Here is a 70,976-nt window from a genome sequence, read left to right on the forward strand (position 1 = left end):
TGGAAAGGAGGAAGTAAACTTTCATTATTTGTAGATGACATGATACTATATGTAGAAACCTCTAAAGTCTCCACCAAACAGGGGCTCCTTGGTGGTTCAGTCAGCTAAGCGTCCAACTTCAACTCAGGTGATGATCTCACGATTTGTGAGTTCAAGCCCCACATCGGGCTCTGTGCTGACAGCTCAGAACCTGGAGCCTGATTTGGGTTCTGTGTGTGTTTGTCTCTCTCTCTGCCTCCTCTGCTTGGACTCTGTCTCTCTCCCTCTCTCAAAAATAAACAAACAGTAAAAAAAAAAAATTTTTAAGAAAATGTTTAAAAAAAAAAAAAAAGACTGTACCAAACAATTGCAAGAACTGATACACAAATTCAGTAAAGTCACAGGATACAAAATCAACAGACAGAAATCTGTTGCATTTCTATACACTAAAAATGAGCTATCAGAATGAGAAATTAAGAAAGCAATCTCCTTTACAATTGTATCAGAAAGATTTAAACATCTAGGAATAAATTTAACCAAGGAGGTGAAACACCAGTGCATTGAAAACTGTAAGACACTGATGAAAGAAATTTTAAAAGATACGAAAAAAATGGAAAGATATTCCACGCTCATGAGTTGGAAGAATTCATTGTGTTAAAATGTCCATACTGGGGCGCCTGGGTGGCGCAGTCGGTTAAGCGTCCGACTTCAGCCAGGTCACGATCTTGCGGTCCGTGAGTTCGAGCCCCGCGTCAGGCTCTGGGCTGATGGCTCGGAGCCTGGAGCCTGGAGCCTGTTTCCGATTCTGTGTCTCCCTCTCTCTGCCCCTCCCCCGTTCATGCTCTGTCTCTCTCTGTCCCAAAAATAAATAAACGTTGAAAAAAAAAAATTAAAAAAAAAAAAAATGTCCATACTGCCCAAAGCAACCTACAGGTTCCATGTGATCCCTATCAAAATTCCAATGGCAGTTTTCACAGAAATAGAACAAATAATTCTAAAATTCATATGAAACCACAAAAGACTCCAAATAGTCAAACAAATCTTGGGAAAGAACAAAGTTGAGGCACCATGATCCCTGGTTTCAAACTATATTATAGATTATAGTAATCAAAATTTGTGGGATTAGCACAAAACAGACACACAGATCAATGGAACAGAATAGAAAGCCCAGAAGTAAACCATGCACGTACGGTCAATTACTTTATAATAAAGAGGGAAAGAATATACAGCAGGGAAAAGACAGTCTTTTCAACAAATTGTGTTGGGAAAGCTGGGCGGCCACATGCAAAAGAAGGAAACCAGACTACTTTCTCACACCGTACACAAAAATTAAACCAAAATGGATTCAAGACTTGAAAGTAAGACTTGGAACCGTAAACTCCTAGAGGAAAACACAGGCAGTGAGCTCTCCGACATCGGCCTTGGTGATGATTTTTTGGATCTGACTTCGAAAGTAAAGACAACAGTGTAAAAACGAACAAGTGGGACCACATCAAACCAAAAAGCTTCTGCACAGCAAAGGAAACCATCGGCAAAATGGAAAGGCAGCCTATGGAATGGAAGCAAATATTTGCAAACATACCTGATAAGGACTAACATCCAAAATATATAAGGAACTCCTATGACTCAAAAGCCAAAAAATACACAATCTGGTGTAAAAGTAGGCAGAAGACATGAACAGACATCTCTCCAAAGAAGACATCCAGACGGCTAGCAGACACATGAAAAGATGCTCAACCTCACTGCTCATCAGGGAAATGCCAACCCAAAGCACGACTCACCTCACACCTGTCAGGATGGCCAGCGTCAAAAAGCCAAGAAACTAATATGTTATATGTTGATTATGTCTCAGTAAGTGAAGCAGTACCAACGTGTTTGGTGATTAGAGCTTATGGATGAGGAGCAGGGGGAGGGACTGGGAGCGCCCCCCACCCCCCGTGAGGCACTTGCACCGTCCCCGCAGCGGGAAGGTGCTAATCAAAGGGGATTGGCGCTAGTTATGAACGGATACCGCAAACTCCAGGGCAACCACTAAAAGGTTAAAAAAACAAACGGAAGAGGTAATAATAGACATGCTGAGAGAGGAGAGAAAATGGAATCGTGCAAACGCTCAGTTAACAGCAAAGAAGGCGGAGAAAGACCAGACCACCAAGAAAGTTACAAAGGGCAAAGAACGACGAACGTCAAACAGGAACCAATGTGCAGGGTGCTAATCCGACTGTATCAGTGGTCACCGTATTTGTTTGAGAGAGAGAGAGAGAGAGAGAGAGAGAGAGAGAATCCCAAGAAGGTTCTGTGCTGTCAGTGCAGAGCCCGACATGGGGCTCGATCCCATGAACCGTGAGATCATGACCTGAGGCGAAGCTGAGAGTTGGACGTTGAACCCACGGAGCCACTCAGGTGCCCAGTAGTCACTTTGAACGTCAGTGGTACAAGGACACCAGCAAAAAGACAGAGACTGTCAGAGCAGGTAAAAAAAAAAAAGAAGACCCAACTATACGTTGTATCAAGCAACTCACGTCACACACAAAGGCCCAGGTGGATACGGGCAAAGGGACAGAGAAGGACGTGCTGCCCCAACACCGACCAAGAAACGCCAGAGTCGCCTCATCCCCGCACCGAGCAGGTTTAAGGGCAGGGGACGTCCTCACGATGGAGACGGGCATTACGTGCTGCTGACGGGATCCAGGAAGACCCAGCCATCCTTAATGTGCACCTGGCAAGAGAGCCCCACGACCCCCACCCCCCCACACACACCAGGTCAGGTCTCCCCCTCCCTCGGCCCTGCCGTCTACACCGCAGGCACACTGTCCACCTGGCGCTCATCCCCACTGCCCTGAGATGTGGGAGCTCCCCCCCACCGGCCCAGCTTTGCTCCCATCACCTCCCAGGTGGCCTCCCTGACCGCCCCCTCACATGCTCCTGCCTGGAGCCCCTCACCGTGGTCTGGTTTCTCCAGAGTCCCCACCAGGCGGCAGCGGTCACAGGCGAAGGCCTCCAGCGGCCCAGGTAACAGGAGCCAGCAGGAGGCTGGAGCTCTCACCCAGAAAGGACGCAGCGAGAGAGGTCGGCCAGGGCTGCCGCTCTGGGGACCCCCAACCCCAGCCTGGGGCGATGACCCTCCAGAGGAGGGGGCTCCGATGAGCTCATCTGTCCCGGCACAGGAGCGCAGACTCCTCCCCTGAGCCGAGGCTCGGGCAGGTGGGGAGGGCATCAGCATCGGGACGTGGGGCACCAGTCCCTGAAGGCGGCGAGATGAGCCCAGCGGGAGACCCAGGCTGAGCCCCGTCTCTGGGTGCCCCCGCCTGCCCCACGGCGTGCTGTTCCGTGCCCCTGGACCGGGTGGAGACCACGCCTGGCCCCACGACTGACCCGCAGGACGCCCAGCCTCCTGGCCCGGGTGACCCCGCAACTGTGAGAGGGGCGGGTGAGTGGCAGTCACGGCGTGGCGGGGGGAGGGCCGAGGCTCATCGGAGCAGAAAAGGGTCGGGGGTCTGTCCCCCGCAACATGGGGGCCACCCGTGTTCTCTTCCTGGTAACCGACAGGCAGGGCCGACTCAGGGTCTCTCTGAAGAGCTGAACCGACCCGATTGAAACCTCCAACCCCATGAGTGCGTGGCTTTCGACTCATGGTCACTGGGAAGTAAGCTGGTGGGACATTCACACTCGGGGGCTTTGCAGAGCGGAGCCGCCAGGAAGATGCGCAGATTCCGGCCAACCGTTCACATAGGTAGCAGGAAGGTGAGGTTCGGTCTGATGCCTGAACTTTGACAAAGACTCATTTTCAAGTATGTGTTGTGGGAGCAGCGGCAATCGTGAAGTAGCCTCACTCAGGAGGGCAGGGGAGGGGCGGGGGAGGGGAGGGGAGGGGCAGGGGTGGGGGAGGGGAGGAGGGGGCAGGGGAGGGGAGGGGCGGGGAGGAGGGGGCAGGGCGGGGGAGGGGAGGGGAGGGGGAGGGGAGGAGGGGGCAGGGGAGGGGAGGGGCGGGGAGGAGGGGGCAGGGCGGGGGAGGAGAGGGGCGGGGTGGGGGAGGGGTGGGGCAGGGCGGGGGGCGGGGGAGGGGAAGGGAGGGGTGGAGAAGGAGGAGCGACCCTCACATCCGCAGCCCTGCAGAAAGCCCCAGAAGGGCCCGTGTGCAAGCAGGCAAGGTCACGGACGGGAGGCTCTGGACGCTGCTGTTAGAGGGCCAGCATCGTATTCGCAGTGTCTGCAGGCGCGTGAGAAGGTGGAGACGGGACCCGGGGAAGCTCACTCACGGCGCAATTTTGGGGCCGTGTCTGGGGTCCCGACAAACAGCACAGATACAAGCCCCTTCCCAGGAGAGACGCAGGAGTGAGTACATTAGCCCAGCTCCCGCTTCCCTCCAGAGCCCCCCAACCCCCGGGGAAGGGGCAAGCTGGAACACGGCCCCCTCCCCACCACCTCCTCCATGGGAGGGAAACGGTCCCGCAAAGGGTGGGGGTCTGGGCTGCTCCGTGACCTCCCAGGGTTGACTGGAGCCGGGCTGGTGCTCGGAGGGGGTCCACGCCCCCCCCCAATAAGGGAACAGCTTTGGGATGATACCGGCTGGGGGGACACCCCACTGGGGGACGGCGCATCCTTCCCTAAACACCTGAAATGAGGTGACTGCTGGACCTCGGTCTGGACGGTCCGAAGGCTTAGAAGCAGCCCAGAGCCCTGCCAACAAAGGCCCTGGGGCCCCAGCTGCCTCAGACCCCCCTTCTGGTGGAGACCGCGGGGCGAGAGCAGCATAAATAATCACGTCGCTCCTGGTGCCCACATGTCCTTATAATTAGCCGCTCTAGAACATAAATATGTGTAGTTTGTCAGAGTCCAAGCTCTCCTGCCCCAAAAAGAAGCAGGCGTGTGCACATTTTAGAGCAGCGTCTGAGGGAAGCTTTGCCACCCAAATCGAGAGATTTGTGTCCCCGTGTTCAGGCCAAAACTGGGGGTGGGGGTTACAACGGCCCAGCTCCTCCCCACGCTGGGCTGCAGGCAGGTGGGAGGGTCCAGGCCCAGAGCCTTGCGGACCCCACCAGCGCGTCACCTTCACCAAATGCCCAGCTGCAGGCCTTCCGGAACATTCTTTCCCGTCCCTCCCCTACCAGCACGTGCGAAAGGCAAGCTACGCAGGCCCTGCAGGGGCCTCACCTGTCAGTCCTCGGGCCCCCGCGGACCCATTCCGCCGGCAGCTCCTGGGGACCAGCCCAGAGAGAACCTCAGCTGCTCCCCTTTGTTCCTCTGCCCGGAGCAGGAGCAGGACGGCGTCCGAGGCGCCGAGACGCGTGCAGAGGAGGATCTGGTAAAAAAAAAACAAAGTGAAACTCGGGCATTAACGGATGAACTGGTCACAGATGACAGTCCTATTCGAAAGACAGTGACTCCCTTGTTCATGTGTTTACTTAATTTTAAGTAAGGCTCCCCAAATCCCTAAATCAACAGTGGGTTCTGCAAACTGTTGCGTAAGACGGGAGCGCTGAGCCCTGGGAATGGCCATCGCGCGCAACAGCGGTCGCACAGCGCCACCTGCCGGGGGCCGAGGGCACAGCCCCCCTCGCGCTCCGCGACCCCGCGTGGCCACAAAGGGAACCAGGAGCCGCAGGGCCGCTGTAATTCAAGAAATTCTTACACGAATGTCTGGAATTCACCGGCTGCTTTTTAAGGAGAAGACCTCCATCTGAATAGGGATTTCTGGGTTCCGCAGAATTTGGATCCAACGGCCACGGGAGAGGCGGTGCGTGGGCATCGGAGGCTCGCCGGAGGCTGTCGTCGGAACCCGACTGAACGCAGGCCCCCGCCACCGGGTCTCCCACGCGGGACCGGAGCCCCCCCCCCCCCAGGCCCGGGGCCCCACGCGTGCTGCTGCTTTGCAAAAGCCCCAGGGAATCAGCACCTGCCTCTGGCTCTGCAGCTCTAAGACCGGGCCTGCTCAGCTGCTCCCCAAAGACGGGCAAAGGGCCCGGGCCGCGGGGCTGCCCTCTCTCTGTGCGGTGCCTCCTTCTGCCCCCTGCGCTCTTCCCTCTGGTCCTGCCCGCCTCTGAGCCTCTAGTGAGTGCAGGGCCCCGAGCAAGGGGCTTTGGGGGCCTGAGAGGAGGGGTTCGTGGAGATGGGGCTTTTCCCTCCGATTCCTGACGTGCCTGGACACGAGGCCTCTGGGGCACGCCCAGGACTTCCTGAGATTTGTGAACGGGAAGGACTAGACCAGTGGCCGGACACTCTTCCTTCCTCCCGTCCGTTTTCAGAATCCAGTGGCAACCCTGGTTCCAGTAAATGGCTCTTTGTCTCCTTTCAGGAAATTGCGTCAAGGATGGCGGTTAACAGAGCGGCTCGGAAGGATCACCCTGTAGGGTCTCAAGAGAGGAGTCCGATGTTGGCGCTGGAGGTGATGGGGAATGTTGAGGCATTTCCCAATCCGCCCCTCCCTCCACCCATCGATTACCCCTCCGTCCACCCACCCATTCACCCCCTCCCTCCACCCACCCATTCACCCCCTCCCTCCACCCACCCATTCACCCCCTCCCTCCACCCACCCATTCACCCCCTCCCTCCACCCACCCATTCACCCCCTCCCTCCACCCACGCATTCACCCCCTCCCTCCACCCACCCATTCACCCCCTCCCTCCACCCATCCATTCACCCCTCCATCTATCCACCCGCCCATCCGTCCAAATATCCATCCGTCTGTCCACTCGCCTCTCCTTCCATCCATCCACTACCGGGCCATCCAGCCACTTATTCGTCTATCCGTCTACCTACCTATCCGTGCATATATTCCAAAGACACCACAAAGTGAGCACTCGCCATGGGATGCGTCCTCTGCAGGGTGTGAGTTTCGAATGACAAATAGGGCCCAGGGGCACTCAGTGCTTACGCATGGGGTTCAAGGCTCAGGGCCTGGAGCCAAGAGGTCCCAACTCAAATCGTCACTTGCTGTCAGAGGACTGGCCTAGGCAGGTGACCCGACTTCTCTGAGCCCCAAGGCCGCTCCTCCAAATGGGAACAGGAGGACCTACCTCTGAGAATCACCGAGAGGATTTCGGGAGATCGCGCAAGGCTCAGTGTGGCAGTAGAGATGTCCCCAGGTGGGTCATATCAAGCCACACTCAGCCTTCTCGTCTGCTGGCCCGTCTCCCCTGTCTCTGCTCGCCAACCACCAACCCCCCCCCCCCCGCAGTCTTGGCCTGGCCTGGCCTCACGTCTCTGACCACCAAAGGAGATGACAGTGAGTGTGGCTGAGCAAGGAGAGAACACTGGGTCTCACCTCCTTTTCAACCCTCAGCTCGAGTAGGACCCACCGGAAGATGTCTCTGCCCCCCACGCCCTCCCCTGCGGGCGTCTCTGAGTTTCCCTGACACGGGGGAGGACAAAGCAGGGATAACGGGGACAGTGGCAAGAAGGGGAGTCACGTGAGGCCACAGGCGCGGGGTTCGGCCCAGTGACCACTACCCCCCGGGTCCTCTGACGGGGCCGGAGGCAGGTCTCACGGGATGCACGGTCTCGTGGTGCGTGCGGGACACGAGGGAGTGCCGAGGGGGGGGCGGGAGGCAGAGGGACCCCGAATCCCGCAGCACCCCAAAACAGACCCTCTGGGTGAGCAAGCGGTGGGCTGCCCGACTGTGCGCATCACGCGGCCTCAGGCGGGGACCGGGTCGCGGGGCCGTGGCAGGGGACCCGTGCTGGGCCGCAGCCGCCTTCCGGCCAGATCCGCGAACACCGCTCAGTCTGCTCCTCACGTCTCGTTGGCGAGCGCGGGACGGCCTCCCCAGGCACAGAGCGAGCTGACCGCTGCCGGCCATCCCCGCGTCCTCGCGACCTGACGGGACACGCGTATCATCCCCTCGGCTTCAGACTCGCGGGCGTGGGGGTCACACCACACTCCCCGCACCTCCCGGTCCGTAAGCGGGAGACCCGGAATCTGGACCCGCGTCATGACAGCACGCAGCCCGGCGTCCCCGGGAGAGCCACCACCGGCTCCCAGCCCTCCCGCGACGCAGCCCCCTCTGCCTGCAGGCTGGTCTCCTCCTTCAGGGCCAGCTCGGAGCCCACCTTGCCCGCCGGGACCGGCCTGGCGAGGAGCATGTGCAGTGACGACGCCCCTGCCTTGAACCCGGACCCGGCCCTGGGGAGGATTCGCCCTTCAGAGAGTGCTGTTTACAAATCTGCCCCTATTGTGGCTTTCTCTGGCCACTCCCCAGGGTCCGGTCTGGGCTCTGCAGCCTGCTTGCTGGCTTTCCGAATGAAGGAACCAGCGAATCGGCAAATCGACGAGTGATTCAGGAGCATCGGTGCCCGTGGCCGAGTCTGCCTGTCGGCTTTCTGAAAGCCGGAGACACGGAGCGAGAGGGGAGGTGAGCCACCAGCCGGCCTCGGTTGTCCAGCCTGGTGTCCACCGGGCTTCGTGCCCCAGGAGGACCCGAGCTTGGTTGAATGGCCCCAGGCGTCCCCCAGCCCTTGACCGCCGGCACCGGGAGGCAGAGCCCACGAGGAAAGGGCCACATCTCCGGGTGGCCCGGTGCTTTGCTTTGGGAGACAGAGAGGTGCCTGAGCCATCTGTGTTTCTCCTCTGAGTTAAAGGCTTTATGGGGGAGGGAGGGGGGGGAGAGGGTTCCAGGCCCAAGTCCCAAGTGGAGATGACGTGGGGCCCCGGGGGCCCTGGGAGCAGCGCAGACCCACTGACAATCTCCCGTGCCCCCAGTCGGCACCTTTGGCTCTGAGCAGCCCTGCCTGACAGGCCCCCAGGATGTTGGACAAACGCTGCTCACATCTCTGTACCCCCCAGACTCTGCGATTCGGTGCCTTTACTTACACTCACTGGGTTTTATTTTTCCCCTCTGTGATTGTTTTTCTCAAAATCTCCCTTATATGGCACCCTATTAAAAATTAATTCAAATGAGGGGCGCCTGGGTGGCTCAGTCAGTTAAGCAACCGACTTCGGCTCAGGTCACAGTCTCACGGCTCGTGAGTTCGAGCTCTGTGTTGGGCTCTGTGCTGACAGCTCGGGGCCTGGAGCCTGTTTCAGATTCTGTCTCCCTCTCTCTCTGCCTCTCGCCTGCTTGTGCTCTCTCTCCATCTTTCAAAAAATGAATAAATGTTAAAAAATATTTTTTAATTTTTTTAATTAACTCAAATGAATCAAAGGCCTAAATGTAAGAGTTAAAACTATAGAAGCCTTAAAAGAAAACACAGAAGTGAAGAAAGCCCCTCGACGTTGGATTTGCACCGATTTCTTGGATGTGACACCAAACACACAAGCAACAAGAGAAAAAAGAGGTGAACTGGGCTTCCACAAACTTGCTGCTTGTGCTGAAGGAACTACCAAGAGTGAAAAGGCAACCCGAGGAACAGGAGAAAGGATCTGTGTATCTTCTACCTGATGAGGGTGTGGTATCCTGAATATGTAAAGAGCTCCCACAACTGAACAAGAACAAAACAAACAACCCAGTTCAAAATGGGCAAAGGAGGGGCACCCGGGGGGCTCAGTTGGTTGAGCATCTGATTCTTGATTTCAGCTCAGGTCATGATCTCACAGTTTGCAAGTTTGAGCCCCACATGGGGCTCTGTGCTGACACCTTGAGGAGCCTGCTTGGGATTCTCTCTCTCTCCCTCTCAAAATAAATGAACTTTTTAAAAAGTTGGCAAAGGACTTTGTTATGGACCGCAGGTCTGCGTCCCCCCAAAGTTCACCTGTCGAAGCCCTAACGCCCCGCGTGCTGGAATTTGGAAGTGGGGCTTTGCGGGCTGACCAGGGCTACACGACGTCACGAGGGCGGGGCTGACCTGCTGGGACCACGTCCCGGTCAGGATGGACGCAGGACGGCGTGGGGGCTCCGTGACCTCGGACCTCTGGCTGCCGGGCGCTGAGGGGAACAGTCCCTTCTCCGAGGAAGAGGGGTAAAAGCCGGAAGCATGAAAAGATGCTTAACACCACTATTTAGCCTTTCAAGATAAATTCTGGATTACTGTGAGAATAAAAGTCTTGAGTTGAAAAAAAATCTCGCTTATCAGGGTTTTCCAGTTGCCGAAGAAGGTGGATGAAAGTCTGGCCAAGCCCAAGTACTGCTACTCTCACAGAGATGCTCAGAGCCACACAAGGGCCCGGGAGCAGGGAAGGGGGCCGCCGGGGGGTGGGGGGGTGGCGCTGGGAGCCAGATGCCGTCTCAAGGCATCGAGGGCGCGTGGGGCTGTGGGCAGAGCCAGGAGGGGGCTGAGGCTCGAAGCGGGAGAGAGACGGGTGAACCCGGGTGCGGGTGGAGGCCCAGGAGGGAGAGCCCTCGGCCTCGGAAGCAGGGAAGAAAGGGACCTGCAGGGACACGGGTGCCTGGGTCGTGCAGGGAAGGGGGGCACGCTGCCTGGGGCCTCGGAGGCGGCGGGTTCCACGCAGACAGCCCGTGGCACAGGCAGAAAACAAGGCTTCGGGGCTTTAGTAAATTGAAAACAAAACTTTAAGCTCCAGCCCCTCCGGGTAAACTTTTCCTGGGAATTAATTTCTAAGATAAATTGTTTTGGAATTGTTTGGTCCATCTTGCCTAAGCCCCAGTGTTTTTCTGATTAGACATTTTCATCGAAATAGACCTGACGTCTGATCGGCACCTCAATCCGGCCGTATTGACGTCTGCCAGCCGGTGGTTCACGGGCAAAGTATGAATTCCTCGCTGACGGCTTTGCTCAAATTGAGCCGTATTCTCCGAGAAATGAAGTGGGCACTCGGCTGTGCAGGAAGGTGCCCCACACCTCGGTTCCTGCGGCCGTGCGAGGCGAGTCTGGGGGGAGGGGAGCTTAGGGACAGGGGTCCTGGTCGGGGGGGGGGGGGCGGGGCACAGGAAGCAGTTTACCAGGTGCACCTGCCCAAGTTCAAGGTCGGTCCCTGGCCACGTTCAGACGCTTCCCGTGCCCACCAAACAACGCGCCTCACCGAGGAGGCACTGACGCCATTTTCTCCAAGGGCACGGTCCCTTAGCTCTAAGAAGCAAAACCAGCAGTCAAGTGCAAACGCGTAAGGAGGCTGAACAAAGCGGGTCCACCGTTTCCCACCAGCAGGTGGACGGGGACTCCGGGGTGGGTGTGCTCAGCGCCCCAGGGGAGGGGTCCCCAGAGCCTCCTCCGCACCACCCACCCCTGCGGGACCCCACGGAGCATGGGGACACGCAGGGGACACCCAGAACCCTACAAAGGGTGGCCTGAGACCCCCCCCACCAGGCAGCCCAGCCGCCCCACCCCGCAAACGCGCCGTCCCTGAAAAACGTGGTTAGAAAACACTGACTGGTTTCCCCAAATGAGTGAAATGCACATTTACAATTTAAAGGCTCTGAGAAGTTCCTCAGGGCCGTGACAAGGTCACTGCCAGAAAATAGAGGCAAATCATCCCTATGCTTAGAAGCTTTAGTGACATCCAAACGTAGAAAATGCTAGATTTCGTTACCGAAAGTTAAACACTTCCACTTAAAAAAACAAAAACAAAAGCACCCCATGATTTAAAAGGCAAACAACTGAGAAAAGTGCGTCTCACTCCCTGCGTGTCAGGGCCCAGTCGGTGGCCCCCGAGCAGAGCCCCGTCCTCAGGACCCGGACAGCCCGCGGGGACGCCAGCCAGCCCCCTGCCTGCCGGTCACGCTGCCAGTGAGGAGGGGACTCGGGGACAGAAGCTCCTTGGGGGAGGCTTGGCAGCTGGGGAGGGGCTCCCAGGCTCTCGGGGGGGGCAGCTTCTACTTCTCGTTCCTGCAAAACTCCCGAATCCGGGACACCAGCTTTGGAAATAAAACCTGGCATTTTCCAAGTTTCTTGCTTCATCAGTGCCTTTAAGCTCAGGCCCTCCCAGGGGCGTGGGCTCAGGCCCAGCACCTCCCCTCAGGGTCTATGCCCACTTGACCTTGAGTGGCCTTGGCCCCACCAGGTCCCTCCTCTGTGGGTCGGGGTCTGGGCATCCCGGAGGCCAGCCGCCATCGTGGCCATAGAGCCCTGGCCCTGGGCTGGAGAAGGACACGCCGGGCCAGCTCCCCCCACCCTGTGGTCTGCCCGAGTCCTGGCAGGACGGAGGGGCCGGGGCTCGTGAGCCCAGCCCCTCGGCACCCCTCCAGACAAAGGTCCGCGCGGAGAGAGGGGCCCAGGGCTCAGCTCTGCCGTTGGTGGAGAGGGGGGGTCTCACCCCAGTCTCAGGCCCCAGTCTCTTCTCCAGCCCCCGCCCCAGCACAGGGTCCCCTGAATGAGGAGTCCTCTGCCCTTAGCGAGTCTGAGGCCCAGTGACACCTCCTCTGTCGGGACCTCGGCCCGTCACTCGCACTCTGACCCCCCCACCAGACAGAGAAAGGGCAGGCCACTCAAACACGCACATGGGGCTGGTAACCTCTGAGGGAAATGTACAGGCCCTGCACCCTGGACAGTGGGGGTCGGCCTCGCCCCTGGGGTCTCGATTTCCCAGAACAGACCCGGGAGGAATGGAGTCTGGGCCCCCATCCCCCATCGACGTGACATCTCAGCCAGGCTCCCGGGGTCGTGCGGTGCCTCCCAGCTCAGGGCCACACGGGGGCGCACGCTCCCACCCGCCACACTGAGGCCGTGGCTCGCCCCCTGCACCCCCACACCTGCCGAGTGAGCCACTGGCTGGGCTCAGAGCTGGGACCGGCCGTGTGGTCTGCTGCCCACGGCTCGTCGCGGGCTCCCTCTCACCGCGGGCTTTCCCGTCGTCCGGCCTGGGCACCAGGACACTGCAGAGCCCTCCTGCTTCCCCAGAGCCAGGCCCCCACGTCGGCCGGGGTGACTGCAAAAGCTCCTGCTTCCGATGCTTCCCCGCAAACGGGGTGGCGGCGGGGGGGGGGGGGGGCCTTCACTGAAACCCACTAGATGCAAATCAGATTAAGGCCACGAGCACGTGCCTCCCTCGGGCCACACTCGGGGATCAAGACGCAGCTGGGACAGCTGTCCCTCCCTGCCTGAGACGGGCTGCGGGGAGATGATACACATCGTGCACCTGCTTACACGGCCGCGACTTCCCCAGCGCCCGCGTCAGACGGAACCGTGATGAGCTCATTACCACCTTCCCTTCGACCGTGGGGAAGGGACACGGGAAGGGATGCTCCTGCCCACACACACGCACGCCGCCTCCCCCCAGCAGGTGCACACACGCCCAGGAAGCGGGCGAGAACCCGCCCACCCTGCTCCGGCCCCTCCTGTGGTCACAGAGTTCACACTTACCCGCCCAGACGGGCGTGTCCCGCGATCCGGGAGAGGCCAGGCCGACCCCCCGACACCAAGAACGGTGACGGCTAACGCAGGAAGCCCCCTCCTTGCACGTTCCCAACACGCACCAAGTTGTGTTCCTGCGGTTTAGATGGCACTGCCCCCAGCACGCGGGTCCGGCCCCCGTTTCCGGGCTGTGCGACTGCCAGCGTCTGCACAAGGCACGGAGTCTGTCGCAGACCCCCAGCCACGGGTGGCGGTGTGAGCGGCGGACGCGCACCGTGCTCCGTGACCGACCACGTCGCCTCTCCCCGGGACTGAGGTCAGTGCCCGCGAGTCTGCCTGCCGGTTCCCGCGTGACAGAAGAGCGCGTGCGGTGCGCCTTCCCGCCCGTGTCCCGGTGATGAACTCTCGGGACAGTTTGCAAACGCGGATACACGCACAACTCGGCAGCCGCCCGGGGAAGTGCCGAGAGCCGGAGTGCTGGCCCTGGAGGTGAGATCTGGACCGAGCACCCACAGAGTCACGGGGAGCCCGTCGGCGGCACGGCACGGACACAGCGCCCCGGGAGACCACGCGTGCAGCTGAAGACGTCCCCTCAGAAGCGAGGAAGGTGTCTGTGACAAGGCTGGAGACGTCCCCTGAGGCAAAGGCTCACGGGGAAAGCGCCCCGAGACGCTGCAGGACTCGGAAGGTGCAGAGCATAAGGTGCACGACGCGGACGCCCCCTGGGGGACACGGCGCTCCAAGGATGGAAGAGCCGTGCGCCTCCCGCGCTGTCCCAACCGCTCTTGGTAAGCCTCTTGTTAAAACGCGAACCGCTTAGATCCTCGGCGTTTCTAGCGTTTTACGCGGGTGTCCTGCTAATTTCACTTTTCTTTCCTTGCACGTTACCGCCAGCAGAGAGACGGTTCTAACGCTCTGACGCGACGTCTCACCGTCTTTGCAGCATCAGCTGCCCAGACATCTGTACAGTTCTGCAGCTGGGGGCGAGGCGGAGTGCCCCGGCCCCCCCCCCCCACGCCCCGCTTGGTGTCACAGTCTCACGCCTGTGCCCACCTGAGCCTCAAAGCAGCCTTGGGAGATGGTCTGTCCCCATGTTTCTCACACATGAAGAAACCGAGTCACCCGGGCTACGGAACACGCTACAGATGACCTCGGAAACCCAGGAGAGGCCCCAGATGCCCCAAGATGTCACCTGGGGCCCCCTGCTGCACGTCCGCGGGCGTCCGCCCCCCCACCACCGGTGTCTTGGCCGCTCAATCGCCCAGTGATTCAGCTCAACGCTGACAGCCGTCCGTGTCCCGGGTCCCGGTTCATTCTCACCCCGCCCCCCGCTCTCCTGCCGCCTGTGCGAGCACACCCTCCCCCGAAACAAGGATCTGACAGGACGGGACCCTGTGGCACACCTCCAGGGACCTTCCCTGTGCCACCAAATCACAGGTCATGAAACTGCGGAGACGCTCACGATGGCCTAGAGGTTAGGCCCTTGAGCGGAACCCCAGTTCTTCAAGAGGTAGTTTAACCTGCTCTGCTACCGATTCTCTGTGTCAAAACCCTAACTTCTTGGAATCTGCAAAGTCGTAGACACACGTCTCACAGTCAGTTCAGGCACAGCAAGATCTGTTTGGGACAAAAGTCCCCATGAAGAGGGACACCAAGGCTCAGTGGCCCGAGAGCCAACAGGCACACTTCTGCACCTGTTCTGGAACTACAGAGCTGGCGCTGGCCCACGGAGTTCTTCTCCCAGCTCCGGGGATAATTGAAAGTTCAGAAAAATTAAAAGTTAATTAAAATAGGAATATATGGTTCTGAAATAATGCATTCCATTGCAAAATGTGCAGGTAATTTAATGGAGCTAAATGGACGTGCGCCTGCCCCACCCCCACTGCTTTCCAGCCCTCCCCAGGGCTGTCCCGGCCGTCTCGGCCCCGCGGTGCTCACGCCCCCAGCACGGGACCCCTGCCCTGCCCTGCCCCCCAGTGAGCCCGCCCGCTACCTGGAACTGTCGGGAGGCAGGCTGGAGGAGCGGGTCGGGCATCCTCGCCTGGGGGGGACGGAGCCAGGAGCCCCCGCCCCACACACCTGCCCGTGTGGCCGTGGGAGCTGCCTGGCTGCCACCAGCCTGCACGACCCGGGCAGTTGCTCGGCAATGACTCCAATCAGCTCTTCCCGTGGACTTCAGAATAAGCAATCAATCCCTTTGATAGGATTTCAAAAGCTTATTAAATTAGGTTAAGCTTCTGCCGCAGAGCCTCAGGGGGACAAGGTGACCGGCCCCACCCTGGTCACTCCCTCTCCCACCCTGCGGGACCCCTGCGCTTTGCCGGAGCTGCCCCTCCCTGAGGCTCCCTCTCGCATCTCCTGCCCCTGCTGAACAACCTCAGGTGCACGTGTTCTGACTCCTCCGGGCGCCCCTGCACCCCGGGCGTCAGCACCGCGGGTCCCCGTGCTCTCAGCCGCCTGCCCTGCTGGACGCCCCGCCTGCTTCCCAGCTGCAGCGTCTGAGACCAGGGCCCCAGTGGCAGATGCTGATGCCACGGGCTGTCCCGGAGTTACCCAGGTCGGTGAGATGGCCCGCGCAACACGGCTCACCTGGCGACCTCGCCCAGGTGCGCGGGTGCAGGGCGAGAAGCTGCCAGGAGGTGGCGCCCGTGGCACTTCCGGGGAAGAGGCGGGAGAGCAGGGGTGCAGCGGGGAGGCAGCGGCTCCACGGAGGCAGGCCCTGCCCCCACTGGCCGTCTGGGGTCCAGGCCGCAGGCAGCACCCACCCGTCCGTGCAGACACAGCCGTGTGCCAGGGCCCTGCACCCAGCAGGGAGGAGGCGGAAACCAGCCCAGAAGGGTCGGCCAAAGGTCGGCCACGTGCCCCCCGGCGGTGGCCTCGTCCATGTCACACAATGCCGACAGGGTGACGTTCACGGAGACCGGTCACGAGCGTGTCATAAAAGGAGGCACGGCCTCCTCCTGTCCCACGCGCGGCCGAGGGCTGAGAGGCGCAGGGAGTGGCTGACCCAGGGCTGGCTCGTCACCATTAGGCGGCTGCTTTGTCCTGGTCACCACGTTACGTGTCGGGGTCACGGTCATGGAGTCAACGCAGGTGACCTCCACACCGACCCCTTCGTCCAGGCGGGTGCCCTCACATCTGTCACGATCGGGTTCCGCACCTGTTGGTCTGCCAAGGGGCCTCCAGGTGCCATGGGGGCATCCCTATTGGGCTCACTCACTGGGTGATGCCTCTGCTGAGCCCCAGGTGGGATGGGGTGCCAGGGCACACCCCAAGTTTCAGGGGACCAGGCGCCTGTGGAGAAGCAGGCTCCCCACGGCCGAGGGCTCCTGGCTGGCACCGTGGGGACCCTGCGGGGGTCATGGGCCCAGGGGTGCCGGTGACCAGCCCAAGCCTCCGTTGGGCCACCCCCGGAAGCAAGAGCTCCAGCACTACGCAGAGCACGGGGCGCAGCGGGCACACGGGAGACTCTAGGTCCACGTCCCAGGGTCCACGCAGCCTGCCCGGAGGCGAGCGTGTGGAGGGTGAGGAGGCCACGGCCACGGCTGAGGGCTGGAGCCGGCGCCCGCAAACCCGCCCGTCCACGCCCCTGGGACGGGGGCTGCTGTGCCCAGCTCAGGGCTCAGTTCGAGAAAGATGCTCGTAGAAGCCCAGCATCCTCGGGAACGCGCCTCAAACACAGACGGCCACCTTGCGGGAGGGAGGCTGCCCTCAGGACGACAGCCCCGGCTCCGGGAGCCCGCGGCCCGTCGGCAGGACGGGTCACCCAACCTCACGCCAGGTCCCAGATGCAGGAGGGCGGCCCGGGCTCTGACGGAGAGACGCCCGCCTCCCCTCCCCGCTGTGGAGACCTTCCCGCCATGATGGTGACACTGGGTTTGTCCCGTGTCTGCCACACCCTCGTCCCAGACCGCCTGCAGCCGACGCAGGAGCCCCTTCCCAGGCCTGGGGAAGGCGTCACTTAGCATGTCCTCCTGGCCTGCGGCCCAGCCTGCCGGTGGGGACCCAGCCACACACCAGCCCCCTCTGATCCCCGGCTGCTGTCGCTGAGCCCGCCTTCCACGCCCTTCCTCCTCCCGCCCGCACCAACCTGGTCGGGTCGCGCCCCCCCTCCCGGGGCTGAGGCCGGAGGCAGAGGCAGGAGTGGGGAGGGGGCTCATCTGCACGCTCGCTGCCCCTGGCGGGTCCCCCCCAGGCCGAGGGCGAGGGCGAGGGGCACTGTCCCCTCCCTGCCCCACCGACTTCCCAGGGGCTCATGCCCGGCTTGGGGGCTGGAGCGTCCACTCGAGTCTCCAAGGCCACGTTCCACAGGGGGAGCCCACGGTTCCAGGAATGATCTAAGCTCCACTTCCCCATCGGTCCCCAGCACGGGCCGGTGTGGAAAGGCTCCGACCCGTGTCAAGGGCACGGGCTCCTCTGCCGGCCAAGGGCGCAGGGCAGGCCTGAGGGTCACTGGGCCCCAGCCGTGGACGCCCTGGGCTGTCCGCCCTTCCCGCCGTGTCCTCATGCTGTGCCGCAGCCCGCAGGCCTGTCTCCACGCCAAGCCTTGTCTGCTTTATTCGATTGCATCTGTAACTCTTAGTTAATTTGCTCCGTAATTGGGTTTTTGCCCGTGACGCTTGAGATCATTTGATTTTCAGGATCTGGGTCTATTCCCAGCCTGCTGTCGCTAATGCCGGCGGGGGCTCCTCCCGCCTGCCCCTCCCTGAGGCCAGCGGGCCCGAAGCCCAGCTTTCAGAAGGGTGGAGAAGCAGGTCGGGCCTCCCCTGCCGGCTCCGCAGCCGTGCACCCAGCCCCCCGGCCCCACAGCGCCCCGGGGTCCCCCGGCTCTGCGGGAGCCTGGCCCTCTGGGGCTCAAGTGACCTCTGCCGATGGCTCCGCGGTGGCCCACCTGGCTAAGGGAGACGCGGTCCCGGAGCCAGACGACAGGCAGCCACAGCAGGGTGTGGGCCAGCGAGCCCTTGCACTTCTGAGAGTTTGGAGTCCTTCCCCCGGCTCCCCTCCATTTGTCACTTCGTCCTCTTCCCACCTCAGCTGCCTGAGGCCCTGGGCATTGCAGGGGCACCGTCCCTGCCCCTCTGCCCCGGACCCCCACCCCGGCCCCGACCAGCCCCATCCGGTCTCCCCTCGGCCCAGAGATGCCTGAGGACGGCACACCCTTCCACCGTCAGCGGCCTGCACGCTTCTCCGAGCTTCCTCAGGCTCCCGGCACGCACCTGCTCCTGGGCCACACCTCCCCAGGTGTGGGGATGCCACCCTCACCTGCTCACAGGTGCCAGGCTGAGGGTGACACAAAGGGGGGGGAGGGGTGCCGCTAGATGGGCAGCGGCCTGGCACATGAGGCAGGGGCCTGGGACTTGTGAGCAACGCAGTCTCGGGCCCTGCCCCAGACCTAGAGCGTCAGAGGCTGAGAGTCTGCCCCGCTGGCGGGTGATCAGAATCAGACCACCACCTGCCACCCCCGTGGACCCGAGGACCCGGCCCCACAGACCCACAGACCCGTCCCCGAGACCCGCAGACCCACAGACACATCCACACGGGCCCTGAAATACGAGGTGCACAGGAGGCCCCGATCTCAGAGTGACCCTCGGTCACCTCTGCCCTTCAGGCTCTGCTCCAGGACCCCGGCCTCCCCAAACTCCCGCCCACAGGCCTCCCGGCACTGGTCTGCCTAGAAGGCCAGGTCTGGACATCCCAGGGCCTGGGCGGCCCGTGGTTTCTGACGGGTGTGAGGTGGGGACCCCGCAGCTCGCGTCCGGGCAGGGCACGGAGGGCAGGTCGGGGTTCGGGACACGCTCAGGGCAGCGGGCAGGGCCCGTGGTCAGGGAGGCTGGCGCTCAGCACGGGGACTTGGAGTTTTCTATGTACAAGTGGGTCGACCGCAAACCATCAACCCTAACGAGAGCTCAGCAAGTCGCCAAACGCGAGACGGAAACGCACGAATGAGCCTCCAAGCGCCAGCGACATGGGCCACCTCAGCGAGGGGTGGAGAACAGCGTCCTGGCAGTGGACGGAAGGGCGGGGCCGTGCTGGGGGCCCCTGAGGCTTCCCTGGATGTGGGGAAGAGTGGGACCTCGGAGGGCCAGGTCACGGCCACGGCCAACGGCTTGGGGGGAAGTCGCGTCCCCCGCCCCCGCGCTTCCAGCCAAGCCCCGACGCGACTCGGCAGGGAAGGCATCACCTCCGACACCCCACGGCCCCGCCAAGGGGGCACGTAAAGCCCGCCATCACGGTGGACACGAAAATGCAAGTCTTCTGCATGGAAAACACGCGTGAGTGCGGAGGGTGCGGGGCGGATAAACAGTCAGTGGGCAGAACACAGCGGCCCTGCGCATTGAAACGCCGCAGAAACGACGCCGAAAACGGGCGATCTGAAGACGCGGTTTTTCAGAAACTGAGTCCGGGACGGTGGCACGGCGACAGTGGAGCTGCTGGGGGTCCGTCCGGCAAAAGCAAAGTCTGATTCCATCCAGGGCCGATCGCACGTGGGGATGTGGCCTCCTGCCCCCTGAGCAGGGGTGGCGTGAACTGACTCCACCCCGGGGAGCAGCGGGGGCTCCTCCGTCCAGGTGACGGGGCCTGATGGCCGCCAGCATGCCCCCACCCCCAGGAAACTCGTGCAGAGGGGCTCCTGGCACCCGGTCTGCAGACGCAAAACCCCAGAACAGCCGGCCGTCTCCCGGCAGAGCGGGGAGATAAACTGTGAGCCGGGCACACAGTGAGGTGAACCTGTGGCACCTACGGTGTCCACACAGACCACCCCGAACACGCGGGTGGACAGGTGTCAGAGAGCCTGTGCTCCCAACAGCCGAGAGGGAGACGCAGCCGAGAGCCCGGGATGGACGAAGGGTGAACACGACGGGGCCCCCGGGGCCGCCCGACCCGCCTCCCCTGAGGCGGCAGCTCCCACGGCCGCCTCCTCGGTGCCGGTCACCGGCGGACACGGAGGGCAGCCCCACGTCGCCGGCCACGGCTCTGGGGTCAGGCGAGGCCCTGACAGGCAGGCGGCGCGCCGGACGAGTTTGCCGGGAGGTGAGCCGAAGGCCAGTTTACAAAGCAGAGACGTGTGGCGAGCAAGCTCGGGGCGTGGGTCAGTTCGCACCGCGAGAGCGGAGAGCAGCCGCGCCCGGGGCTGTGAGGCGCTGGGCTGGGTCCCCGGATTCGGGTCGGAGCCCCCACCCCCGGTCCTCAGCGTGACCGCACGTGGAGGTGGGGCTTCACGGAGGGGGTTGAGGTAAAACGAGGCCATGCGTGCGGCCCCGATCCAGTGGGGTCCAGCGGGACGGGCGTCCCTGTGCGAAGAGATCAGGACGTAGACACGCTCGGGGGGACGACCGTGTGAGGACCCGGGGAGAGGACGGCCGTCTACACGGCAGACGGAGGCCTCGGAGGAACCCGCCCGGCCCACACCCGGATCTGGAGCCTCCCGCCTCCAGTGAGGAAATGAGTCTATTCCATACGTCCCGTCCGTGGTGCTTCTTAGGACCCCACCTGGGCCGGAGGACCCAGCGGGCCCTGCACCCCGGGGGCTGCCCCCAGCACCCGCCCACACTCACCACCCCTTCCCGCCGCGCCTTCTGCCAGAAATCCCGCTGTTTCCTCTCCCGGGGACTCTCCCGCCCACGGGGATAAACGTCCCCCTCGATGAAGCATTGGACACGGCCGGGAGCCAGCCCTCTGTCCGGCCGGAAGCGCACTGGTCTGTAAAGGACACTCCCACGGAGGTCGATCCGCACCCAGGAGCGTGACGGCCGCCCGCCGCTATTGCCACATTCGCCGCGCCGCCTGAGTTTTGTCACCGCCAGCTCCCACCCGCCACGTCCACCCCCAGAAGGCCGGGCGGCACTTCCGTCACGAAGCAGCTCAGCCTTGCCACCTGGGCCACGCCGCGGCAGGAGCGCGAGTCCCAGCGAACGGCAGGTGCACGTGGCCCTGCCGTGCCCCGGGCCCCTCTCACCTCCGGACGCGGTCTCCCCGGGGCCCCCCACCGCCCCACCCCTCCCCCACCTTCCCGGTCCCAGCCCGGGCTGGCACACAGGCCACGGGGCCGGTGCTGGTCTCGTGGACACAGGTGAAGAGCGAGGGATGGCGACGGTCACGGCTGCGGCCGCGGGGCCAGGTGGCTCCAGCCTTTAAATGTGCCGCCCGTTCCGCCAAGTCAGCTGACCGCGCGTGCCCAACCTGAGATGGCAGGAGGGCGGGCAGCGGGTGCAAGCAGCGGCCCACATCCCCGGCCCCGCCCGGCCTCGCCACTGGTTCCGGAAAGGTCCCCGCGCCTCTCTGTTCACCTGCAACGCAGGGATGCCAGGAGCCACAGGGTCACGGAGGGTCAGCCGGTGAGTCCGCGCAGAGCACGGGAACAGGGCCGGGCCCCTAAAGGTCAGAGGACTCACCCACAAAGCGCCCACACAGAGCAGGGTCCTGAGAAGCAGCAGGTGCTGCGAACACCCGGGGGGCCGCGGGCGCCACTTTGGAGACCGGCCACTAAGCCGACAGCCCCAGCTCCACTGTGTTGTGGTGCGGGACGTGGAGAGCTGCCTGGGCCCTCTCTGCCTCGGTTTCCTCCTCTATGAAATAGGGTGCTGACAGCTCGCCGTGGTTTCCTTGCCTCGCCTGACTTCATCATTACCGCTCGTCCCCGATAGACTGTAAGCTACACGCGGGAGGGCCGCGCCCTGTGTTGTAACTCACCGCATCCCACTGCCCAGAACAGGGGGGCTCACTGAGTGACTGGTGGGGGTAAGGTGGAGTGATGGACCCGCACAGGTGATGGACGGGGCACCAGATGGATGAACAAATGGCTACATGGATGGGAAAATGGAAGGATGAATAACGGAGGGACGGATGGGTGGGTGGCAGATGGATAGATGGAAGGAAGGAAGGGCGAACAGAACAGACGATACCACCTCTGAATAAAGAAATTAAAAAGCTGGGGCGCCTGGCGGCTCGGTCGGTTGAGCGTCCAACTTCGGCTCAGGTCACGATCTCACGGTTCGGGGGTTCGAGCCCCGCGTCGGGCTCTGTGCTGACAGCTCGGGCCTGGAGCCCGCTTCGGATTCTGTCTCCCTCTCTCTCCCCGCTAGCGCTGTGTCTCAAAAATAAATAAACATTAAAAAAAAGAAAAGAAATGAAGGAGCAGAGGGGAGGGGACGACCTCTGTCTCACAGACGCGGACAGCCGAGCAGCCGAGCAGCCATCTGGGTTCGGGAATCATAAAAAGAGTCCTGATGGAGAATGGGGACGGGCTCACACTGCCAAGGGCAGTGACATATGGGGGTCTGGAGTCATCATGAAATCACACACGAGCCTGGGAAGGGTTTTGATTCCAAGCTAGAATCAGGAAGGCGAATTGTAAAAACAAATCCGAGTAAGGCATTTATACGAAAGTGGACTGAGTCCAAGAAGGAAAGGTAACGGGGCGAAGGAGCATCACAGTGCAGGGTCACCTAGCCTTCCCCTGCAAAGTGTTCTCAAGGGCAAGGATGCAGAGAAGTTAACTGTCACGAGACAAAGGCGGTGGGCTTTCTCCTGAAACTATTAATGATTTGCAAGCGTTTTGTGTAGCTGACAGTAAAATGGGCGGGGGGGGGGGGGGGGGGGCGAGGGACATACTTGTCTTGTTCCAGAGACAGCATGACAGTGCAACTCTGATGTCACCTGGTGGCAGCGTGCCAGAATTGTAGCAATAATTAACCCAAGGAGAAAAGAGCACCTCGCGCAAGTAGAAGAGTGAGGCTCAGTAAAGACCGGAGTCCCAAGCCAGAGTGCCCACTGCCCAGATAAGGACCGGGGCCACGGGGAGACCTCAGAGTCATTTACAGAGAACCGAGCCTCCGCCCCATGGGACAGAGGGGGCTCAGACCCACCCGAGTTTTCAAGGAGTTCACAGTGAAGTTGGAGAGGAACACGGCACGCGTTAAATTCAACTTAATCCAACAGAGCTCCTCGAGAGCCTCAGCGCGACGATGCGGGGACCGCGGTGGACGCGGCAGTCTGCTGGGGGAAGGGGACCACGTTACAGCGACACCAAGCGCGAGGGAGCCCTGGGATGGACCGACGCGCGGGCCTGCGGGGCTGACGCGAACGGCCATCTGCTCGCTCTCCCCGGTCGGGTTCAGCGACCGCCTCCAGAGCCGAGGGCTGCGCAGCACGGGAGGTCTGGTCACTGCCCACCACGCTGCTGGCCGCCAAGCCTCCCGCGGTCGGGAGGGAGTCGTGAGAAGCTGCAGGCACTGCCTTGCTTCTCCTCCTCCTGGATCCCAAAGGACCTGAGGGCCTCCCCATCTTCCTGGGATCTCAAGACTCAGCCAAAGGGGGGATCCCAGCGGGGCCCCTGAATCTGGAGCAAGTGAGGAAAAGCTTTACAACATGTGAACTCATGGAGCTGGGGGCCCAGTGGCCAGAAAGTGACGGGGGACCCTGCGGTGTTGGGGTTCAGCAGAGGCACGAGGGGCAGGAACGGGGGGCCCTCCACAGTGGCCACAGAAATTCCCACTGGAGACGCTGACGCTCACACGTCTCCGCTTTGGTCGGTCGTCGGTCCAGTGGGGCAGCTGTGGGTCACATGCACCCCACGTATCTCAGGGAGTACGGACGTGGGATCCGACGTAACACGGATAGACTGTGCCCTGGGTTTGGGTGGCTTTTTTTTTTTCTTGAAATGCTTCCAGGTTTAGGGGCGCCTGAGTGGCTCAGTCAGTGAAGTGTCTCAGCTCAGGTCTTGATCTCAGGGTCTCGAGTTCAAGCTCCGTGCTGGGCTCCGCACCGGCTGTGGAGCTGACTTTAAAAATAAAATGCTTCCGGGTTTTGTCCATCCACATCCAGCTTCAAAGCATTAACGGTACCGTGGCCGACCCGTGGCCAAACGTGGAATTTTCAGCCAGCCTGGGCCGCGTGCAGTCTTCTCCTGTGGCAGCACGCTCGGGGGCCCCGGGCCGGGTCCCCACAACCCGACGCTCCTCATTCCCAACTTGCAACATATTTGACAACCTGTGGCCAAATAACCCCATTTTTAATTTTCATTTCTGTGACTATCAACATATCGGAGACTCTTTTCAAAGGATGGTCTCCACTTCTGTGATCTGTCCGACCCCACCCCACGGGGTCCCGGTCAGTTCACGGTCACCATGCTGTAAATGAGCCAGGCTGCCAGCTGTTGGTTTCGTATCCTGCAAATCCACGCGTTCCCTCTGTTTCTTCTCGTTTTTCTTTAACAGAGCCGCCGTTCCTCCGGACTCTCTGTTTTACGTCCACAGGGTCACGTCCACTCGTCTCTGTCCGGTAGGGGCTCCTGGTTCATGTCTTACTGAGGAAGCTCTTCTCAATTCAACACCAGGAGAGAATCTTTCCTTTTTGCTACGAGTATTACAGATTTTTGCTGCAGTCAGCTCTTGAATACCTGTTTTTACAGAGTGGTTGGGTACCTTCATTTTTATTTTCTAACCGCAGGTCCAACAGACCCGACCACTTACGGAGCAGTTGACTCCCCCCTCATCCAAAATGCCCTATTGATTACGTACTAAATCTATTCACCCCAGGCGTCTTCAGTCCAAACGTATCGACCAAGGAAACTCTACGGCCGGTGATTCTGTGATAAACGGGCAAAGGGAAGTTGATGGGCTCAACGGCCCTGGGGACGATCCCATTCCAGGAGGGTGGGGCGGGCCGTGGGATGACCCCATTCCAGGAGGGCGGGACGGGGCCCGGGGAGGTGCAGGTGACGCTCACAGAGACCAGGCGTGTGGCCACGGGGCCCCGACGGAAGGATCCACCCCGCGTCTTCAGAGAGACTCCTCCGTTTCCCACACCAGAGAGCTGGGGCGCCCAGCAGCCTCTATCTCTGACCCGTCCCAGAGCAGGGACCAGGCTCCTCCGGGGAGGCCCCTCTGGCACCTGTGCCCTCCCCAGGGTCGGTGATGGCCTCTGAGACCTGGGATGAGCAGATGGGCCACCACGAGAAGGGACCCCCTTGCCGGGCCCCCACGGGGACCACCCCCTCCCAGCTCAGGGCCCTTCGCCCGGTGCTGCTCCCCTTCCTCGGAGACAGGGCAGCCCCGTCCCGCATGCTGGAGGCTGAAGGCCGCTGACGGCAGGCGCTGGCTCGCCAGGCCTGACTTTTTACACGAAGGACGACGACCCTCCGCCAAACTCCCTCCCCCACTGTCCTCAGGGCCGCCTCAACCTGCACCAACCCCAGGCCCCTGCATGGGACCCGCACCGTCTACACTGCATCCAAGAGACAGGCTGAGACACCGGTGACCCGGCCCACTCCTGGCAGGTTTCTCTCCAGAGCATCAAGAGAAGAACCCGAAACATTTCAAACGTGTCCTTGTGTGAGACACTATCCACTCCCCTCAGGCCGTGCAAAGACAAGCAAACCAGCAGGGAGGGGACAGACGTGTGGACAGGGCCCCCGGGAGGGCCATCGGTCTCGGAAAGCAGTGCCGGGAACGCGGTGGTCACAGAGACCGGCAGGAGCACCCCCTCCCGGACCACCGGCCACGGGCCACGGCGGGCAGGGCTCTGTGGACGTGCCTGGAGGGTCGGACACAGACACACCGATGGCGGGCGTGCACTTAGTGAGCTACTCTCAATGAGGGCCTGTCTTACTGTTCCAGAAAATACCGTATCCCGTGTAACAATATACGTTTCTCTAAATATGCTAATTAGAAAACATTGCCTTCCACTCACATCACGGCCGGACCGAGGCCAAAGGAGGCAAGAAGTTTATAAAGCGAGTCCATTTCGGGAGACGCAGCACACGAGACTGCGAGAGAGCCATCACCGCCCCTGGGGCAGGCACATTGCGTCACGAGGCTCCCCGGCCGCCGGAGCATCGCTGGGGAGACTCAGACCCGGCGCACGGGGTCACACAGGCTTGGGGCGAGGAACCGTCCCCCGGGGACACGAGGGCACCAGGGCACCCGGGCTGGAAAGCATGTCTGCCAGGGTCAGTGACTTGGGGGTGTCACCTGTAAGTCTGCCCAGGAAACAGTGATGGGGGCCCTCACTGACGGCAGGGGACACTCTGATCCAGAGTGTCCGGCCCTGGGAGCCTCCAACTCTCTGAGAAGGGCAGGGAAGGTGGAGGCCGGGACCTCGGGGTCCCCGGAAGAGGAAAGCTCCAAGCAGTGGCTCCCTCCCTGCTCCTGCCATCACCTTCCCCACCGGGAGGAAATTTACATTTCAGTGGGATGGCTTGACTCGTTAGCCAAATCTTCTTGGATTTACTTTTTCCATAACCGGCACCTACGTGCTAAGGAGTAAGACGGCTGGGAAGGGCAGAGCCGTGGGGCCAAGGTGTCACCGTCACCACACTGGAGGTGCCTTCTCCCCTGAGGACATGAGCACCGACAGGGAACGGCTCCAGAACAGCCCAGCCCCAGGCGTCCCTGCGCACCGTGCCCCCCACCCAGCTGCCACCGTGAGGCCAGTGTCTCTGGGGAGTGACCGGAGAGGGGTCCCAGGCTGCGTCCTGCCACCCAGGTACGGCTGGGTCTCAGCTCCCGGCTCCAGGCGAGCTTGTGCCCGGCCTGCTCACAAGACATTACGCCGTGTATCCTGGCCTCGGACGAGTCTGGCTTCTGTACGACGTTCACGGCCTCGTCACAGGGAGAGAGCCGCCTTCTGTCCGTGTTGTCCCCGAAGGTGAGGCATGGACTCTGACAGGTGCAGCCACACGGACCTGCTCCTGACTCACCGGGGAGCCACGGAGCACGGGAGCCAGTACGGCACAGGTACGAAAGCTGGCAATAAGAACCGGGCCAGCAGGAGGAGTTGGAGATGGGAAGGGACAGAGAGGTGAGACAGCCGCTGGGGGTGACCATACACCTGTTCAGCCCCCGCTGGACAAGCCGTGTCTCTCCTGCCACCGAAGGTGCGGCAGGACTCGGCCCGAGGCACCGCCTCGCCGGAAGCTCGCCGCCTCTTCCTGGCCCACGCGCCCGGGATACGCCAGCACCTACCTCATAGGATTGTCATCGCCGTGGGCCAGTCTGGGCTCCACCAGTCCATCTCCCCAAGCGCCCAGCTGGACCCCAGTGACTCACGTGACCCCAAGCAGGGAGATGACTCCCCGCTGGCGGTTCAGCCCATCGGCCAACGGGCAGTGCGCGCGACGGGTGGTAAACACCTTGGGGGACAGGACAGGACTGAACCAGCGCTGGAGATCCTCAGAAAGAGGTTGCTTGTGTTAGATTTTACCCAAGAGTTAGTCTCCCAGTTAAAGGGACCATAAATCAGAACACTTCTCAGTAACAGCCAAGAAAAACACAACGAGCAAAAGAGAAAGGTTTCAGGAAAACAAAAAAGAAAACAAAGGTCTCACCCCTGAGGATGAAAGGGACAGTCAGTCCCGAGGAGGCACCAAGTCAGCTGGAAGAAGTCACACAAAACCAACACTGCTCCAGGGGAGCAGCTCCCGGCTGCCCGGCAGGTACTTTTCGAAGTCCCATCCCGGCAGCCACGGGATGGGGCGGGGACAGGGACCCAGAGCCACAGCCGCCCGTCCCCGCCTCCCGGAGCCGCCTGTCAGTGTAGGTAAGGGACACCAGACACACTCAAAACACACCCGGGACAGGAGGGACAGAAGCATCTGGGTAAAATGCCATCAGAAAAACTACGGGAAATAGCAGTGAAGCACCCCAGAGGCTGTGGAAATTTACCCACATAGAAACGTGGCTGGAAAACAAGTGAAAAGTAAACCAACACTTAACATATTCTTATAAAAACTCTTTTAATAATAATTAAAAAAAAAACTTAAAAGAGGTAGTTGCAACTCCAAAGGAAGTCCACAAAGCAGAAATACAAGATCTCACAGACGATGCAGATGCAGAAGAGAAAGCTGGACTAAGAGAGAAAAAGAAAAAACCTCAAAGAATTTCATAGAGGGAAACAAATAAAAAGATCACATGGAAAGACAGGCGTCCCCGAACACAGAAGACAGGACCAACAGATCTCATAGATTTACAACATTTGAAGTGGAAAGTAAATTTTTTTTAAATAGTTCAATACACTTATTTTGATTGAAGACCAGATCGATAACTTTACAGTCTAATTTAGACAAGAAAAGACACCAAGCTAAATGAGAAATCACAGAAATGAATGTGAACGGTTGACGGCAGGGACAGGTCCTGGCCACGGCCACCCTGTGGACTGATGGAAGGAAGGCTCGGACCCTTCAGGGCAAAGAAAAGGGGACAGCTGCCAGTCCGAAGACACAGGGCAGCGGAGGACTCGCTCAAGACTCCCAGGAAAGGAAGGGCAAGCGAGAACTTTCTGTCCGGACCGCCCCAGACGTGTGGAAGGACTTGCACGCGGGCACCACGGGCATGAGAACTTACCTGGCCTCCGGCAGAAACCACCAGAAGGCACGCACCAGCCGTCCAGACACGGCCTGCTGTCAGCAACGAGGTTTAACTCAGGGTCTAGGATCAGAAGACACAAGCGGGGTGCAAACCGAGCAAAGGAAACCTTGTGGATTCTGACCACGTAGAGACCCTTAATTAACAGGAAAAGAGAGAAGGTGAAAAGTGCAACACGCAGTGGCCGGCAACACCTGTTCGCGGCTCACAGGGCGGCCGGCTGAGCAGGTCTCAGCAGGTTGAGACCCAACCGGTAGCAGCTAGAGATGAGGAGACAGCCCGTCCGCGCAAGCCCAGGGCGAGGGGAGGGCTGTGCGCACCGTGGGAGAGGCGACGCCCCCCGTCTGGGGAAGGGGCCACGCGGAGCCACAGAAACAGAGGCGCAGGTGCTCTGACTCCGGACAGCGCCGAGTAGCGCACACGTGCGCGGGGTGAGAGGCGAGGGTGAGTCACGGTTCCCTCTCCCGGAAGCAAACGGCTCAGCCCTCCAGTGCACGGCGATGCAAGCAGCCAGAGACAGGTGGGGATGTGGTCACCGCGACAGGCGCAGCCACTGTAGTCAATCCGATGGGATCCGCGATCCCCCAGGGGCCCGAGGCACACCCACCCAACACGAACAAACGAAGGCTCTGCGTGTGCAGCACAAGTCCCAGGAAGCCGGGCAAGCAGGGACGGCACTCGGCACCCACTGGTTAAGATTACGCAACACTGGGAATTGATACGAAAATGGAAAAACAAAAGCATTTCTGCACAGACGTTTCTTTAACTTTGTTTTTAACAACACGTGAGGCGGAGTGAAATTCACACCCAAACTGCAGAACTTACTAAAAACCCAGTGATGATGGAACAGCGCCTGCTGAGGGTGCAGACAGAAGGGGCTCAAGCAGGACTTGCGGGAAACCCCGGAGGCCTGAGCTGTTGTGTTGCGGAAGGAACAAAACCAAAGAGAAGAAAATAAGCATTTGACCCAAAGAGGTTTGAAAGGAAAAATATAAATCTGATGAAAGCAAAAGATAACATCACAAAAGGTGAACACACAAACCAAGGAGTTAGAATCACAGCAAGAGTAAAGAATCTGTTCAAAACCTGATTCTTCGAAAACATGAGTAAGACGCACAAAACACTCAATAATCTCGTGGTGAGTGGAGGGCAGAGCAGGCCCGCAGAATGGGCCATGAGGAGGGAGACGTCAGAAACTGGAAGTACGGCGTGACCACCTCGCGGGGCTGCGCGTAAACACGTTCCAAACTTTGTCCAAGTCAACGATTTTGCAGGGAAACAGTACTTACCAAATCACGTGAGGACGCACGCACAGAAGCAGCAGCGTCAGGACCCACAGAAGAAACGGCGTCAGGACGCACGCACGGAAGAAACGGCGTCAGGACGCACGCACAGAAGAAACAATATCAGGACCCACAGAAGAAACGACGTCAGGACGCACACACGGAAGAAATTGGGTCAGGACTCAGACACGGAAGAAGCGGCGTCAGGACGCACGCACAAAAGAAGCTGTAGCGGTAAGTCCCGACCGCTTTGCAGGAGGCCAGCCGGGCTCCTCCAGAACCGGGAGAAGAGGGACAAAAAGAACTTTGTGAGGCGCGTGCACGCTGGCCCGGCGCCCGAGAGCCACGCGGAAGCAGGACAGCAGGCTCGCGAGGTTCGGGGACCGGCAGTGGTTCTGCACCAGCTCGGGGGAGGGAAGGAGCCGCAGCCGTTGTGTCCGTAGACCTTCCGGACCCCCTCCGTGAGGGGAGCCCGCCTGCACCTGCGGGGAGGCTCAGTCGTGCGCGAGGAACAACCCGAGGGGTGAGACTGCGAAGACGAGGCACACCTAGGACTAAGGTGACGTGCCTGTGCCCCGGATGGCGCATGAGGAACAAAGGGCGGAACCCACCCCAAAGATACAAAGTTGAGACCTGAAAGGAAAGAATTTCGCTGCAGACGGTCTCCTTTAGAAGGCGTCCCGGGACCCAGCAGCCCGGGCTGTAACAGGGGCGAGAAGGGAAAGTCGCCGGACAAACGTTAGGGGAATAAACGCAGACCCTGTGGAGGGACCACTCAAGAGCCACACGGAAAGCAGAGGGACCGCTCAAGGCTCGGGATGGGAACGCGAGGAACCCCGGGCAGGGCCACGCCCCACGAGCCCAGCTCCGCCCCCCCAGGGGAGGCCCAGGGCCGGGGTCTCAGTGGCCGTGCCACGTGGGACGCTGCAGACAGGGAAGCCAGCCTTCGGTCTGCGCCACAGGCCAGGGCCACGCGACCTCCCGAGAAGCTCCAGGGACACACCAAGTGCTTAGGTTCATCTTGGAATGTTTGCAAAGCGATCAGTAAACATCGTGGTAATGAGACAGAAGTTATGTTCCATACAAGGGCGGTTTGTCTTCCCGTGCTGCTAACATCTGCTTGATATTTATTCAATATCCAATAAAACTAGTAATTAATCTGGGTTTTCTTTAAAAAAAAAAAAAAGGGGGAAAAGAAACAGCGGAGAAACGGAAAGGATTTGACTTGCATCCCCAGCAGCCAGAAGATGGAGTGCACCGCGCGGTGGCTCCCTCGTTGCCCTCGTTCTCAGCGGGGAGCATAGCGAGCCGCCACCCCCACCCCCACCCTGACCTCCGCCGTCCCCTGGGGTCATCAGGTGCTCGGCCCCAAGGGACCCCCTGGTCAATTTAGAGGCATCTTCCAGAAACTCGCTTCCTCTGTGGGCACTGCTGGCTCAGCCATGCGACCTGGAAGCCTGCCCGTGGTCCCGCCCTCGCTGACGGCTGTGTCCAGTGGGACTTGTGTGGTCCCCAGACCCCACCCTGACCGAACATGGCAGGGTGGCATGAGGTTTGCTCCGAGTGTTATCTGAAGGGAACTGAGTCCCCTAAGTGTGGTCCCCAATACACCTGAGGTGAGGGTTCCCACCAGCCACCAGGTGTCCATGAGGTTCCAACCTCCCCCACAGTGGGCGAACCGGCTTCTCCGACAGGCGCCCACACAGGCACAAGGGCGCATCAACCACACACTGTGTCTGCCTCTCCCAGTCTCTTGGACACAGTGACCGGTAACGCTTCCCTCAGAATTCTCCCAGCCATTGGGGTGGCCCAAGGTAGGAGCTGAGCCCCTTGGCCGTGGCCCTTCTGGTCCTGAGAAACCACTCCCGCCTTCCCCAGCCGCCAGCGGGTGGGGCAGCATGCCCCCAGCCCGGGGCTGCCCTGGGTCCTAAACCGGTGGCTTCTCCCCTGGTACTTTTAATTAAGTGGATGGGTTTACGTGGGCTCTCACCCAGGTGCAGCAGCGACAGCCCATCCCAGGGAGAGCCGCCTGAGGTCCCCTCCCCCTTCCACCAGACGGGGACTGATTAAAATGCACATGGCTTTACCGGGGGCTATTGGAAAGGGGGTCCGTAATCTATTCATCTATCATCTTTGCTTCCTTCAGGGACACTTTTTGTACTCCTGCAGATAATAAAGAGGACATTTCTTGCACAGGGCAGCCTCGACCCTTGGAAGACGGTGGTTCCCAGACGAACGTCCTAGATGGAGTAGTCAGAACTGAAAATCACAAACATCCACCCGCTCAACAATAAAAATGGAAATGTCCGCTCCCAGGCATCATTACATGCTTGTTGAGATAAAGCCAGCCCTTTGCATCCATTAACCTTTCCGTGTGTGGCCCTCTCGCCCGGATGTGGACGGTGTGACCTTTATTCATCTAAAAGCACGGGGCTCTCGTGTTAAGTGGATGCCACTCCAGGATGAAACCGATCTTAGAACGAGGATCTCTGGAGTTGTCTTAGGTAATGTGATGGGAAGTGGACTCTGTACTCTTGGCTCAAGGATAAATTAAACAAAACCCAGTTTAAGAATCGTTTCCCCGATGAGTTGCTCCGGACCCTCTGTCACTGGAGAAGCCCAGATCCTCAGACCCGAAGGCATCCCCGGGATTCAAAGGGAAGATCCGCTCACTTTGCACAAGGAGCCTTCTGGGAGCATGAGGTAGACTTCAGTGTCTTCACTCCAAAGTCGTTCCATCCAAGAATGAATTTGAATCTAAAAATAACTGCGCCTGGGTGGCGCAGTCGGTTAAGCGTCCGACTTCAGCCGGGTCACGATCTCGCGGTCTGGGAGTTCAAGCCCTGAGTCAGGCTCTGGGCTGACGGCTCAGAGCCTGGGGCCTGTTTCCGATTCTGTGTCTCCCTCTCTCTCTGCCCCTCCCCCATTCATGCTCTGTCTCTCTCTGTCCCAAAAATAAATGTTGAAAAAAAAATTTTTTAAATAAATAAATAAAAATAATATTAAAATACTTAAGAATACTTTGAAAAAGATTAATTAAGAAGGGACTCACACGAAAACAGAAACAAGTCTGAGATGCAAAACCACAGCAGAGGGGCAAAGTGGGCGCATGACCCCTTTAAGAGACGGCCACCGTGAGCACTGGGTGAAACAACCAGAAACTAAAGATGCTGGAAAGCTCCCCGACAGGGACAGAAATGACAGGAGGCTCAGTCTTGAGAGGCTGCAGCCGAAAGGAGTTAGAACCAGGACAGGTCGCTTTCGGGACCAAGGGTTCGCCCCCCACGGCTCCATCTGACAAGCGGAAGAGGAAAGTCACAGCCTCACTGGTTGAAAGTTCAGGAGGGGAGCATTCTGGGCCAGACGAGAAGCTGGCAACTGGGCACTGGGAGAAGCGCGATCCAAGTTCTGAGTGTTAACTGCCCAGTGTGCGGGTGGTGGCTCTGCGGCACGCCCACGGGAAGGACTCCAGGGCCCGACGGACACACGGCAGAGGCCAGACAGACACCTACTCTCGGAAGACACACCTGCACGGACCAGAGCCAGGAGCCGCCGCTGTTGTTAACTGAGCACCCTTCCCACCTGTGAGGTCTGGCGCAGAAAGCTGAAGGCCATGCGCGAGAGGTACCAGAGCCCCGGCAGAACCGCCAGCGCGAGGGGCGAGCTCTGGAGACACGGAGGCCTCGCTCAGAGACAAGTCCCACGTCTGGCCGAACCCGAGGCCGACCTCCAAATTATAAAGGCGCTGAGGAGACGGTGGGGGAGCCAGGCTGAAGAAGACAGTCATGGGAAGCCACGAAAACAGAGCAGAGGCATAAGCCACGACACAGTTAAGGGGATCCTTGCAGTGTGATCCGGAAGAGTTAGCTGCCTGCAGGTGACAGGAACAGCCATAATCTCCAGAAGAACACACGGAAATCCAGAGTCACTAAAACGTATCATCTGCCACGTCCGGTGTTTAATCCACTATTAGACGTGTAAAGAAACAAGGGGGGTGGACCCACAGTGGGGAAAATGGCAGCCAATAGAAATGGACTCTAAGTTGGAAGTACTGGTTTTAACAGAAAAGACATCAAAGCAACCGTCATAAATATCTTCAAAAAATAAACATGCATTCAAAATAATTGTACATATAAAGAAGTATAAGAAATTATTATATCGGGGCGCCTAGGTGGCGCAGTCGGTTAAGCGTCTGACTTCAGCCAGGTCACGATCTCGCGGTCTGTGAGTTCAAGCCCCGCGTCAGGCTCTGGGCTGATGGCTCAGAGCCTGGAGCCTGTTTCTGATTCTGTGTCTCCCTCTCTCTCTGCCCCTCCCCTGTTGATGCTCTGTCTCTCTCTGTCCCAAAAATAAACGTTGAAAAAAAAAATTAAAAAAAAATTATTATATCAATGAATAAACAGATAGGAAATCTCCACAGACAAATGGAAACAATAAAAAATAGAAATTCTGGGGACCCTGGGTGGCCCTGACCATTGGGCATTTGACTCGATTACAGTTCAGGTCCTGATCTCGTGGTTCACAGGTTCGAACCCTGAGTGGGGCTCTGTGCTGACAGCACAGGAGCCCACTTGGGATTCTCTCTCTCTCTCTCCCCCCCTCCATCCCTCCCTCTCCCTCCCTCTCTCTCTCTCTCCCCCTCCATCCCTCCCTCTCCCTCTCTCTCTCTCTCTCTCTCTCTCTCTCTCAATAAATAAACTTTAAAAAAACAGAGATTCTAGAACCCGTAACTGTAGTAACTGGTAGCTACAGTTGAAATATAAATTTACCAAGGTAACCTTGATATCTGTTAAGAGGTGGCCAAAGAAAGGATTAGAAACTTGAACAGTAGAAACTGCCTGATCCAAAATACAGAAAGTAAAAAAGATTGAAGAGAAAAGAACAGGCCCTCAGAGACCAGTGCGATGATATCTGCATAATGTGAATCCTGGGAGAAGAGAAACAGGAAAAATACAGATGCTTGCCAAATACACATAATGGCCAAAAACTTCCAAAATTTGGTGGAAAAGTTAACTTAGAGACACAAGAAGTTCCACAAACCAGAAGCAGGATAAGCAAAAACACAACCAGTCCTAGACACGTCACGGGCAGTTCCAAAAGTCAAATTAAAATACAATCTTGGAGAAAGCCAGAGACAAGCAGCGTATAAAATACGGCCGAGTGCTTCATCAGAAATGGAGGAGGTCCAGAGCTGGGAAAAGACTAAATAAGTTATCAGTAAGTTTAAATATTCATAAATACAAATACATATGAGTATTTAAAAATTAGTACTTTTAAATGTATTCATCATGACCCTGGAGGGGCTGGAGGTCTGTGTAATTCACTACATGAAGAGACTGGAAGAGTCAGCCTGAATAATCTCAACTGAGGCAGAAATAAAGGCATAAACAATGTTCGTGTCTAGGGGCGCCTGGGGGGTTCAGTCGCTTGAGTGTCCAACTTTAGCTCAGGTCATGATCTCACGGTTCAGGGGTTCAAGTCCCCCGTCAGGCTCTGTGCTGAAGCTCGGAGCCTGGAGCCTGATTCATAATCTGTGTCTCCCTTTCTCTCTGCCCCTCTCCTGCTCACATTCTTTCTCTCTCAAAAATAAATAAACGTTAAAAAATTTTTTTAAAGAACATGTTTATGAAATCTCCTAGATTCTCCTGGGTGCCAGGCCATGTCCAGGACCGTTGGGTGAAGCCACGCCTGGTCCCCTGTCCAGGCACTGCACTCCCCGATAGTTGCCCAGAGCTTTGCAGGCAGAGTGCGGTCGCGAACCCACGGTGTTAGCAGCTATTGTTAAATGCAGAGTCTCGGGCCCCGGCCCGGACCCGCTGCATCAGAGTCTGCACTGTAACGCTTCCGTCAGGCGTGCACATGTGTGCGTGCGTGTGTGACACAGAGAGACAGCTCAGGAGCCCCGCCCAGAGAGCCTGTTCGTAGTCGAGAAAATTAAAGTCTCATCAAATGTTCAACGGACAAAAAAGTAATGTTGGCAGATTCTTACTATGGGTGAACTACACGTATGAGAATCAACTACAAATAGTTCTGGAAGAAACAGAGGACCACGTTGTGGCACAGCACATTTTATAAACGTGAGGACAGCGTCTCACAGGGATGGCAGGTCACTTTCGGTGGCACACGTACTCGTGAGTGCAAACCACGATGGACACCCCTGTGAGCCAAGAGAACAGGTCTGGGAGAGGAAGTATCTGTCTGTAATGCAGGTTTAAAAAAACATATGGGGGCGCCTGGGTGGTTCCGTCTGCTAACCGTCCCCCTCTTGGTCTGGGCTCCCTCCAGGTTTTAAGTAAGCGAGTGTTCCTGTGAAAAATCTCGTAAGAAGACTTCATTTTAAAACGTGGACAGGGGGCGCCTGGGTGGCGCAGTCGGTTAAGCGTCCGACTTCAGCCAGGTCACGATCTTGCGGTCCGTGAGTTCGAGCCCCGCGTCAGGCTCTGGGCTGATGGCTCAGAGCCTGGAGCCTGTTTCCCATTCTGTGTCTCCCTCTCTCTCTGGCCCTCCCCCGTTCATGCTCTGTCTCTCTCTCTGTCCCAAAAATAAATAAACATTGAAAAAAAAAATTAAAAAAAAATAAATAAAACGTGGACAGGCCAGTGTCTCATCATGAGCTCACAGAAAGCTTTCTGAGTCATATTTGGCTGCTAGAGAAACATCCGGAAAACCCCCGTGAGGCCCCCGGCCACCCTGAGCGAGGTCCCCCGCTGGCCGTGGCCTCCACGGGCGCACAGTCCTTCTCCAGACCCCTTGGGAGCGGGGCGGGGGGGGGAGGGGGGGCGGGGACCGGAGGAGCTGAGGCTCTGCTTGGCCCCGTCACGGAGCCACTGCAAAGTCACACGTCCCGTCCGGCCCCGGGGCAGGAGCTCCAGCCATCGGCCCTGAGAATGGAGGGCGATGGCATTGGACCTGCCTTCCTGAACGTTCTGCCGGGGAGCACCTCAGGAGGGCTCCGTCCTGACTTCTGTCCGTCAGTCCCTCCCGCTCCGTCCTCACAGCGATGCGGGGCCCCGGGGCCACCGCCTCCCTATCCCCACCTCCCGGCCCCTCGCCAGCCCCTCTCCTGGCACTGCTGACGATTTCAAGCCTCTGTGCTCCCGGACGTGTGCGGTCACCAGGCTCTGCAGATGGCCAAGCCGCGAAGGGGCACACAGGATGCAGCCCCCGCCCACAAGCCCCCACCCGAAAACCACATCCCTTCCCCTGAGAAGGGCGCCGTCTGCTGCATCCGGGTCGGCAGCGCAGTCCTGCAGGGGTGTCTTCCCGGTGGACAGACCCCTGTCCTGTGTCCTCACGTCACTCCAGCCGCCACGTTGTCACGCGGCTTCCCCATGGGTGTCAAATCTCCCCCTCCCTCATAGGGTCACACAGTCTCTGGACCAAGGGCCCACCTACTCCAGGGCATCTCGTCCTGAGCTGCTGACCCTAAGTACGTCTGCTAAGACCCTAGTTCCACGTCCACCGGTCTGGGGGTCCCCTGGGGGCCATCACCCCCACCCCCAGCACAGCAGCCTGGCAGACACGGGCTTCAGGGGAGGCGAGCACAGGGCCGCACCTGTCCCGAGGCAGCTGGGAGCCCGTCAGGTGGGGCGTCAGCTGCTTCGAGGCCCAGGTGGGGCTGGACCAGCCCCGCCCCCGCGAGAGGCTGAGGTGATCGATGTGCAGAGGCCGTCAGGCCGTCAGGCTTAGTTCAAACCCTGGTGCAGAAATGGAAGCGGTTGTCGCCGGTCCCGCGAATGACGGTGTGATCTGCCTGCGTTGTGGGCTTTCCGCAGGAGCAGAGGAGAGCAGTCTCCCGTCCAGAGGGACGCGGCGGGCAGCCAGCGCCCCCCAGGACATTTGTCGGGACGGGCCCGGGCTCCAAGGGGCAGGTCCCTGGGGTCACCAGGCAGACCGTGGACAAGCAGAGCCCTCAGGAGCCCGCCAGCCAGCAGCTGTCACACGAGCCCACCGTGGGGCGGCCAGGCTGGGTCATAGCTTGGCCCGTGCCTCGTGCAGACCCAGGACCCTGCGGCTGGCCTGGTGTGTCTGGCGACAGGAGTGGGGACCACCCACCAGCTGCTGTGAGCCTGTCCTGAGGCTCTGCCCCCGGACCCCCGGCCCCAGCTGTGGGCGACGCCCCTGCCGGCCCAGCCCATCCGGCGACCCTGGCCGTGGCCTCCCCCAGGCTCTGCCCACTGGCCCCACAGGACGGCACCACGCAGGGGGACCCAAAGTTCGCAGATGCTCCGGGCCCGGTGGGGATTCCCAGGGTGGGGATTCGATTCACTTCTGCCCCTCAACCGACCAAGAAACAGCTCCGAAAGCAGTCAGGCTGGCCCAAAGTGGGTGGGGGAGTAGCTTCCTCACCCAGCCGCCTGCCGTCTCCTGGGCCGTTTCGAGGCCGAGTGCGGGCGTCTGGCTGTGGCTTAGTTGTTGGCGTCGAACAGACGCCGGTTCGGACAGCAGTGCGGCCCAGGTCGATGCAGTGAGTTTTTTGACACGTGGCAGAGAGAAGTCTGGCCCTCGGAGGGCATCGCAGACGCGGCCGTGGGCCCCGCAGGGGGTCTCAGGGTCCACTGCGGCCCGCCGGCCCCAACCCGGGGGTGCTGGGCACTCCTTTGCAGAAACCAGACCTTTCTCTCAGGGCACGTTTCCTGAGAAGGGTCTTACCCACTCAAGGTGGTTTTCACACTGACGGGATCCAGGTCACGGAACAAGGCACAGCCGACAGATAAGCCCCTTCTCAGGGCCCTGCCCACGGCCCCCCAGGCAGAGGGAGGCTCGGGGGTGGCCGCCGCCTGGGAACGGTGAGAGGAGGCCATGCGGGGTCTCTCCTTCCTCGGTGACCTTCGGGCAACGGCTCAATCCCGATCCGTAGGCAGGGGTCACACAGAAAGGCCCCCAGAGAAATCTGCTCAGATGAGGGCCACGGTCATCACGACACGTTTATTTCAAACACAGACCCGTAATTCCTGTTCACCCCGTTGCTTATGTTTCAGAAAACAATCCTTTGGAGCAAATGCAGTAAATGAGATCTGGCGCCCTCATCAGGACCCTGTTAGCGGTGGGGTCCCCTCCTGTGACCGCGTGCGTTCGTGGAGCCTGGAAATGGCCGAAGCGTGGTGGCAGCCTCACCTGCCGAGCTCGAGGGTGAAAGAGGGGAAGGGGTCCGCTGAGGGGGTGCGGACACGAGTTTCCCCGAGCTCCTCGGCCTCCGTCTGTGGGTTTTCACACTTGGGAACCCCGGCCGGGGTCCCCACTCTCCAGAGGCCCCGCGCTGCGTGCCCGGGGCTCCGGAAGCCTGTTTGAGCCGAGTGCACCTGCAGGAGGCAGCACCGGGCTGCATGGAGCTCCTGGGGAAATGAGCCCGCACCCCCTCGAGGACGCCGAGAGCGAGCCCCCTGCCTCCCCGGCCCTGCCCCGCTGCAGGGTGGGAGCTAAGCAGCTCAGGCACTGGTCCCTCCCCTCGAGCCCCCCGCAGACCCTCACCTCTGGCCTCAGGGCAGCCTGCTCGGCCCCGCCACCCCCACCCGGCACCGCACTATGCCTGCCTTTACCCCCAGACCCTCACTCAGGTGGAAGGACGAGGGTTTCCTAGGTTTGGGCACAGGTGGTCCTCGGAGAGCATGGCCTGGACATTCCAGAAAGTTCCAGCATTTGATTACACGTATGTAACATCTCATGACCAAGACAGACCAGGTGGCGAGGTGACCCCTTGCTCCATCCACCCGTTCTCCCAGCACTGATTAGGCACCTACTGCGTGCCCGCACTGTTCCAAGAGCTGCCGGGAAGAAGCATGAAGAGACAAGGCTCTGCCCTCCGACCGCACCTTCCCGGGGGTTCCTGGGGGCGGACAGACGACAGAGGACAGAGGTGGACGGCACCCAAGTAGGCGGGTGAAGCCGCCACTGGAGGGACAGTAAAGCCGCAGCACCACCTGGGGCTTCTGGACAGCACGTCCCCACGGAGGGCCCGGGAGCCCGGGAGGATGGCACTCTTTCCTCTGTGTCGTGGGCACGACACAGGACTGTGCTTTGGAGACTGTGAACATTTCAGCTATTAATTCTGATTATTGCTCATTAACTAAAATTAAAAATTAAGCGCGCATGCGTTTTGGCACCGATCTGTTGTTTAGAGCCGCCGTTGCTCCACAGCCGATTCGGAAGACGAAACCGAGAGACGCGCTGACGATCTTTAGGACATTCCGGACGCTAAATCTTTCTTAGAGACAAGTCGACGCAATAGCGACTCGGTTTCTGTGAATTAATCTGTGGATGTAAATATTCAGAGAGAATTCGGCCTGTCAGAGGACATTAAATGGGTCGTATTTAATTCACATGGGAGTCGTGACTCATTTCTTTTGTTGTGTTGAGTTCTTCTCACGTTTTTGCTTTGTTTTGCAGTCACACAGGTCACTGTCCCCGGGTGAAGGTGCACGTGGGTCACCATCTTTGCGTGGCCTGACCTCAGGAACGGTCCCCGTACCGTCACCCTGAGTAGACGCTATCTGTGTCCAGCTTTTGGAATCAGCCAACAGACCAAGTGTGGTCCACGTCCTCGTCGGGGGCCTCGTGGTGGGAGCAGACGGGGCGCAGAAGGGGCGAGGGCTCCTCAGCTCCAGGGGAGACCCCGAGACCTGAGTCAGGGAGCCGGCTGGTCAGCCCGAGGCCTGTTCCCACAGGGCCTCACACCCCGAGAGCCGGGCGGGCGCGGGTCAGGGGAGGCGGGAGCCCTTCTCACCGCGGCCTGCAGGGGAGCGAAAGCGAAAGAGCTACCTCAACAGACAGCGTTTGGCGGGCGGGCATCTCCAGGCAACGTTCCAGAAACACCTGGAGTTGAACAAGAGACGCAAAGTGTTGGTTACCGCCCCCCCCCCCACCTCTCTTCTGGACAGACCCGGGTGCCCCCGCCCCCACATCCACTCGTGGCTCAGCGGTGGCCCACTCCTCCGACCTTCCACCCCGGACCCCAGATCTCCGGGTTTCATGCCTGGAGCCCCCCCCCCCGCCCCGGCTGGGCAGGAACTCGGCTCACAGATTTCTACCCCCGCTCCAGATGGATCCCTCGCCCCACGCGGGATCTCCACCTCAGCGGCTTCCCACAAAGACCCTCCGTGGCATCAGCGTCCACGCTCATCACACTGTCCCCCACACCTGAGCCCCGTGAGGGCCTGGCTCGCGCCCAGTACGCGGCACGGGCCCTCACCTCCTCCCGCGGCCCTGCAGCCGTCCCGGGGCGGCCCTGCCCTCCCCGCACACAGCCACATCCCTCCGGCAGGGCCTACCGTAGGCTCAGCTCGAGGCCCGCGGACGGCACTAAGATGTTCTGGAAGGATCAGATCGTCTGGCTTGCACGCTGACCCCGGGCCCGGCACCCAACAGCTGCCACGTCTGATTAAACCGTGATGCATTGAGCACGACTCGGCGAGCGCCAGCCCGTGAGCGCGGGTGATGAGACGCCAGCGATCGAGAAAGGACAGCCAGCACCGGGCACGCTGCTCTTCCGCCGCAGCCAGGGAGGGGGCTGCCCGCATCCCCGCTGGGGGTGAATATCCCGTAAAATTAGCCATCCGGAAGGGCAAGTCCAAAAACGTGGCATCGCCCTCCGGATCCTGTTGTGTTCTGCCCCTGAGACGTCGGAGTTCTTCTTCTGATGGGAGGGGCTGCTTCTCTCCACGCTTGAGCGGGTGACTCTGGCACCCAGCTCAGCCGTGCAGGCACTGCCCCCCAGGGGCCCAGGGACCCCTCCTCGATGGGAGCACCCCTCCCCCGCTGGCTGCAGAGGCACCGGCCCACCCCCCACCATGTGAGCCCGGCCAGACCGCAGGGCCAACGGGATCCCCAGTCATCGGCGGACGGGGACCCTGGGTACAGAGCCCCACACGAAATCCCCGGGGCATCCCGTCTGGCAAGCAGACCAGCGGATGGAACTGGGGCCAACGAACCCCAAACCCGGCCAGCCAGGGCCCCCGAGAAAGAGCCCAAGTGGGACTGGGAAGGGGTGGCCAGTCAGGGACCCCGCGGCGGCCCCGCTCCTCCCTGCCGCCCCGTGTGGTGTCCCCCCCCCCCCCACCATCGCAGCGGGTGGTCAATAAGCCTGTGTGGAATGTTCTCCAATCAACGCAGAGGCCTGTGGTTAGTCTCCCCCTTCACGGCTGTGGAGCAAATGTCGCCGCCCTGACTGCCCGTTCTCTCGGGGTCATCGGTCCCGAGGAGTGGGGCTTGGCCTCCCAGTGCACCAGAGACTCGGCGTCGTGATCAAAAACATAACCTAACGAATATGCACACAGAACACAGAGGGTCACACACCCTACCTACTGTTTTCAATGCTCGTGAAATGTTCATGACGGCTGCCTGGAAGCCGGGCCATGAAACCAGCCCCCATGTATTCCAGGCACTGACGTCCCGGGAGGGGTGTTCTCTGAACTCCTGGCAGGAGTGATCAGAGTCCCCAGGAGTCTGCAAACAGAGAAATAATTTCTAGAGTAGAAGACAAAGGACCGAAGTTGGAAGCGTCTCCATAAGCAGTGGGGCCAGATGTGGGCGGTGCAGCTGACGTGGCCCCTCGAGGAAAAGTGGCCTTAAACGCAGCCTCAGAACTGATGTTTCCAGGAGTGAGAACAACAAAATAAACTGAAACACTTAGAGGGGAAAAACAGACACAACATCCAACATTAATAAACTAGAAAACAACTATACAGCAGAGAGGAACAGAACGAAGTTGAGAAACTTCTGGAAACTCAAGACGTGAAACAGACGCTACCGATATAGCATAAGGAGATCACAGCCGCTTCGCGGGCGGGCACTGAGCAGACGTCTGCGAGAAACTTACGGCCCATAAATTTGATATGAAGTATTTTTTAACGCTTATTTATTTATTTTTGAGAGAAAGAAAGAGAAAGCAGGGGAGGGGCAGAGAGAGGGAGAGAGAATCCCAAGCAGGATCCGTGCTGTCAGCACAGAGCCCAACACGGGGCTGGAACCCAAGAACTGTGAGATTATGACCTGAGACAAGGTTGGAGACTTAACCACCTGAGCCACACAGGCACTCCTGGCCGATAAACTTAAAAATTCAGATGAAATTTCTTCCAGAATTTGTCCGAAATTTGGACAGATTCTTAGGGGGAAAAAAAAGTCTTCAAGAAGCAATAGAACCCAAGAGCCCTACGGTCATTAGAGAAATCCATCCCGTAACAGAAATGAGACCTTCTTACAGGGGTGCGTCCAGGCCCTCGTGGCTTCACAGCAAGTCCTACCCGGCCCTGCACAAATTTCCCAGAGATGAGAAAGAGAAGAAACTCTCCAGAGGTCCTCATGAGGCTAGCATAATTTCTTGCCAAAAACCTACTGAAGAGAGTTTTTAAAAGAAAAATTTCAGGGGCGCCTGGGTGGCTCAGTCGGTTGAGCGTCCGACTTTGGCTCAGGTCATGATCTCACAGTTCATGGGTTCGAGCCCCACGTCGGGCTCTGTGCTGACAGCTGGGAGCCTGGAGCCTGCTTCGGATTCTGTGCCTCCCTCTCTCTCTGCCCCTCCCCTGCTCATGCTCTGTCTCTCTCTGTCTCTCAAAAATAAATAAATGTTTAAAAAAAGTTTTTTTAAAGAAAAATTTCAGGCCAATCCAACCCATAAACATAGACAAAAATCATAAGCAAAACATAATCAAACCAAATTTACCAGGGGAGCCTGGGTGGCTCAGTCTGTTAAGCATCCAACTTTGGCTCAGATCACGACCTCACAGTTTGTGAGTTTGAGCCCCGCATCAGGCTCTGTGCTGATAGCTCAGAGCCTGGAACCTGCTGCAGATTCTGCCTCTCTCTGCCCCTCTGTTGTCTCTCTCTGTCTCTGTCTCTCTCTCTCAAAAATAAGTAAACATTTAAAAAAAATTTTTAATAATTAAATAATAGACTAGGACTTCATGTCAAATGGATTTGTCCCAGAAATTCGAGGTCTCACACAGAGCAGATGTGACTAGCCCCACGACAGATGAGGGAGAACAAGACATACAGAAAAAGAATCTTAAAAACCCACCATTAAAACCAAATAAATAAAAACCCAGCACTCGTCGAAGCAAGATTCTTAAAACGTCAGTTAATTAAGAACACAAGATAACTTTGATCACCCAAGACGTCACACTCGGCTGCGAGACAGTAAGATGTCTCTGACGTGAAGAGAAAATCCGACCCTTGTTTCCATCGCTGCAACTCACACACAGGCTGGAGGAGAAAAAGGAAAACAGCAAGAACAAAGGACAAGGATTGAAAAGGAAGCCAGGACAGTACCTACCCACCGATGACAAGAGCAGTAACTATAGATACACTGGAGGTAGCAAGACCGCAGAGGACAAAATTATTTCCACATTCATAAACAGCTAGAACATGAACATTTTGCAAGGTACCATCTACAAGAATATGTTAACATGGGTGAGATCTGGAAATGCATCTAACAAAGGAAGCCCTGAGACATCCAGAGAAATTTAGGACCCATCACAGAGAAGCACTTCAGAAGAACAGCGTGCTTACACGAATATCCCGATTGACAGATCGGAAAAGCCAATATCGTAAAGACGTTGACCCCCCCAAACCATCTGCAATTTGTGGAACTTGACAAGATGAATCCACAGTTCACATTCAAGTGCAAGGGTCAGGAACGGCTAAAGCGTTCTTGAGGAACCCTAATAGACAGTTGCAGCCATAAAACCACAGTGGTTCGGACAGGGTGGCGGTGGCCCCAGGTCAGGCAGAGGTCAGTGAAGAGTGGAGTGACCAGAATCAGAACAAGCTTCCATGGACACCGACACATGAGAGGGGTGGAGGCTGAGAGCCGCCAGGGAGCACAGTTCAGTAAGCGATGCGGGGCCCCGGATATCCACGTGAAGACCCAACCCCCGCCACGCCGAGGGGCCAACAGAGCTTTCCCGCAAAGGACTCTAGAGTAAATATTTCAGCCTTGGCAAAGCCACATGGCTGGCCTCTGTCTCACCACTGAGCTCTGCCAGTATGTAAGCAGCCATGTGGAAACTTCTGGGCATGGCTGGGTCCTGATAAAACTTTATTAACAATAATAGGGCTACATTTAGCGCTGGGGCTATAGTTTGCTAACCACTGCCATACCCAAAACTCAATCCTCCTGAACCACAGACCTAAAAACAAAAGACAAAACTTTATAGTTCTTAAAAAATAAGATACAAAAATACCTTTGTGACCTCAGGATAGAATGAAGCCCTTCAAAAGCCCAAAGAAAAATCCCTAAATGTCAAAGGAAAATGTGGATTTTTTTTTTAATTTTTTTTTCAACGTTTTTTATTTATTTTTGGGACAGAGAGAGACAGAGCATGAACGGGGGAGGGGCAGAGAGAGAAGGAGACACAGAATCAGAAACAGGCTCCAGGCTCTGAGCCATCAGCCCAGAGCCCGACGCGGGGCTCGAACTCACGGACCGCGAGATCGTGACCTGGCTGAAGTCGGACGCTCCACCGACTGCGCCACCCAGGCGCCCCAGGAAAATGTGGATTTAAAAAAATAACTTAAAAGTAAGAACCACGGCTCTTTCCGTGCCGATAGCCTTCTCGCAGCCGTGGTGAACGTTCCTAAAACCCGCCGGACTTTCTGCAAGAGGTGTGGCAGGCACTAACCCCACAAAGTGACACAGTACAAGAAAGGCAAAGAGTCTGTTTATGCCCAGGGAAAGCGGCGTTATGACAGGAAGCAGAGTGGCTACGGCGGGCAATCTAAGCCGATTTTCCGGAAAAAGGCTAAAACCACAAAGAAGACTGTGCTGAGGCTTGAATGTGTTGAGCCCAACTGCGGATGTAAGAGAATGCTGGATATTAAGAGATGCAAGCATTTTGAACTGGGAGGAGATAAGAAGATCAAGCGCCAAGTGATCCGGGTCTAAGCTTCATATTTTGTTACGTTATGAAGATAATAAAATCTTAAGGTTATGTTCACTTCATCTGGTTGCAGTTGGTCTTTTGAGCATGAAAAAAACTAGTGCCCTCAATAAAATTCCCTTTGTGGGGAAATTTATGCTTAAAAAAAAGAACCATGGATGATTATACTGTATTATACAGTTGAAATTTTCTAGAGTAGAACTTACCCTTTCTCAACAAAAATCAAAGAAAATAAATAGATGGATGAATGATGAATGGATGGATAATGGGTGGATGGATGGATGAAAAGGTGGATGGATGGATGGAAGGATGGAAAGATGGATGGATGGAAGGATGGAAAGATGGATGGATGGATGGACGGATGAGTAGGCAGATGGATGGATGGAAGGATGAATGGAAGGATGGAAAGATGGATGGATGGATGGATGGATGGATGGATGGAAAGATGCATGAATGGATGCATGGATGGATGGATGGATGGATGGATGGATGGATGGATGGAAAGATGCATGGATGGATGGATGGATGGATGGATGGATGGATGGAAAGATGCATGAATGGATGGATGGATGGATGGATGGAAAGATGCATGGATGGATGGATGGATGGATGGAAAGATGCATGGATGGATGGATGGATGGATGGATGGATGGATGGATGGGTAGGCAGATAGATGGATGGTTGGATGGTTGGATGGTTGGATGGGTGGGCGGAAGTCTGGATGGGTGGATGGATGGATGGATGGATGGACGATAGATATAATAACAGATATACTAATTAGAGAGTTGGGGAAAATTACTTCATAAGGTACACATATATCAAAACATCATGATGTACTTTAAATATCTTATAATTTTGTCAATTATAAGTCAATGAAGCAGAAAAAAATAAGAATTAAACAAGCTGACACTAGGGGCACCTGGATGGCTCAGTCGGTTAAGGGCCCAACTCTTGATTTCAGTTCAGGTCATGATCTCACCGTTGTGAGACTGAGCCCTGCGTCGGGTTCCGTGCTGAGCACGAAGCCTGCTTAAGATCCTCTCCCTCCCGCTCCCTCTGCTCTTCCCCCACTTGCACGCATGCGTGCGCACACGCTCTCTCAAAAAAATTTTTAAAAGAATTTTTAAAAAACAAGCTGACACTAAAAAAATAGAATCTCTTTTAATTTGTGCAGTTTTTTATAGCTCTGATACATTTTACGATTTAAAGAAAATGTTTCAAAAAGCCATAAGCGTTTTCCGTCGGGCATCCACCACATTTTAAGCAGCCCCCTCCCCAACCTCGATGGTCTGTAAAGGGAATCCACGACACTCCCTGGGTTCAGAGCCAAGTCCGCAGTGAGCCGCCAGGGCTCACGCGGTCTGGGGCTTGGGGAAGCCCAGCCCTGACGACCCTCCAGGGCCAGCCAGTGAGGACAGCTTGGGAGAGCCACCAACCAGCCCACAAGCGACCCGGCAACCCGGGCCTCACCTTGCGCTCAGCCTGGGCCCCGCTCCTTCTGACCCAGCTTCTGGGGGGCTGGCCGGCTTGAAGGGAGGGATCCCCACTGGAGACAGCAGGGTCGGAGCCCCGGGGATGGCCATGTGCTCCAGCAGGCCTGGCCACCCAGGCCCCCGGCTCGCACACGCACACACGCCCCACCCAGCCCGGCCCCTACCCCCTCACGTGCCCTCCTCCCTGTCACACGGGTGGGAAGAGAAGCCTGGCTGGAAGAGGGAACGAGACGGCCCCCCGGGATCAGGTGATGGGGGGTGGGCTGGCCAGGACCACCAGGAGGAAAGTAAGTCAACCATAAGATAAGCCCCTCATAGGCCAACTCGGGGCCGAGCGCAGTTCTCAAAGGCCCCGCAGACACGGCGGAAGGAGCCGAGCACAGAGGGCCCTCCGGCCGGGGCAGCTCCCGCACCGACGTGCACCCCACGCCAGGGGGGCTGCAGGCCCCGGGCACACACAGGGCACTCACCGCGTCGTGCGGCCGGCCTGGGTGGATGTGTCCCTGCTGACGAGGGGCGAGGAGACCCGCCTCACCTGCAGCCCGTTGGCCCCTGAGTGTGGGAAGACCTAAAGCCGGACCGGGGTGCCCTCCAGTCCCTTCCAAACCTGCACGCGCTGCTCCCTAATCCCAGCGGCTTTTCAGAGCCTGTTTCAAATGGCTCTGTTCTCGGGGAGTCGTCACAGGTACGTCAAAAACCATCCAGATGTCAAAATTTAGTTCTCCGTCTTGGCCTGGCAAGAGCGGTTCTAACATCTCCCAGAAACCCAGAAGCACATCGTCGCTCCGAAATGTCCTGTTTGGGGGAAAACGGTGGGGTCGCGGGTGCTGGGGGCGAGCATCCTTACGCGCTCTCCGCAGAAGCCGGGGGAGGACGGGGACAAGCTGGCAGCTGCGGTCCCGGCGGCCCCTCGTCACTACCCGGGCGGAAACCAGGGCGTCGTGAATCTCGGTGGGAAGAGACCCCTGCTGCCCGCACCCACCAGATGCTGGCAGGACGTCTGGAACCACATCGCGCTGGTTTATCACGGGGTCCCCGCGCCCGCCGTCCCACGAATGGCTGTGGCCCGTGTGTGGAGAGACGGGGCTCTCACTTGGGAAAATCGGAAGCCTTCCGAGCTCAGTGAGACCACAGCAGGTGAAGGCAGGGGCTCGGCGGCCACTTTGTCCACAAACGAGCCCCTCCCCCGTACGGCATCAGCCACACACCCGGTCCTGAGGCTGTCGCTGCAGGCATGAGGAAGGAGGCTGGGAAGGTTCTGGAAACCGCCCGCTGAGCGCCCGCCTGGCTCGTCAGCACCGCCTCCCGCACAGGTGGTTCCCGAGAAGCCGGCGGCGGAGGAGGGACGCCACCTTCGTTCTGACATAAAGGCTTTGTAGGAAACGGAATGTGAGGTAAAGGGCTTGTGTTTTCAAACCTAAAGGACACCCGGCGGCCAAGCAGGCACGAGGCGGATGGATGTGCCTCATCACCATGAGCGGGGACTCGGCCTGGGGACACCCTGTCACGCCGACCCCGAGAGCCGTAAACGCGTATTTGAAAGTTCCGTTCCGCCGACACGTCCCGAGGGCCCAGCACCGTGTCAGGTTTGCTAGAATCTTCGTTGGGGGAGGGGCACACCCAGGAGGTGAGCCACCCCCGCCCCAGGGCAGGGGGGAAGGAGGGGCCCACACCCGCGGTGCCAAGGGTCGGCTGGCTGGCCCTGAACCACCTCAGGGGACCCGTCCTTGTCGGTACCCAAGAGCCCCGCCCTCCCCTCCGCATCCAGCCCCAGGTGCCCACCACCCAGGCGCCAGAGGGACAGAGAGAAGGCCGGGTCCTCACAGCCCGTGTGCTTGGCCCTGTCGGTTTGTGTCACTGGGGAGACACGCGGGGGCACCAGGGTGGATGTGGCTTCCTGAGCTGGCAGAAAGAGGCAGGTGCAGGTCGGGCCTCCCCGTTCCTGGGGGCTCCCGTTGCCAGAAGGGAGGGCGGACAGGGGCCCAGGGACGAGACGGGCTGCGCCACCAAATTCCCTGACTTGTAACCAGTCAAGCCACGGTGAGGCCCCCGTGCGCCGCGCCCTGGGCTGGGCTAGGGGCTCTTCCGTGGGGAACCCCAAGTCAAACACCGCTTGGGGACAGAACACGCCTGGGAGGGTCCCCGAGCTGCGGCCCGCGCTCCTGGCGAGGTCACGTAAAGGAGGACACTTCCGGGGTGTCTGAGACAGAGCCCCCAGGAAGCACACCCCCCGAGGTTCCGCCAGGCCTGGGGACACCTCGGGAAGGCGGCCTTGCGGGCGGGCGGCAGGGACACCGTGGCCCCAGGCCCACCCCAGCGGACGCAGCAATCACGGAAGACAGTGCAGCGGCAGAGACCCAGGGCCGTGCGCGCCGGCGGCTCTCACGGGAAGTCCTGCGCCAGAGGCGTGTCCCCGGGAGCTGGGACCCCACACGCCCAGTCCCCAGGCCCCAGAGGAGCCTCTGGAGGCTCCAGGGTAAATGACACGTGAAACGGCGGACAGCCGAGGGGCCCGAGCAGCGCAGCCCCACACGGCCCGTGAGTCTGCACCTGCGGGGACAACGGGCGTCCGCTTTGGCTTCCGACCACTTTTAATGAAGACGGAGGAGAGGAGTCCCCACGGCACGCGCCCGGAGCCCCAGCTGCGTGGACATCGAGATCGGAGACCCCACAGCCCCTCCGGGGAAGCCGGAGGTGCGGCCAAAGAAACATGGAGACTGAACCCACTGGTTGGGGGTTGAGGAATGTGGGGGGTTGGATGGGGTCCCCCCCAAAGTTCATGTCCGCCTGGACCTCAGAATGTGACCTAATTTGGAAATGGGGTCTTTGCAGATGCAGCCAGTTGAGGATCTTGAGATGAGGTCACCCTGGATTGTGGGGGGCCCTGCCACAGTGATAAGTGTCCTCACACGGGACGAGGGTCCACGGGGGGGCCGAGGCAGAGGCTGGGGTGATGGGACCCCAGGCCCAGATGCACCCAGACCCACACAGGCAGCCTCCAGAGGGTCACAGCCCTGCCCACGCCTGGGTTTCCGACTTGGGGCTCCGGACGGTGGGAGGGTGAGTTCTGCTGTTTTGAGCCACACAGTCTGCAGTCATTGTGTGGAGGGCCTGGGACTCAGGAGAGGGGGCCACGTCCACGCAGGAGGACAGACAGGCAGACAGACGGAAGGAAGTGATTCCACAGGAGAGACAGAAGTGGGTGCTCGAGGCAGGAGGGGCCCGCGTCTCATAAAACAGGCCACCTCTGGGCACGTGAGGGGCCTGTCGGCCTGGACAGGACTTTCTACTCAGCCTGGTTTTCCAGCCTCTTCCTCACGCAGCCCCGACGGCCCAGCCGTGCACACGCACGCGATGTCGTGGGTCCCTCGGCGCTACGGCCCCTTCAGACTCGCTAGTGGAGACTCGAAGAGCCTCCGGCGGGGGGCTCAGGCTTTCACGCACCGTCAGGGGGCATCCGTGTGCCGCACGCGAGGTGTTCCCGCCACAACCGCCGGCTCCCGCGTCTGGCTCGGCGTGAAGTGTGCACCCACCGCCTGGCGCGTGGACCCCATGAGAAGCCAGATCGGAGCGTCTCCTGGAAACGCGACTTCTCCCTTCCCCCGCGGAGCCTGAACGGCCGCTTCTCGGGGTCGGAGCAAAGAGACCCCACCCACGAAAGGGGAAGGCGAGTCATAGCGCCCTGGACCCGCAGCGACGAGAAAATACGGCCCGGCGAGAGGCCAAATGCACAGGGAGCTTGAGGGGGCGCAGAAGGGTCGTCGTCCCGCTGTAGGGGGGCCGCGCCACGATCGACGCCAAATGCTCCCCGGTGGCCCCACGCGGATGGGCCAGGAGGACCCCAGATGAAGACACGCACCCTCGTGTGGAAAGTTACCACCGTTTCGGGCGCCTGCACGGCTCGCTGTTTAAACATCTGCCTTCGGCTCAGGTCGTGATCTCACGGTTGGTGAGTTCGAGCCCCGTGTTGAGTTAGCTTGAGCCCTGGGTTAGCCCCGCTTCTCTCTCTCTCCCTCTCTCTCTAAAAAAAATAAAGAAAGCTACCGCATTTTCGTGACGGTGCGTCCGACCCACTACCAGTGAGCTGCGGAGACCAACCCCACAGAGGGCACGGCCTGGGCACCTGCCTCTGTCTACACCGAGTTTGCACGGGATGGGGAGGCCCGGACCGACTTTCCCCTCTCCACGTACACATTTAGCTGCTACGACCATGTTCCCGCCTTTCTGGTCCTGAGTCGGTGCGACTGAGACACAGGAGTGTCCTTTTGGCCAAATGCCCCCACTTACCTGCAGCAGTGTGGGGCTCAGTGAACGGGGTAGGGGTAGTGAAGGTGAAATAAATGGGGGCTTTTTTTTTCGAGGTGGTTTTGCCCCATTTAGCAAAAGAGACAGATGGTGTGGTCGGGCACACGTCTGAGGAACTTCCCATCTCAGAAAAGGTAGGGGAGGACCCAGGGGTCCCTTCTCAAAAGAACTCAAAACTGTTTCCAAAATCACGGCTTTCATCAAACGGATTAGAGAAGCACAGGAGTGTGGCCCCACGGCCCCCGTGCCCCCCTCCTGCCTGCCAGGGTCTCCGAGGCGGAGCATCTCATGTCCGCTTCTGAGGGGCATGCAGGCTGGCCCCGGCCGCCAGCTCGTACGGGTTTACTCTCCCGCCTGAGCCCGCCACTGCCTTGCCAGACCTGGGGGCGCTCGGCCAGCACAGTGCCCCGTGCGTAACGGACCTCTGTGCCCCGGCCTCGCCCACTGGTGTGAGCTGTATGGCCGGTGCCGACTCCCCACACACCATCTGTGCGACATATCACACACCTGAGATGCCCTCTTAGCGCCATTAACAGATGCGTTGAAGACATAAGCACACCCATGTCAGAAATGAGCGAAACATCGTAATAGGAAAACACTAACTTCCTGAAGGCAGAAATATGAAGCAGTAAACATGAAGATAAACATGAGTTTTCGCTACTGTTGAATCCTGGAGTTGGATGAAGGGTTTAGAGCGTTCACCGTGTTACCCAAGTAAACAAACAAATTTAAAAATATAGTAAGATGGGGGGGCGCCTGGGTGGCTCAGTCGGTTAAGCGTCCGACTTCAGCTCAGGTCACGATCTCGCGGTCCGTGAGTTCGAGCCCCACGTCGGGCTCCGTGCTGACAGCTCGGAGCCTGGAGCCCGCTTCGGAGTCTGTGTCTCCCTCTCTCTCAGCCCCTCCCTCACTCGTGCTCACTCTCTCTCTGTCTCTCAAAAATGAATCAACATTTAAAAATAATTTTTTTTAAATATATAGTAAGATGGCCGATCCTGATGGTACCAACTGGGCCGTTTCCAGAAGCGTGGCGGAAATTCTACTCCTCTGGTAACTAAAGAAGTGCAGACTGAAACACCACAAATACCTTCACCATCCATCAGCCGCCAAGGTAGAGACGCAAAGGCATAAGAAGGGCCGTTTACCCTGCGAAGATTCAGGAGAAAGGAACCGGCATCTGTGCCCCTGGACAGCGAGCAAAGTGGCCAAAACTCTCGGCAGGGAGAATGTGGGAAACCACCCTGTGGGAAAGTTGTGCTTCGACACTAATTAGAGACGGGCCCAGCAGGCGTTCACAACAAAGTGCCTGATAACCTGAGGCACCCATAACACACAGGGCAGCAGCCCCTGGTGGGGAAGCCCCTGCACTAATATAAATAAATACCAGACTCCCAGATGTTAATATAAATACGGGACCTACAGATACTGTCCCAGTTTTGTGTAAAGAACGTGAGGTAAGTGTGCCCTTCGCACACCTACGGGAAAGCTGGACCGTCACACGCCCAGGCGATCCCTGTGGCGCTGGGTTATGTTGTGGCCACGGTAGCACCCATGGGGAGGGCGCTGGTGGACATGGCCCCCCCTTTACACCGGAACCCCCAGTCTCCCGGGGCCACCGCCCACAAGGTCCTCCTCGACCGCGTGAAGCCCGCCCAATGTCAATCTGGCCCGTTCCCACATTTGTAAAATGGGGGGACCCCCTAGGATCCCTGGGGAGAGTAAGGGAGTCCTCTGTTCACAGCTGTGTCTCCCAAAAGCATGCATTAATGTCCTTCTGCCCATAACCTGTCGATGGGACCTCTTTGGAAAGAGTCCTTGCCAAGAGCACGTGATGAACCTGACCATCAGCAGAGCACGTCTCCAGAGGGTGAACTGCGTGCATTTTATCGTATTTCTACCCACGGCTATTTTCCCTATAACACCCGGTGCTCCTTACTTGCTCCTTCAACCTTGTTCTGAAAAGGCAGTACGGCTGCTCGGGACACAGGCAGCTGTCCACGGTCACCGATCCCAGAGTCGACCGCCACAGCAGAAGCCGCGGTTTCTGCTGAACTGAGCTCACAAGAACAAAGAAGACACGTTACTTTGGGGCGGACGGATCAGGAGCCCCCTCTCCCGCGCGCCTGGGAGAAGCCAGCTCAGGGAACCCGTCTAGAAAATGCTTTGACAATAGGCTGCTTATATTATGCACTACTTTGCCTGCAAATTTCACTCCTGGGAAACTGCCCCAGGGGATCATCTCAAATACCGCAGAGGTTTCATGCTCACGGCCCCGGGAAGAGGCTGCCCACTCACCGGGGGTCTCGGCCCACCGCCTATCTGCTGTGTCTGAGACCCACACCTGTGTCTGAGTTTTGTGGAAACCTCCAGGCATCTGACCTGAGTCTGTGAGTCAACAGCACTGGCACGAGGCCCAGAACTTGGAGACGTGTGGCTCTGGAGGGTGGAGACCCAACCTGTCGGGCGCCCCAAAAGCAGCCCAGACGAGGATCCACACGCAACAGCTGCCGTGGGAAGTGGCCGGAACCCCCCCCCCCGCCCGCGGGGCTCAGGGAGGTGAGACAGGGAGGGAAGGGCCGGTGCAGCCTGCAGCCTCACCTGGGGGGCACAGAGGCACGAGGGGTCCGAGAGGGCTGAGGGCTGCGGGGGAGGGGCCCCGCTCTCCAGCTGTCCCAGCCCGGGCAGAGGGGACCCCCTCCCCACAACCACCCTCGGGCATCAACGGAGAAGCAGACGCTGGCGGCTGGGTCCGGGCAGCACTGGCCACTCGGCGTCACCCCCAAACACCGAGCCCCGATTCCCATCACTTCACCGAGCCCCGACCCGCCCTTCACTTCAACCCCTCAGGAAGCCCGGGGGTGCCCCTCTGGCCCCGGCAGCCCTCCGTCTCCGGGCGACGGCCACCAGCTCGGCTCACCGCGGGGAGAGGTCCCCCGCCCAGGGCCACGGACACAGGGTGACACAGGACTGTCCCACATCCAGTAGTTTCTAAATGCCCGGAAGCCTGGGGACTGCCCAGAAGATCTCATCCCTGCGCATCTTCATTTCAAAGAAATTATTTCTAAGTGATTTAGAGAACTCACTTCCCCGTAAATACATGTTTGACATAGTGCAGAGCAGAGCCCGATGCGTGTGTGGGTGTGGAAACCTACACCCAGCCGCAGACCCGCGTCCCTCGTCACAGCCACCCGCGGTTCTCTCTAGGGGACTCAGGGCTCCGATGCGGACAGTGACAAGAAGCGGAAACAGAACGTTCTCCAGGAGTCTGTTCGCTGAGGCAGGGGAGCAGAGGAGGCCCCAGCAGGCCCCGGGAGTCACCGGCCCGGCCTGTCTAGGCCCCCAGAGCCCCTCGGGGACACTGAACCTCATCCCCTTCCTCGACCCGAATGCTGTGTCGGTCCGCGGCGGGACACAGAGGAAGTGCAGGCTTGTGAGGAGCAAACAGAACAATGCGGACAAGCGTCCCCGATGATCTGGGAAGTGGCCGGCGGCACAGGTACTCCGGCCAGGACTCCGCCCGGGAGAGGCCCCGTCCAGCCACCCCGCTCAGTCGTGGACTCCACCCAGGGGACCCCGCGTTCGTGCACTCTCTGTGCTCTCGAGACTCAGCAGGAAAGAGGGCCTGAGCCGGGTCTGGGCAGCGTTCTCTGGGGGCTGGGGGTCCACCTGGACCGGCCGGTCCCACCCCCACCCCCTGGGAGCAGCCGAGGGCCGAGCCCTGCAGGAAAGCCACCCCGCATCCCAGACTTTCCTGCGGAAACAGAAACGATGTTCCCGAAGCAGTAACGACACTGAACCAGACGGTTACTCCCAAGCCTTACGGCAAAATAAGGGTGGTTGGTCTCGGGAGGAAAGCGCTGAGGCATTCGTTTCTGAAGGTCCGTGGTGCCCCTGAATGACCTCAGGGAAAACAAAGGCCCAGCTGAGTCATTCTGCGGACAAAGGCCCCAGGATGGTGAAACGTGTGACCAGCAGAGGGTGGAGGGAAGTGGAAGGAAGGAGGCAAGGAGGCAAGGGACCGAAGACAGCAGCTGGGGTCACACAGACCGGGAAGGGACCCCGCGCGGCCACCACAAACACGACGTGCTTCACAAAGCCGATAGAGGCTGATAAAAACATCTTCCAACTGGACAGAGGAGCAATTAGGCGGAAGAACCCCGCCTGAATGTGACCTTCAAATAGTGCGGCAGGGACGACGGACGGGGCAGCAGGGGGACGCGAGCACCAGGCACGGACACAGCCCACACCGTTCCTCTAAACCGGGGAAGATCTGCAAACACCGGTCACAAACGAGGTCCCAGAACGGAAACCACGATAACCCGGACAGAAGCCACAAGTGCGCGGACGGTAAGTCAACACCAGGAGACAGGACAGAAACAAACAAGGTTTAAAGCCGGATGGTGCAAGTCTACACAGTTTCACACGCACACGAATAATTCTCTGGCTGCAAAGGAGATCAAAATCCTAAGTAGTGAGCTCCCCAGAAGTACCAACAAGGGGTTCCGTGAGTGGGAACGTGAAGGGCGGTTCTGGGGACGCCCAGTCCCGATGCCGAAATCAAGCGGGATTGTGAGGACCACAGACACCAGAGGAACCAGAACTTTTCCCTCCACAGCCTTGGAAAACAGCCAGTTCTCTGGAAAAGCCGGGGAAAGTAGGCAAAACTCTGAAAACCAACGGCAAACACCAGGTTACAAAACGTGGTTACTTACAAAAGAACAAAGGTGTTCGTTCATCTTCAGTAAAGTGTCCCCTCGGGGCCCGCGGCACGGCTCTGCCCATGCACTTGAGGGTTCCAACAGGACTCATGTCTCTCTGGGAGACTAACCGGCTAGAAAGAGGATCCAAGACCCCCCCGGAAAATGGGTTTGAGCCCAGAGTTCCAACGATGAGTGCTTGAGAGTATCGAAACGACGACGTGGGGACTAATCTGAAGCACAGAAACCAGGGAGACTGGTTTGAACCCGTCTGAAGCCAGGAAGACTCTAATTCCAGAAGCCTGACACACAGAACAGGACGCACCGCGGCCCAATCTCACCTGCAAGTAACTGAAACCCCAGCAATGCGGGCTCAGCGGCACATTCCGCGGGCTGCACGCCTTGAGCACACAGAACCTGTACTCCGCATTCGGGCCAGGTTTGCATGAAGGCAGACAGGAAAATGGGAGGCAGGGGGGAGTGGGGGGGAGCAGCCTTGGGTCTGAGGAGCTATTATGACATTTCCAACAGAGCATAAAACTTATTTGGTAAAAATCAACTCTTCTTGATGCAGAGAGAGGAAGAAATATTTTTTTAATATTCTAGGAATAAAATAGCATTCCTTTTTAATGATAAATATTATTTCTCAGTTATTCGTTCCCAAGGGTAATGGTGAAAATCTCCGTTACACGCGGGCTGCAATACCCACCATCGTTTAACGCGACTTTGTCGGCTTTCATCAACACACAACACACAACACACAACACACGACACACAACACACAACACACAACACACGACACACAACACACAACACACAACGGAAAGCAGAGTAAGAAGTATCTGCAGGTGTTGTAAACCTTGAAAACTGGGGGCAAAAAATCCACTGAGAAACTGACAACAACTCTAGCGAATTTGGGAAGCAAACAGAAAGCTGAGCTGGGACCCGGGGAGGGAGGAGCATCTGTGACCAGAGGGGTCAGGGCAGGGACCCCAGGGCCCAGAGGCAGAAGTGTGTGCCCGGGTGGGGCGGGGAGGTGGGGGGCAGGGCTGCCCCTGCTCACAGGGCGACTCCTGGAGCCTCGAGGCCGCAAGTGGGTGAGATGAGACCCCCACGGGGGCGCCCCCAGGCCATGTGCAGCCGAGATCACTGCCCCCAGGCCGGTGGTCAGCACAGAGGCCCAAGTCCGGTCCTCTCCTCTCCCAGAGACAGGCCTACTCCTCCCCCCTTCTTGGGCCCTTTGACACCAGGATGTGACTTGTGACGGGGGCCCCCAAGTCCAAACACTGTGCCCCTGGGGGAGCTGCATCTCCCCATGCCTCAGTGTCCCCGCCTGAAGAGGGGGTCGAGGATTGCACATCTGTGAGGCTCTAACAATTGCTCAGTGAACGCGGGGACAGTAACCCAATGGGACAACCCCCCACAGGATCATCGGGGCTCCTCGAACAGCTGCACCTGACCCCCAGTTGCACCTGGGCCGGGGTCCCTGTGGGGGCCGGGCTGGGGCCGCAGGGCTGGGGGGATGCCAAGGCCCAAACCAGGGGGCTCCAGCCAGAGCTCGGACTTTCATCCTGCCCCCACCCTGAGGGCTCCTCTCCTGTCCTGGATACAGACCGGACGTTACCAGAGGGGCCGTCCTTGCCCCCCGCCGGGCAGCGTGACGCTCCCACCCCCACGTGGGACACTGGGGCAGAGGGAAGACTGAGCCTGGGGTGCTCCTTGGACCTGAGCGACCTTGCACCCAGAGCCCAGGCTGCCTCGGGCCCTCGTGACTGGGAACCCCTGAATCTTCCTTTGTTTTCCTTTCTGCAGGGACACCCCCTTCACCAACTGACCTGTGCACACCCAGGGCCGCTCCGGCCGGGAGCCCGCACGGAGAACTCGGGGTCCAGCCCCTGAGCCTGGGCCCCTGAGACCAGCAGCAGGGAGCTCGCCAGGGTCACAGGACACGGCGGCCCCAAGAACCCCAGCCGGCCGCGCTCGGCACCGAGTGAGAAACGGCAGGAAACCAACATTTAAAAACCGAGTTTAGGGGCGCCTGGGTGGCGCAGTCGGTTAAGCGTCCGACTTCAGCCAGGTCACGATCTCGCGGTCCGTGAGTTCGAGCCCCGCGTCGGGCTCTGGGCTGATGGCTCGGAGCCTGGAGCCTGTTTCCGATTCTGTGTCTCCCTCTCTCTCTGCCCCTCCCCCACTCACACTCTGTCTCTCTCTCTCTCAAAAATAAATGAACATTTAAAAAAAATAAAAAAATAAATAAATAAAAATAAATAAAAAAATAAAAACCGAGTTTACGGCAGCTCCACATGGTGACTCTGTTGTAAGAGCGAAGTCCACAGGGATGCGGGGGACCCGGGGACGCCTCCGCGGCAGGGCCTGGGGCAGGACGCTCCGCTGGTGGGGACGGCACGTTCCTGGGATGGGGAGGCCACGGAAGGCTCTGGCTGGAGGAGGGACTCCGGACAGGAGGGCAGCCGCGGGGACAGGGGGCGCGGCCGCACGGGGACCCGGGCCCCACGCCGAACCGTCTCTGCCCAGACGCTCGCGCCAGCCGCCCTCCGCCTCGGGAAAGGATTCCCTTCAGGAGCAAAGCCCAGGTCCCCGGGATCCCGCTTGGAGCCACATGACAGGGGCACTTGGATGAACTGTCGCTTTCGACTTCACAACTTGGGACTGAAAACCTCGCTGATGGCTCTCAGCACACGCTGGGGTCTGTAACGTGGGGCCTGGCGTTCGGGGCGGCCCGCGCATGGCCAATGGCAAGAACACACAGGGTCAGCGATGACGCTGCCCCCGGGCCGCTGGTGACGTTGAGTTTACCTGCAGCCTCCCTCCCAAAGCCACCGGCACCACCGCGGACCTTTCGAGGGCAATGTGGCCGCTGGAGCGGAAAGGTGCGCGTTTAACGGGCCGTGGCTGCCACGCCTGCTGGTGGGGACAGTGACTAATACAGAGGCCTCAGACACGGGAGACAGAGTGCTGTCCCGGGACCAGCCGGGCCGGGCCCGCAGTAAACAGAGTCCCCGACACAACAGCGGCCCTGGATCGAGGTTTCTTTCTCAAGCTGCACGGACTCTGGGGTGTGGCTGATGGGAAGGCGGGTAAGAGCCCCGCTTGAAAGAAACCAGCCCACCCCGTGCTCCCCCCACACACACCCGAGGCCGGAGCCCGCTTCGTGCCCAGGGGGCCGGTGGCACGGCTCGGAGGTGGCAACCTGCACGCAGCTGGGTGTGGGCCTGGAGAGAGACGCTGGCCACAGCGGGGTCGTTGCTGGAAGTTAGGAAGTTAGGAAGTTAGGAAGATAGGACACCCCCGGGGGTCCAGCCGCCCCGGGCGACCTCACCCACCCGCCAACCCACACACGGGCTCCAGGGGACACCGTGGGTCCCCTGGCCAGTCGGCCTGGCCTGCTTCCCCGCCAGCCGGTTGGGGCGCAGCCGTTTCGTCTCAAGGGCTCAACAGACTCGGGGGCCTTCAAACGCCCCTTCCCGTGCTCCGCTCCCTCTCCCTGAAACTCATGAGCACCAGGGTGGCTCCCTAACCCCCCCCCAGGACATTCTCAGCGTCCCCTGCTCAGGACCATCGCTGCCCCTCCCGGCCCAGGGCCCCCTGCACCCACGCGTCAGCCACGCCAGGACTGCTCAGGACCCAGTTTCACGTTTAGTGTCAGGCTTTTAGTCACAAAACAGAACGTGGAGCCATGACAAGGTTGGAGGGACCTCAGCTGCGCATCACTGAGTGAAAGAGGCCAGAAAAGGCCACCTCTGGGGGCGCCCGGGGGGCTCAGTCGTTAAGCGTCCAGCTCTGGATTTCAGCTCAGGTCATGATCTCACGGTTTGAGCGTTCGAGCCCCACGGCGGGCTCTGTGCTGACAGCGTGGAGCCCGCTTAGGATTCTCTCTCCCTCTCCGTCTGCCCTCCCCCACTCTCCCTCTCCTCCTCCTCCTCCCCTGCTCATGTGGGAGCCCCCCCTCTCTCTGTCTCTCTCAAAATAAGTAAATAAACTTAAAAAGGAAAAGAAAAGGAAGGCTACGTATGTATGCTTTCAGCCATATGACATCTGGAAAAGGCGGAATGACGGCGACAGCGAAAGGACCAGTGGTGGCCAGGGGCGGGGGCCAGGGGCCCGTCCCCAGGCGGGGACGTCAGGGCACCGGAAGCACTGTGTCTGTACCCTGACGGCGGGCCCGTGCCCTGAAGCAGCTGTCCAAACCCACCCCACGTACAAGACCGCAGCTCGCTACAAACGCCGTGAGAACATGTCCACACGGGGGCACCCGTCACAGCAAAGGCACCAGCCGGTGGGGACGCTGATGGCGGAGGGGGCTCTGGGGGCCTATGGGAAATCCCTGCACCTTCTGCGCAAGTGCACTGCGAACCGAAAGCTGCTTTAAAAATTAAATCTATTATTGGGGTAGAGAGAAGGGAAGGTGGGTGATGGGCATGGAAGAGGGCACCCGTCGGGATGAGCACTGGGTGTTGGGCGTAAGCCAATTTGACAGTAAATTATATTTAATATAAAAAAATACAATTAAAATTAAAAAATAATAATAATTAAATCTATTAATTTAAAAACAAACAGGGGTGCCTGGGTGGCTCAGTCGGTTAGGCGTCTGACTTCGGCTCAGGTCATGATCTCACGGTCTCTGAGTTCGAGCCGCACGTGGGGCTCTGTGCCGACAGCTCGGAGCCTGGAGCCTGCTTCGGATTCTGTGTCTCCCTCTCTCTCTGCCCCTCCCCCGTTCATGCTCTGTCTCTCTCTGTCTCAAAAATAAATAAACATTAAAAAAAAAAAACAGACACATAAGCCCCTCCCTGGCCAGGCAGGCAGGCCCTCCGGCCGGCGCTCCGCGGCGGCGAGGTGCTGTGCAGACTCCCCTCCGCCCACCGGCTTGTGCTCCCGGGGACCCTCCTCCCGGAGAAGAGGTGCCTCTCCCGCCACCCCCCTGGCCGCACTCCACCCCGGACCTGCAGCACCCAAGCCACCGGCGCCTCCACGAGAGCGGCCACGGGAGAGGGCGCTGGGCCTGCCTTTCCCGTCCGGCCCCGCCTTCCCCGAGGTTGTCCGCCGACGTCTCTGCCCGCGAGCCCCGCACACGCGTTTGCTCCGCGCCACCGCCCCCCCCAGCCACACACAGCGGGCCGTCCCCTCCCCCGTCCCCACGCTCTGCTCCCGCCGACGCAGCCTGGCAGCGCCCGCTCTCCACGGGCAGGGACGGCGCCCTTCAGCTCACAGTCAGACAGCGGCTCAGCCTCGGCCCGTGTTCGGGGACCTAAGGGCTGTGCCCCGCGCGCTGTCTTTATCAAGGGCCCGTTTCTCACAGGGACTCGAGAGCTGTCGTTTCAGAATGTCGGCACGGCGTCCCCGCATATTTCAGCGGGGTCGCTCCTGGGCCGGTGCCCGCCGCAGCCCTCAGCAGGTGACACGGAGCAGGGCGGAGAGCAGACTCCCGCCACCCGCCACGGTCGTCCCAGACCTCGCCTCGGGCCAGCCCCCAGCAGCAGGCGTGGACTCCTGACCTGATACAGGCCGTTTATTTCATGTCCCGGTGCCTCGGTTTCCCCATCCGAAAGCAGGAGAGCGAAAGCTCTTACCGTCAGAGTTGTGAGAATTCGTGAGTTACTGCGCAGAAAGCACCTGTCGTCCCCACCCCTGCCCCACTCCCGTTCCTCCCAGTTTTCCAGGTTTCCCGCAAAGCCCCAGGCAAGGCCACCGCGCCCCGCCCCCCGGGGGGAGATCCAATGCCCAGCCTCTCCCCAAAGGGCAGGGACTCATCGGGCCCCCCCTTTATGCATCCACAAACCGCGGTCTGCAGCACATTCTAGAACACTGAGGGGTCTCCGGGGGGCCCCCAGGCCAGTCGGGCGCAGCCAGGGGGCGGCGAGAGGCGCATGCAGAGGCGCAGGGACCCCGCCCGGCCCGACCCCGCGCCCACGATGCCCGCCCGCGTCCCCGCGCTGCCCGCCCCGGGGCGCACGCACCGTGAGTGGTTCGTATGCGACATCCCGGGCATCGCGTGCGCCGCCGGCACGTGGGTGCTGGTGCCGGGCGCGGGGGACGGGCTGCTCCGAGCGCTGTCGCTCCCCGCCCGGGGCCCCGCCTACTTCCTGGCTCACGACGCGCTCTTCCAGCTGCTGGCGCTGGCGGCGCACGCGCGGACCGCGCTCACCGACGCGGGCGCCGTGCCGCTGGGCGCAGCGCGGGGCGGTCCCCGCTGTAGCCTCTGCGGCAGTGCCCGGCCCGCGCGCACGCACCACTACACGGTGTGCGGACGCCGCACCCGCAAGGTGGACCTCCGCTGCCCCTGGGTCGATAACTGCGTGGGCGAAGACGACCAGAAGTACTTCGTGCTTCTCGCGCTCTACACCGCGCTGGGCTCGCTGCACCTGCCGGGCGGCTCGGAGGCCCCGCCCTGCGCCGCTACGCGCGCGGGGACTGGGACGCGCTCAGCTCGCCGACGCCGCGCGCCCCCGTGGTCTTCCTCCTCCCGGTGGCCCTGAAGGGCTTCGTCTTCGCCTCGGCGATGTCCGCCTCCCAGAGGCGCGCCATCTGCACCGACCGCGCCAGAATCGAGCAGCTGCGAAGCGAGAGGCCGGGGACGGGCCGCACGTCTGCGTGGACGAACTTGAAGGCCGTCTTCGGCCACCGCCTCTCCCTGGCCTGGATCAGCCCCTTTGCGTCCCCGCAGCCTCGGGCGGCAAGTGGGCTCCCGCGCAAACTCGGCCACCATCCGCTCAGTCTCCGACAGGGGTTTGGGGGAGAGGCAGCGGCACTTTAAACAAGAAGCCACCTTGTCTCCGGTCCACGGACAAGACCAGCACGACCGAGATAATGAAGCCCCAGGTGCTCCTGTGAGCAGAAAGTGGGGCCTGGACCGCCAGGCTCCCCGGAAAGTTCCTAAGGCCAGACCTTTGCCCGGCAGGGAAGTGAAGTACGCTAGTGCTTTCCCGTGGAAAACAATTAAATCCACAACACCTACGAGTTGGTGTCACTGGGGTGCCTGCAGACCGCCCTGCCCTGCCCTGCCCTGTCCTGGCTGCCGTGGGGAGCTGCGTGTGCCTTATGCGATGCTGAAGCTTCCTTGGGCCCCCGACAAACTGTTTTCTATGATCTCTTGGATTTGGTCAGCCAGTATTTTACTTAGGATTTTTGTGTTTAGGCTCGTCAATGAGATGCGCCTATAAGTTTTTATTCCTTTATTAGCCTCATCTGTTTGTAACTTACTCTAGATCCCCTAGCCATATAAAACGAGTAGAGTATGGCCCTTTTCCGATCTCCTGATCGACACTGGCACGAACTGTTGCTTGAACGTTCGGTGGATCTCGCTAGTCAAACCATCGAGGTTTGGTTTTTTCTCTAACTTTTTATGTTGAGATAATAGTAGATTCACAGGCAGTTGTAAGAAATAGCGAGAGAGTCCGTGTACCCTTCACGGGTTTCCCCCGTGGTAACATCTTGCATAACCACAGTGCAAGATCACAACCAGGAAACCCACATTGATACAACCCACTACCTTGATTCCTATTCCGTTCTCCCAAGTTCTCCATGTATTCACAGGGGTGGGGGCGGGAGGCGGGGGGGGGGGGACTCTCTGTGATTTTGTCACGTGTGCAGGTCAGTGCAGACATCACCAGAGCCAACACACAGATACATCCAACTCCCTTCCTCCCCGCTTTTCGTCCCCTCAGCAATGACAGATCTGTTCTACATCTGCGATTTTGTCATTGCAAGAGCGCTTTGGAAGTGGGACCACACGATTGTATCAATATATCACCCTTGGAGATTGCCCGTTTGTTGCTGAGCAATATTCCGTGACACCCACTTTTAGCTATTGTAGGTACTGAATCTTCCCGTACATATTCTAGAATAAGTTTGTCTGTGTCTACAAAGAAAACCTTGTTGGGATTTAGGGAGGAATAGCATTAAACCTGTAGGTCAGTTTGGGGAACAGTTGACATCTCCCTCTGGAGCCTTTCCATCCATGAACATGGTATGTCTCTCCATTCAGTTCAGCCTTTGTTTCCTTCAGGAGCATTTTGTAATTTTTAGCATGTAGATCCTGGACGCGCTTGATGGATTTATACCCAAGTATTTCATTTTCTTTGGGTCAGTTGTAAATGGCATTGTGCGTTTCATTTCGGTTTCCTCATGTTGGTGTCTAGTGTGTAGAAATAGAGCTGCTTTTTGTATGTTCGTGTCGTATCCTGCCACTTGCTGAACTCATTTATCTGTTCTAGTTTGGTTTTTGTTTTGTTTCTGTAGATTTCTTGGGGTTTTCTGTATAGACAATCACATCATCTGAAAATAGTGGCAGCTTTATATTTTTATTTCCAATAAATACGTCTTTTATCTCTTTCTCTTGCCCTGTCGTATCATCAGGACGTTCAGTGCCACATTGGATAAGAGGGTGGAGGCTTTCTGCAGGGAGAGGTCTTTGCCCACCATTTCAGGTCTCACCCTCCCATGACTCTGATTTCTCCTTGCCTGAACTGACACATCTTTTTCTAGAAGTGTTTTCCTCTAGATTTTCAAGTTTATCACCAGGCCTTCCTCCTAAAACCCTTTTATTATTTTGTAATTGCTAGTTGCCCTTTAGTAATTCCACTTAATTTCACTCTGTATTTTATTTACACTTTCTCTCCTTTTCTGTGGCTTTGACAGCATCAGTCTACTGATTGGCTTTTCCATAAATAGCTTTGAGCTTGTTCTTTCTTCATTATTGGTCCAAGAGATGTTGTCAGGCTCCTTATTTCACTGAGTTCTGCCCTTTTCTTTATTAATTTCTTCTTGCTTGTTTCCTTGGTGGAAACAAGGCAAAACAAGGTGGAGAGAGGGGGTAACTTGGTCAGCCGGGGGTTTCCTTTAGCTGGACCTGGTGACAGATTGTGTGTGCAGAGGGAGGGGGCAGCATGGGGCAGGAGAGGCTAGGACCCTCCCCGGAGCCATCGGAGAGCTTGGCGGAAGGTGACACAGCTCCTTCAGCCCTCTCGTGCTGCAGGAGGAAGGAGGCCCTGGGCTTTGGCCGAACAACAGGTGATGCGATGACCCAGGAGGCAGCGGGCAGACCCAGCCAACGTCACTGAGCTTTCCCGACCCCCTCCCCGCGCAGGTGCCCACACCCAAGCAGAGCGCGACAGCAGTGCCGGACATCGCAGGACAGGACGGCAGCCACCCCCAAGGGAGAGGGCTTCTCCCAGCCCCCCGGGCCTGTCTGGGGGAGTGCGCGCCTCCACCAGGGGACCCAAACCCGGGGAAGGGGAGGTGACTGCCTGCCAGGAGCAGGTGGGGATTGGAGCTGCCAGCCTTCCAACCTTCCGTCCAAGGGCCCCAGGGCACAGGAAACATCATCTCTGACTTGTTTATGCTGGCTCTCTGGGGAGCTCTCAGCTCTGCAGAAGGTGTTTATGAGCCTGAGACTAGACTCCCTGAATCCTCTGGGGAGCCCTAACACCTCACTGCCCAGGTCGAGGCCCCAGGAGCTCTCCCGGTGTCCGCATGCCCCACTGGCCACCCGTCTGGCTGGAATTAGTCCTGGCGGTGGCCGCTTGCCTGTCACCCGGCCCACGACCTTTATCTTAACAGCAACATCCATGTCCTCCTTGGAGAACCGTGGAGGACACAGGACAGCGGGGGGACTCACCCCCCAAAGGCACGTCCGGCCCCCAGGTCCCGCCACGGACCCCCGCTGCCCCCCAGACGGCACCCTCACGGAGAGGCGGCAGCGTGTGGCTGATCCCACGAACACCCCGGGCGGGGCCTCGCGGAGCGTCCCTCCCGTAGTCCTGCCGGCTCCGAAACGCAGCCGCTCAGGCCGAGCCCTGGGACATCACGGGGTCTCTCCTCTGCCCCCTTCATCCGCTCACTCCTCCAGAGAAGTGTTGCAGTGTCACCCTTTCCCACGGGCCCTGCCAGCCGGGTGGGGTCCACGCCCCGTCTCCGAGGCAGCCCCTGGGCACGGAGCCTGCAGCAGGCACGACTGAGCCCAAGCCCTTCCCCGACGAGGCGACTGGCTGCCCGTCCTCCCTGGACCTCGTGCCCTGTCCCCCGCCTCCTTCAGGCCCCGGCTGAGATGCCCCCTCGCCCCCCGCCCAGGTCATCCCAGCCGCTGTCCATCGGCTTACCCTGCTTGCACCTTGTCTGCGGGGCCAACGAGCCTCGATTCATCAGACTCTTCCTTGATTTTGTCCCCCCTCCCCCCGGAAGCAGAAGGAAAACTCCAGGGGACAGGAGTTCGCATCCATGGGAAAGGGGCTGCTTGCTACAGCTGGTCAGTGCGGGGGACCGCCGGCCACTTCGTCACTCTGTCCCCTCCCAGGACAGCCTGGTCCGCCGCGACCCGGAGCCCGGCCTCCTCCCCCTCCACAGCTGCGTCCCCTCCACGGACCGCAGCACAGCGCCACTGGGACCGCCTCTCTGCTTGGCAAACGCACACCGTGGCAGCTGATGGCAGCCTGGCCGGGCTCGTGAGAGGCAGTCGCCCCCGCGATGGTGAGGCGTGTCACCCACCCGGCTGTCCTGCTTCCGGGTCCCCTGCCTGTGGGGAGGTTTGCTTCCCACTTGCCAAGATGCTCCTTCCCTGGGGACCCGGGAGCGCTTCCCCCTGAGGTGGGCGGCGGCCGGGCCTACTAAGGCCGAGAAGGCCCCGGCGGCTTCCCTGGGACGCCTGGCGGGCAGAAGGGGCTGGTGCAGGTCAGACGGCGGCTCCCTGATGATGGGGGGACAGAGGCCAGGGGCGCCGGGGGCCCAGGGAGCCAGAGGGCCCAACGACGGGTCAGCAAAGTTGCCACCTGCCCGCCTCCCCTATCCCCCAAAAGCTGTCCCCAGAGCCCAGCCCCCACCCGTGACCTGTCATCCCCCGCGTGGGGTCCCACGTGAGCAAAGACACCCGCAGTGAGGAGATGAGCCTGGTCTGGGGCCAGATTTTGCCACGTGAGACAGCCCGTCTCTGGGAGGATTTCCAGCCAACCCGCCCAGGGGGACCAGGAAAGGAGGCCGGGGCCTTACTGGTGGCGAGAACGTTCCTTCGTTTCTCGCGGGACGCGCAGTTGGAAAGTGCCCCCACGGCTTCTTACCATCAACCCAGAAATCACTCTCCTCACATTTGCCCAAGAAAACAGAAAACGTGTCCACACAAAACCGGGCGGCAGATGCTCACAGCGCCCCCTTCTGATGCCCCGACGCGGGTGCACGAGATCAGCTACCGCAGGAGAAGGCGGCAGCCCGTGGTCCCTCCACGCGGCGGTCCCCTCTCACCAGTGCAGGGACGAGCCACGACCGCCGGCCCTGCGACCCCCCCCCCATCCCCCCGCGCGGACCACCGGCCCTGGTGCCATCTGGGTGGAGACCCAGGAAAGACAGAGGCCGGAGGCGCACGGACTCCCGGCACTGCTTTGTGATGATCCGAGTTTTGGCACTTTGAGGAGAGGATCCTGAACGTCTCCCCTCTCCTCCTGCCTTCTGAATCCGCTCCCAGGAGGCAGTGGAGGCCAGACAGGTCTTCTCTGAGCAGCGGCCTTCAGACCAAGCCTGTGACCTTGCCCTCGTGAGGCCACGGAAGCCACAGAAGTGTCGGAGGCCGGCGAGCCTGTGGTCGACAAGGGCCATGGCACCTTCTCTCATCCGTGTCTGGGGTCTCCACGTGTCCCCACGACGCGTCTGCCCTTTTCCTTTCCGCCACCCCACACGACTTCGGGAGTCTCAAAGTGCCCAACAGCCCCAGGGTTTAAAAAAAGGAAAACTTAAAAAAAAATTTTTTTTTTTAAAAAGGAAAACTTTCCCCGAGTTATTCTCTTAAAGGGCCAATTTCCCTTACGCAGCACATTGTGAGAAAAATTTAAATGAGGTTTTTGAGTATAGATTCAAACTGGTTACAAGATAATTGCTAACTCTAATTTTATACGAGAATTAGCTCACAAATATATAATTCCAACTAGCATATGGTGTCACTTTTATGTCTGTACAATTTAGACTTTTACCCCCAACGTTATTTTAAATCTGTCTTGGGAGAATATTTAATATGAGTTTGGCAAATGACATTTCTGTGGACTCCTCTAGAGGTGACATTTGTCAAGCTGCCATTCGAGAGGTAATTTGTGTAATTTTCTGGGGTTCGTTATTGCAGATATCAGCAACCAATACGTCTTCCCTCAAAAAGGACATCACTGGGTTCTCCGGAATCCACAGAAACCTTTCTCCTCTGCTTTAAACTGGGGTGTCTGCGCATGGGCAGCTGATCGGGGGAGCAAGGGACAGTCAGCTCTCTGAGACCCTGGGGGCCACGGGCATGAGGGCACTTCAGGGAGAGAGACAGAGAAGGAGACAGAGACAGAGAGACATGGAGAGAGACAGAGCAGCACGGTGGAAGCCAGGGGTGGGGGGGAAGACAAACATGAAAGTTAATCTGGGTCCTCACTACTGAGGCCACCTAAATGGGATGGGGACACATTGAAGAGGGAAGGGTTCCCCCCCACCCCGTCCCCGCCCGGCTGGGCGGTTGGAAGCTCAATGAATCAGAGCAGGCAGGCCTCAGTAGAGGGCACCGTGTCTGGAACCTTGTAAAGGCAAGTACCTAACAGGCCAATGGAGGCAGCTGCCATCCCTGGGGAGCTCAGAGAAGGGCACAGTGGGGGCCTCCGGGCTGACCCAGAGGATACCCCTGAGTCCTGTGGGGGGAGCTGGTCGTGAGGATGTCCCTGGCGCCTGACGACCCACATGGATCCAGCAGTGAGCAGGAAAGGCCGGGGCTCACTTTCCAGAAAGTCCGTGAGCCACAAACACAGGGAGACCCAGACGCCTCCTGCCTGCCCCTGGCTCCAGGCGGGAGCTGTCCCCTTTGCAGCTGTCCCCAAAAAGAAGTGGGCCAGGATTGGCTCATGACTGCATGGCCGACGGAAGCACCATGGTGAGTTCCCAGCCTGGGCCCCCAGCCTAGCCCAACCCCCAGCCAACTGACCACTGACCAGCGACACATGAGCACATCCCGCTGAGATCAGAAGAACCTCCCCACTGAGTCCAGCTAAAGGTTCTGGTGCAGTGCATCGTGGGCCGGATAAATGGCCGTTTAAGCCACTAAGCTCTGGGACTGACTCGTTACGCAGCAACAGCTAACTGATACAAGGTCTATGAGACTCAGGTTCATATCATCCCTTTTACTCGATAGATAAAAAGACCGTTTATCCTGTGAAAAAGAAAAAAAAAAAAAAAAAGACCGTTTAGATTATAAATGAGATACAGAGAGTAACTATAAACGAACACTTGAATACCTACCACCCAGCCTTAAAAAAAAAATGAATTTCTGAAGCACCCTGTATGGCCCTCCCCAGTCCTCTTCCACCCCGGGTGAAACGCCATCTTGAATTTTGTGTTTCCCGTCCCCTGGCTTTTTAAGTCATTTTTGCACACCTGCAAGGACCCCTGGGTGATATGCTGCTTGGATTGGCCACCAGCTCGGCATAAACGGACCTCGTTGGCACACTGGGCCACACCGGGCCACACCGCTTTGCGCTGTCGACCTGAGGTCCCAGGGAGCACTCACGCTGATGCACGTGTCTGGGTCACTCACTTTCATGACTGTATGGCATCCCCGCTGTCTTGGGTTATTTTCATTTTTTGCAAAATTTCAAAACATGCCCTGAGGTAGATTCCTGCACATGCCCCCATGGGCCCCACCCCCAGTGTGGAAGCTTCTCTAGGGCTCCCACAGGTGCCGCGGGTGTCCAGGTGATGCACACGGACAGGCATGGAGGACCATCACCGTGCAACACGTGCACATTCTGTCCTTTTACGTGTGGGCCGCGGTGGAAGATGCCAGCACTGCTTTCAGGGACACGCATCTCCAGGGTGGCTCATCCCACACAGGGGCTCGCGGAGCGACCACTCCAGACCAGCTTCCCAACATCCTCGCCGATACATGACGTTGTCAGGCCGTGCACGGGAGGGTGACACGTTGCCAATGCGTCTAGTTAGGGTTTTACTCGGCACTCGGAGGAACGCCGGCAGCTTCTCCCTTGGCCAGGCCTGTTCCTCTCACAGGTCCGAATCCTCCACTCATTCTTATCTTAAGATGGTTTCATTTTTGTCTTATTTGTCTGTTTCTTATTGATTTTCAGAAGTTAGTTACACATTCTGAACACTAATCTTTTGGTATCGGAACGCACTGCGAATATCTTCTCTCAGCGGCTGGCCTCTGTGTTCCATCTATTTATGCGGTCTTTGATGAATCTTAATGCAGCAGAATTTGTCAATTTTTTCCTTTTCGTTTGTACTTCTGGGGGGTCGTGTAAGAAATTATTCCTTAGGGGGCGCCTGGGAGGCTCAGTCGGTTAAGCGTCCAATTTCTGATTTCGGCTCAGGTCATGATCTCATAGTTCATGGGATCGAGCCCCACGTTGGGCTCTGTGCTGATAGCGTAGAGTCTGCTTGGGATTCTCTCTCTCTCTCTCTCTCTCTCTCTCTCTCTCTCAAAATAAATAAACATTTTTTAATTATTTTTTAGTCCATGGTCATACTATGTTCTCTTATGTTGTCTTATGAAAACTTTATAAATGTTTAGACTACTACTAAGCCCTAATCCACCTGCAACTGATTTTTATGTGTGGAGTGAGGTAAGAATTCTTTTTCTTTGTCCTTCTAGATTTTAACCAATTTCTCCAGCTTCAACTATTGAACAACCTCTTCCTTACCCGTTGATCTGCGATGCCAGCTATATTAAAAATCACACACAGCGGGGGCGCCTGGGTGTCTCAGTCAGTTAAGCGTCTGAATTCCTACGTCGGGCTCTGTGCTGCCAGCTCAGAGCCTAGAGGCTGT

This window comes from Lynx canadensis, chromosome B4 (assembly GCF_007474595.2).
Source record: "Lynx canadensis isolate LIC74 chromosome B4, mLynCan4.pri.v2, whole genome shotgun sequence".
Classification (NCBI taxonomy): Eukaryota; Metazoa; Chordata; class Mammalia; order Carnivora; family Felidae; genus Lynx; species Lynx canadensis.